General features: G+C 41.9%; 1 protein-coding gene across 1 annotated transcript; it reads left to right on the top strand.

The window, feature by feature from the left end:
- The first annotated feature begins 24,002 nt into the window (after positions 1-24,002).
- LOC142651409 (fatty acid-binding protein, adipocyte-like) lies at positions 24,003-35,474 on the top strand. Its single transcript, XM_075826080.1, has 4 exons — positions 24,003-24,173; positions 27,265-27,437; positions 34,295-34,396; positions 35,286-35,474. Exons 1-4 carry the CDS (start codon positions 24,095-24,097, stop codon positions 35,334-35,336), a joined length of 405 nt encoding a protein of 134 aa, XP_075682195.1. The 5' UTR covers positions 24,003-24,094; the 3' UTR covers positions 35,337-35,474.
- Positions 35,475-72,089: the final 36,615 nt, after the last annotated feature.

Raw genomic sequence — 72,089 nt, 5'->3', positions numbered from 1 at the left:
GAGTTGCCCCTGATGTCACTGTCCATATATGGACAGTGACATCAACCGCTTCGTCCAGCAGCAGAATCCCCGGCCACATGGGGATTCCGCTTCGTCAGGGAGCTACAGTGGCGATAGTAGATAGCAGAGCAGGGAGATAGCTCCCTGCTCTGCTATAGTGTTCAATAGTATCTGCGTCCTAAGGATGCAGATACTATTGAATGTGGCGTCGCTACTGCTGTAGCAGCTGCAGCGGCTGCTAGTGGCGCTGCCGGCCATGGGGGGCCCTCATGCCCAGTGTCACCGCTAGCATCCAACATTGCTGTTACAGCGGTAGCGACTACACTGAGAGAAGAAGCGCCCAGGCGGAAAGACAGCTGCTGAGTCGCCGGGCGCTTCTGAAACATGCAGGGGCAGGAAGCCAGCACAGCGTCCCCTTCCACCTGCTGGAGTGATTCACCCTGTGCAATGGCACAGGTCGCACACCCCTAAGGCCAGCCCTGGCTAGGAGATAGGGCATCACTATACTAGTGACAGATCCTCTTTAAGTACCATTCCTCAGAATGAATTGAAGGTCGATTCGAGGTGACTGTTGCCTGAGACGAACTGTGAAATCTGTGAGATAGCAATCTCTACTTAATCAATACAGATAAGAAAAAAAAATTATATTCTCATTTAAAAGCTTTAGGTTTAGATTTATGTAGGTAGGAATCTGCTGGCTGTGTTAGGGTATGTGCGCACCGGCCGTATTACTGTAGAGGTAAAGTGGATCATCCACATGCTGCAGAGAAAATCTTCTGATAAAACGTGCATGAATTAAACTGCGGTGCGTTTTTTCAAATCCGCAGCATGTCAATTCATGCACTGTTGTTGTGGTCTTTCCCCATGAATTTCTATGGAGAGGTAAAAGCCGCAGCAAATAGCAAATGTTGCGATTTCTGTGGCAGAAAAGCTGCGATTCAGTTGCAAAAATCGCAAATCTGAAAAAACAAAAACATGTTTGTCTAAACTGAATTAAAAGTCTATACTTACCCTCCCCCCCTGGCATTGTCATAGCGATGGCTCCTTGCAGTCCGGCCTCTTGGGATGATGATTCATCCCATGTGACTGCTGCAGCCAATGACAGGCTGTAGCGGTCACATGGGCTGCAGCATCATCACAGGAGGCCAGGCTGCACAGAGACCAGAGAGACGCGTCGCTATGGCAATGCAAGAAAGGTAAGTATTGTCTTTTTTCTGCTCTTTCCCTGGCGGCGTTTCCGGCTGGAAATCTGCACCACAATTTGGTGCAGTCTTTTGCCCGGAATTCCCTGCGGGTTCTAGGTCAGATACAGACTGTACTTTTATGCAGCGTATCCGACCTGTGTGAACATACCCTTAAGGTAGTTTTGCCCGTGTTTAAACACCTTTAACGAGCGCCAATGGACAATACAGCTTGTTGCTCCATTCAAACCAAGCAATGACTGGGAGTATGGGGACGGACGATTGTTACTATGATTGTTTGTTCCCATACATTTGTATCTTGTCCGCAGCAGATCCCCTGTTTACACAGAGAGATGTGCTACTGATTAGCAACTATTTATATGGCAACATAAAAGATCCGATCAGCCGCTCGTTTATTGGATGACTGCTTCCCTGTTTACAAAAGGCAATGATCGGGAACGAGTTAGTACGAATGCTCGCTCACCCGATCATTGGCCCATGTAAGAGGGCCTTTACTTGAGAGCTAACCTTTGTGATTCTAAATACTGTTAATTACAATGTTTTTCTCAGAAAAGTTAAATTTTATTTATAACTGTACGTAACAAGGTCATAGTATTATCTGCAGTGGTTTAGGGCAATAAAGGGCTAAAATTATACATATAACTTTATTTAATCTAAATAGGCCCAAAATTCTGCTCTGATGAAATTTCAGAATATGTCTTTATAATGGTTGGAGCTCTGTTTTTCTGTTACAGAGTTCCAAATCCCCTGCTTTCCTTCACACATGATAAAAATCTGTTTACCTGCAGCCGTCACTAGGGGGAGCTCTCTACATACGCAATACTAGCTGAATAAATACGAATGTAAGAAGCTCCCCTAGCTTCTCCTGACGGGCGTCGTTCCTGCATCTAAGTGGGATGCCTCAGCCACTGCTACAGCTTTAGTTACGCTTATGCTACCTGAACGCCCATTAGGAGATTGTATATAACTGTACCCAAAGATGAATCTTCAGGTTTTGAGTAGAATTATGGTGCAGTCACACGTGGTGTACTTGCTTTCTATTTACAGTGTCTTTGAAAAAATAGTCCGCAAGAGCTAGAGAAATCTGTCTGATATGCAGAATATGTTGCCCATAGGCATACATTGTAGTTTTCCAGGGAAAATAGTGACAGGTCCTTCACACTATAGAATATAAAAATGCAATGCTCTGTATTGGTATCAAAACATGGTAAAACAAGTGTTTAAAAGCCTGGGCAGAGTATGCTTATGCGTTTCGAACTTCTCAGTTCTTAATCATGAGCTATGAGAAGTTCGAAACGCGTAAGCCTTCTCTGCCCAGAATTTGAAACACTCGTTTTACCAATGTTTTGATAACAATAAACAGCATTGCATTTTTAAATTTTATCGTGTGCCGGAACCTTCACTATTTTCCTTGGATCACTGCCTACCTCCGACGTACAGTTCCTGCTAGAGCACCCATTGATGATGGGACGTGGCATTTGTGGCGAGCGGACCAACTTTTTTCTGTTTTTTTACCAGCTATTGTAGTTTTCCGCAGCGTATGTTTACAATGGGGAAATACAAAGCAAGTATGCCACTTGTGAACGCATCCTTAAATAGTTTTTTTTTATCACAGACAAAACCTTTTCTTTTCTTTTTTTTATTTAATAAGATTTTATTTTCCTTTTGTTTCAATTTAACAAATTAATAATCAACATCTATAATGGTATTACACAAATAAAATTACATAATTTACAACCTCCCATTCCTAACCCCCCCCCAAAAAAATAAAATAATTTAAAGCCCACCTTGCTGGACACACCACATCTCCTCCCATTTCCCAATATCGCCAGTTTTACTAAACTCGAGTTTCTCATATTTCTTTATTTTATTTAATAGATTCCTCCACTCATCAACTGTGGGGGAAGATATAGCGCCCCATCTCCTGGTAATAAGTACCCTGGCAGTGTGGAGCAATCTAGTAATTGCAACTATTTGTCCCTTATAATATTTACCTCCTTCCATCTCTTTTGTAAAATTAAGAATTGCCAGAATCGGAGATCTAGAAATATCTCTCCCCACATAGTTTTCAATTTCCCCAAAAATGTTTGGCCAAAAAGTTTTTGATATGCAAACATGTCCATATGACATGAATAAAGTCAGCCATTGGGTATTGGCATCTAGGACAATTAAAGCTGTTATTAGTGCCGAATTTACATAGAAGAGCAGGACAATAATACAGTCTATGCAAGATGTTAATTTGTATAAATTGATGGTTTATGCTGACCGACACATTCTTGACATTTCTATAACAGTTTACCTACCAATCATTATAGATCGGACCAAGATCTCCAGCCCATTTTGATCGGCTTGGGGGCAACAAACTTCCAGAGAGTGCACCATTTATAATTTTATATAGTGCCGAGACAACCCTTTTACCTAAAGTGTTAGACATAAGCCTATCAATCGCACTGCGACTTTGTGCGATGAATATTTCTTTATTTAAAGTTTTACTAACTGCGTGCTATATTTGCATAGATCGAAAGCGATAGGTTTCTCTTATTGAAAAAATACTTTTAAGTTGCTCAAAAGTGATTAGTGTCCCATTGTTAAATAAGTCTTTCTCCAATTCTTTCACATTTTTATTATGCCACACTGGCGTGCATTGAAGTGCTCCCTTAATCCCTAGGATTTTTTTTTAATGCTGCCCTGCTCTCCATCAACAACTTACAAATCGGCCAGCCCTTATAGATACCTGCTCTTAGTTGTCCCGACTCCAGTAGCTCGAATATATTATTTAATTTATCATCTTTTTCCCTCACTAGCTTCCTCAGAGTGCTCACTTCATGCCATCTAATTAAGGGTTTGAGCTGAAATGCTATAAAGTATCCAAAGAAAAAGGGCATTGCCATTCCACCCTCACTCACTGGTCTCCAAAGGAATTTTTGCTTTATTCTCACCTTCTTCCTTCCCCAAATTAGGTCCTTTAGTATAGTTTCTATTAATTTAAATATTTTTTCATTGATCCAGACAGGGCTGGCAGCCAAAACATAAAATATTTGAGGTTGTAGGATCATTTTAACCAATGCCACCCTGTTTGCCCTAGATAATGGCATCTTGACCCAAGTACAGACCCTGGACCGTATTTTAGCAAGAAGAGGCATAATGTTTAAGGGAATAAAGTTCTCAATGTCTGCATTGATTTTAATACCTAAATACTCAAAATTTTGACTTGGTTGCAAGACGTTGTCATTGTTTAAAATTAATTAAAAATTATCTAGAGGAAGGAGCGTAGATTTGGCCCAGTTGATACTTAATCCAAAGAATCTTCCAAAATCCTTTATTGCCTTTATAGTCTCTGGTACAGTCTTATCTGAGTTGTTCAAACATAGTTATATGTCATCTGCGTAAAGCAAAAATGTATCCTCCCTTCCTCCGCTGCTGAAGCCCACTATGTCCTCTCTACTTCTCAACCAGATTGCTAGGGGCTCTATAAAAATAGCAAACAGCAGCGGAGAAAGGGGGCATCCCTGCCAAGTACCATGAGTGAGGCAAAAAGAGGCAGTAAGTCCAGCATTGAGTCTCACTTTTGCACTTGGTCTAACATATATTTTCCTTACCATATCAATATATTCCTGACCCAGATCAAACTTCTCCATCACTTACCATAGATATTCCCACTCCACCCTTTCGAAAGCCTTACTAGCGTCCAGTGACAGGATGGAGTGGGCTCCACCTTCCCCAATCTGTATATTCCCAAACAACCTGCCAAGGTTATCATTTACATCTCCTCCTGGAATAAATCCACTTTGATCCGGGTGGATAATTGATGAAATTACCTTGGCCAGTCTCATTGGCAATACTTTAGCATATTTTTTTACATCCGTGTTGAGAAGTGAAATTGGTCTATATGACTTAACTTCTATTGGATCTTTGCCTTTCTTCAATATAACAGTTATAATAGCCTCAGTCATTGACAATGGGAAACCCTCCTCCTTATCCGAACCCTTAATAGTTTTCAATAATAAGGGAGGTAACTAATTTCCATACTTACTATATATCTCAAACGTGAGGCCATCAGACCCTGGGGATGTATTCCCAGAGAAGGATCCGACAGCCTCCCTAAAATCCTCTACTGTCAACGGAGCGCCCAGAATTTTCCTCTCTTCTCTGTCAGAGTAGGAATTTTTATCCCATCAAAAAAATTGCTTAATTCTGTATCGCTAACTCCTGACTCCCCCTTATATAAATCTGAATAGAAGTCGTAAAATTCCCCAATTATTTCTTCTGGTTCCCGGACAAGATCTCCCCGTCGCCTCCTCACACACGTAACAGTATTGGGCGTCGTTTGGTTAGATATAATCTGTGTTAGCAATCTACCAGGTTTCCCATATTCACAAAAATAATTCTGACCAGAGAAAAACAGCTTCTGCTGTGCCTTCTCCAGCAGAAACTGCATTAGTTCTTTCTGGGCCCCGAAGAGTAATTCTTTATTGCATATATTACTCCCAGCGGTGAGGTCTCTCTCAGCACCAATTACTCTTCTTCTAAGTTCACTCTCCTGACGTAAGAAAGATTTGATCTCTATTTTAACCATAGCATGATCGGATATGCCATTTATTTCATAGTCCATTCTCGCTACGTTCCTATATATCTACAAATCCGGTTTCGCTGCAGAACCCAGCGAGATGAAAAACTCTAATGGGGTATGAGTGGTTACCTTCTGTTCCTCTAATCCTGTCCAGCTGTTCCTCCATTACAGCATTAAAATCCCGATCCTTTATCAATCGTGTTCAAAAATAATAGTACTTGATTTAAAACGTCAGGTTTATAAGGGGGTGGAATATATACAAATACCAATGTGCATTTAATACCTTCTAGTAGTCCATGGAGTATAATGAATCTTCCATCTTTATTAATTTGTGATGTTATAATTTAAAATTGAATGTGTTTGTGTATGTACACATTAACTCCCCTAGAGTATGTTGTATAGACCGCAAGATACTCATGTCCTACCCATTTTCTCCTAACTAGATCTATATTTTCCCCTATTAAATGGGTTTCCACTAAGCATATTATTGCTGGGAGATGGTGATTAATTGAATCGAGCACTGAGCATCTCTTTATTCTATTTCCCATTCCCCTGACGTTCCAAGCTGTTATTTCAACCATATCTTTGGTAAGGGAAATAAGGAAAATAAGCAATGATATAATTGAACCGTATACTCTGTAGATAGATAAGATCTGGCGAGCAAGCGAGATGGGAAAAAAAAAACAAAAAACCCTCAACCACGAACCCGTTCGTGGTCCCCCTTCATGATCTGACATCTTCCACATACAGATCTCAATCCTAAGAACCGCCCTCCCCGCCACATCCAACCCTCCAAAGCCCCCCCAAACATGAAGAAACAGACGCTAATTAGTTAAATATATAGCGCCATTACAGTATATGCTATACGTTCAAAATCTATACTAAAGACATAAAAGTCCAATACTGACTAGCCAATCCATGACATCCTAAAAAGGAGAAAAAGTGTTATTGATACACTTAAGATCCACGCCAGGGATATCCGATAACCCCATTGGAATTAGTACTATGAAGACATAAAGATATAAATAACACCATTAAAGTATATACTATGCATTCAAGATCTGTATTAAGAACATAAAAGTCCAGTTCTGACTAGTCAGATCATGTCATCCTAAGGAAGAAAAGGAAAAACACACACTTGAGGTCCATATCAGGGGTATCAGAGTCCAACACTGTCAAGCCAGTCCGTGACTTCCTGCGGAGAAGGAAAAAACATGGTGCTATCTTTGTATACTAATCTAATTTTTGCCGGAAACATAAAGTAAAATGTCATTTTAATTTGAGCTTGATGGAGTCTCATCTTCACATCCCTGAAGTCCCGTCTTTTCAGCTGAGTCACCCTCGAAAAATCGGGAAAAATAGCGATCTGATTACCATTATAGTCACTAGTTTTAATTTCCCTGCTTTTCCGGAAGATAGTGTCCCGATCTTTACAGTACAAAATCTTAAGCAATATAGGACGTGGAGGCGCACCTGGAATAGTTATTTTTTTTCCTGGGACCCGATGAGCTCTTTCAACTCCAAAAGAGGAAGATACTGTTTCCTTTCCTGTAAGATCAGTTAACCAGGACTGGCAAAACGAGACACAGTGTCTCCCTTCTAAGCCCTCTGGGAGACCAATTAAACGCAGGTTATTCCTCCTTGCTCTATCTTCGAGTTCAACTACTTTGTTTCTTAAATCTTTATTATCTGTAAGTACTTTCTTTACTTCCTTTTTTATTGTTGTCATGTCTTTAATAAGACCCTCTATTTGTGTTTCTGCAGCTCTCATTTTCTTGCGAATTTTACCAACTTCATCTCTTAGTAGCACAATATCATTGCGTACTACTCCCATCTGGGTTGATAATTCTTCTAATGCATGGTTGCTCTTTTTGACGTCAGATAATATCTCAACTAACATACTCTCAGGTGCTTCCTGCTCATCCTCCACTGTTTCCAATATATCATATTGTGTACCTGAGGGCTGACAAAAAGCTGATTCAGGTTTCCCACCTCCAGCTGTAGCTTTTTGAGCTAGTCTGGTTCTCCCTTGAGGGGACTTCCAGAATTTTTCCATCTTAGAAATGGAGTCCGATTTTAGTGCACCTCTATCTATATCTTTCTCTTTGTCTTTTGGAGACATACCACCTTCTCCAGATTTCCTGTTGGCAGATTTTGATGCCATATATTTAATCTCCTGGAGTCCAAAAAGTCACAAATTCTCCAAAATGGCTTTATTGGGCAATATGACCATCTTTCTACCAATCCTTCCACAGGATTAATGGGTGATCGGTTATCTAATTAGCATCGGATATCGCTCAATTGAGTGTCCTGTTGCATATTACAATTCCCCCACAAGGGAAAAAAAATAAAAAAATCAGCTAATACCTGTAGTCACAACATATGCCCAGTTTTTCCAGGATTGTGCATGTTGATAAGGAACATATCAAGCATAGAGTAAAGTAAAGATAGGTAATACATACAACAATTTTGACAGTTTAAGCAGCTGAAAGAGTCACTCTATATTACTCCATGTCATCCAATATCATCCAATATTATTTTTATTGCACCACAGGTACCTCAATATATCAGGGTCATATAGGGCTCATATAAGACTCCAACTCCTCAGGCTTCCACGGGTCAGTCAGGTAGAGTTAAGCAAGGGAGTTTATGATTTTACGGTTTTACTTCAAACAGACAAGTACCTCGTCCCAGCTTGCACATGAGATGTATGTTTAGCCCTGTGCAGTCAGTACACAAACAGCAGTACATATAAGTTATATAAGCTCAATTTGGCTTTCGCCTCCCACCCGAGTCAATACACACTACAGCCTCTTGTTTCCTGTTTCTTTCCTGCTTTCCCACTTTCTGCATAAGGATAATAAAAATTCACCTCATGTTTCACCTCATGCTTCTTTCCAGAGGCTTAAAACAAACTTCAAGCAGGAGCACAAGCACCCAGAGGGCAGGAGCGCTGGGATAGCAAGGGCATCAACAGCCAGAATAGCCTACACATGCAGGGTGGAGGTGGTATGGAGGAAACTGTCTCGAAGATATCCTGGCGCCTAGCATTCTGGCACTCAAAGATCGATTTTTCGCCACTCCTGGAGGCGTAAGGGACATCAGAGGGGCAGACGCGGCGGGAGGAGCTCAGCAGAGACGAGCTACTTCATGCCGTCTTGTCCTACACCACGTCTGACAGACAAAACATTTAATATGAAAGATGCTGTGGCGATCAACTGATCAGGATCATTCCGGGTCTGGTCCCTGAGGCCCCCAACAAACAGTTTAGTTTTAGGTGGAATGTTAGATATACATTTCCCCTGCAGGGTGGTTCCTGAGTAAGGGACCCCCTCTATGATGCCCATATCCATATACCCTAATAGAATATGGACCTACAGTACAGGGATCTTGCTGCTCCACTATCAAGGTGGAAGGTAGGACAGAAATTACAGTAGTTGGTCCAGTAAATCTATGACCTTCACATAGAGAAACCTTTGTACAATAAGGGCCTGTTTACATCACCGTTCGCTTTCCGTTCCGGGGTTCCGTCGGAGGTTTCCGTCGATAACCCCGCAACGGAAAGTGAAAGTGAAACCACAGCTTCCGTTTCAGTCACCATTGATATTAATGGTGACGGAAACATCGCTAATGGTTTCCCTTCGTCACCATTCCGGCAAGTTTCTGGTTTTTCGACGGAATCAATAGTGCAGTCGACTCCACTATTGATTCCGTCGTTAAAACGGAATCCTGCTGGAATGGTGACGAACGGAAACCATTAGCAATGTTTCCGTCACCATTGATATCAATGGTGACTGAAACGGAAGCTGTGGTTTCACTTTCCGTTGCGGGGTACACCCGACGGAAACCTCCGACGGAACCCCGGAACGGAAAGCGAACGGCGATGTGAACAGGCCCGCTCTATCTACATCTGTGATAGATTTTCCGTCATTCTGTTCCGTCATACGAATATAATAACAAGAAATATGGAAGCACCTATCCGTCGCATGACAGACATCAACGGCGCCTGATAGATCCCATTGACTTTCCTTTGGGTTTGTGTCATGGTGTCTGTCGTTTTGCCAGACAAAATAACACTGCATGCGGCGAAATGTTGTCTGTCAATTACAACAGAATTAGCGAAGGTGGTTCCTAGTGTAGACTCCGACGCAGATGTAAATGGAGTCCCTGGACATCTATAGTTTGTGCTATTGGTTTCTAAGTGTTAAGTTAAACATGTGTACTTTTTAATATAGTAAATTACATTTGACCATGTGACCAGTCATACAGCTTTTATCTGCAACGTCAATGATATTAAATCTACTTTACGAGATCCTACAAGTTTTTATTGAATGCATGTATGCCAACACAGTCTGTTTACTTTGTGCACTTTTTCTTTACAGAAATATTAGCAATGTTTGTTTATTAATTTAATTCCCGTTACTTATGCCGCACCAACATAGTCTGCAGCTCTGTACACAGATAGTAATCACTTACATCAGTCACCTTGACTATAGTCATTCATTCATTTATTTATCTTTCATACAAATACCCAACGCACTGTTATTGCAGCGAATATTAATTATAACGTATGTAACCGTGTATAGACATGAGAACAACCGGGCTTGTCAGTGTAGCTGCTGACTGGAAGACTGAAGACGGTCATGTTGCTTCTAGTTGGTTACGTCTCCTGAAGTGCAAGAGGACAAGTTCCAGCATTAGAGTTTGTAACATGATGTGTCCAAAAGAAAACTTTAATCCCAGATTGTAATATGCAAAGATATAAGGTGCTGAACTATTCTCTGATCCCAAAGTGCATGTAAACATAGTCTTAAATGACCATATAGGCATTAAGGCCAGTTTCACATAAGTGCCCAACTGCTGGGCTAAAGGCTCAAACTAATGCACCCACTTTACTCTCTGGTTAAACCGGTCTAAGGCTTTATTCAGACGAACGTGAAAAAGGTCCGTGCAACGCGCGTGATTTGCACGCGTGTTGCACGGACCTATATGTGTCTATGGGGCCGTTCAGACATGTCCGTGATTTTTGCTCAACGCGAGTCCGCTGAAAAAAAGTCACGACATGTCCGTTCTTTGGGCGTTTTGCACGCATCACGCACCCATTGAAGTCAATGCGTGCGTGAAAACCACGCATGCCGCACGGAAGCACTTCCGTGCGAACTGCGTGATTCGCGCAAGAGCTGTCAAAAGGATGAATGTAAACAGAAAAGCACCACGTGCTTTTCTATTTACAAACATCCAAACGGAGTGTCTTTGAGAAGAGCGAACCCGGACAACCGAACCGAACTTCACCGGGTTCGGCCGAACTCGTTTTGGCCGAACCCGGCAAAAAAATTTCCGGTACGCGACGTCCGGATATAGTCGCTGTCCAGGGGGCAGAAAGAGTTAAACTGTTTCAGCACCCTGGACAGTTACTTCCGATCCCAATATACATGAACGAGTAAAAAAAAAAAAAGTTCTGACTTACCGATAACTCCGGGCTTCTTCCTCCAGTCTGACCTCCCGGGATGACAATTCAGTCCAAGTGACAGCTGCAGCCAATCACAGGCCAAGCACAGGCTGCAGCGGTCACATGGACTGCCGCGTCATCCAGGGAGGTGGGGCCTGATGTCAAGAGAGGCGCGTCACCAAGGACGCGTCACCAAGGCAACGGCCGGGAAGTTCTCGGTAAGTACGAACCTCTTTTCTTTTTTTTAACAGGTTGCTAGATATGGTGATCGGAATTCACTGTCGAGGGTGCTGAAAGAGTTACTGCCGATCAGTTAACTCTTTCAGCACCTTGGACAGTGACTGACGTCGGCTAGAATCATCTCTATGATGGCGGATGCGCGAAAATCACGCAGCCGCGCATCATACACGGATGACACACGGAGCTGGCAAGTGATTTTTGCGCGCGCAAAACGCCGCGTTTTTGCATCCGCAAAAACGCCACGTTCGTGTGAATCCAGCCTAAGTATGGTTCTGGGGCAGTATAAGGGGGCTGCACACAAGAAAACATAAGTTTTATTCTGTCGTACCTGCCGAACAACGACTGTTGAATCAACTGCATAGAAGAGGGGGCGGGTTGGAGCGCTAGATGTCTGGTTCGCTGGGCATGGCGTACAGTAGAATATCCGTTTGGTAGTGTAAAATCTACTGACAGCTTTTATGGACAGTTGGCAACTCTGCTATAGTAATGGATCTATAATGTATGCAATGTATGCGTTCCTAGCGCCCTGGATGCAAATAGTGTTTGCCACTGTTTGGTGCATTTTTCGATGCGCTTGCAGTAAAAAAACAAACCTACAGAAAAAAACGCACCAAACCTCGGTAAAAACACATGTGGTTTTTGAAAGCTGTTTTAAATGCACCTCAACTGCAACGTCTGAACGGACCCTAAGTCAGAAACATGTAAAACATTTACTTTTCTTTGCACTGCATCTTAGATGGTGCAGTTGTGCTGCCTTTATTGCTGCAAATTCCCACTGTTCCGCAGCTAGCACAGGCAAAGCTAATAAAAAACTGCCGCACCTATTTTTTACAGCATGGTTCTTGGCCAAACAACACCAGCGTAAAAGTTGATTTTCTGTGCGTGAATTCTGCAGCGTATTAAAATAGCAGTAAAGTGGAGGAGATTTAAACAAATCTCATCCACACGTTGCAAAAAAAAATAAAAAATGCAGAAAAGACGAAAAGACTGCAAGACTTTTGAAATATATGTTGCGAAAACTGAAAATCTCGTCTGAAGTTCCACATTATACCCTAAGGGTACGTTCACATGACTTATGTTTAAGGCCGGATTCACACGAGCGTGTTCGGTCCATGATATACGGTCCATATGTCGGCAGTATTTCCCGGGACTGAACACACTGCAGGGAGCCGGGCTCCTAGCATCATAGTTATCTATGACGCTAGGTGTCACTGCCTCGCTGCGGGACAACTGTCCCGTACTGAAAACATGACTATGAGACAGTTTTCCTGTAGCGAGGCAGGGACTCCTAGCGTCATAGATAACTATGCTGCTAGGAGCCCGGCTCTCTGCAGTGTGTTCAGTCCTGGGAAATACTGCCGACATACGGACCGTATATCACGGACCGAACATGCTCGTGTGAATCCAGCCTAAGGGTCAGTTCACACAGAGTTTTCTTACACGTTTTTTGATGCGGAAACTGCGTCGGAAAACGCGCCAAAAATACCTCCAATTGATTTCAATAGGAGGTGGAGGCGTTTTTCCCGCGAGCGGAAAAAACGGCTCGCGGGGAAAAAAAAAAGGCATGCCCTATCTCCGGGCGTTTACTTCTCTGACCTCCCATTGACATCAACAAGCGTATTTTGGCCGCGGGCAAAAAATGCTGCGAGAAACACTGCGAGAATAGGCGTGCAAGCACAGCAAAATCTGCCTCAAAATTCCAAATGGAGTTTTGAGGCAGATTTTCTGCCTGCAAAAAACTCTGTGTGAACCCAGGCAGATTTCCAAAGAGTTTTTGATTTTTGCAAGTGTTTTTGAAGTTTATTTCGAAATGTATTTGGAAGCATTTTTTGTAGTATCAATGGAAAATCAGCTTGTAAAACGCTTCAAGGAGTGTCATATAATTTCTTTTTTATAAGGTGTATTTTTATGAGGCTTTTTTTTAATTCAACAGTGTAAAAATATGACTTACATGATCAGCACAGTGTATTTCCCATTTAAATCACTAGGAAGCTGTTTGCAGGCATATTTCAAGTGTATTTTGGAGAGTAATATGAGTGTTTTGCGCTCCAAAGTATGCCTGAAAATAAGCCGTATGAACATACCCTAAGGCTATGTTCACACAGATTTTTTTTGATGATTTTTTGGACGCTGAAACTGCGCCGCAAAATGCGTCAAAAACAGCCTAAAATGCCTCCCATTGATTTCAATGGGAGGCGGGGGCGGTTTTCTCCTGCGAGCGGTAAAACCGCCTCGCGGTAAAAAGAAGCGACATGCCCTATCTTCGGGCGTTTACGCCTCTGACCTCCCATTGACATCAATGGGAGGCAGAGAAAGCGTATTTCGCTGCATTTTATGCCCGCGACGCTCAATGGCCGCGGGCGAAAAACGCAGCGAAATACGCCACGAAAATCGGCGTGCAGGAAGAGGAAAATCTGCCTCAAACTTCCAAACGGAATTTTGAGGCAGAAATTCTGCCTGCAAAAAACTCAGTGGGAACATAGCCTTAGGCCGGATTCACACGAGCGTGTGCATTTTGCTCGCGCAAAAGGTACATAACAGCTCCGTGTGTCAGCTGCGTGTGATTTTCGCGCAGCCGCCATCATTATGACACTCTGTTTGTATGTTTGTAAAGAGAAAAGCATGTGGTGCTTTTCTGTTTTCATTCATAGTTTTTACTGCAGTTGCGCAAATCACGCGCGTCACACGGAAGTGCTTACGTGTGCTGCGTGTGATTTCCACGCACCCATTGACTTCAATGTGTGCATGATGCGCGAAAAACGCACAAATATAGGACATGTCGTGGGTTTTACGCAGCAGACACACGCTGCGTGAAAATCAAGGACTGTCTGAACGGCCCCATTGACTAACATAGGTCCGTGCGAGGCGCGTGAAAATCACGCACATTGCACGGACGTATTATACGTTCGTCTGAATAAGTCCTTAGGCTGTGTTGAAAAATTGCCGCAAAATGGCACGAGTTTGCTGTGAAATGTGGCAAAACCTGCATTTTGACCGTGGCGTGTGAGCTCAGCCTAAGGCGGGATTCACACGACAGGGTTTCCCGGCCGGGTGCCGGCCGTTCATAAATCGTCTGGCACCCGGCTGCATTAGGAATAATAGACCCCTAATGGGGCTATTCACACAACCGTCAAAAAATGGGACATGCCCTATTTTCGGCCGGGTGCCCGGCCGCCCGGCTCCCATAGAAGTCTATGGGGCGGGTTATACACGGCCATCACCGGAATGTGTCCCGAGTGATGGCCGGGTCTACCGTCGCTCGCGCAGTCTCTCTCGTCCTCCTCACAGTGCAGAGTGCATGTGAGGAGGAGGAGGAGGGTCTTTTTTTGCTCCCTGTAGGAGTTAGAATCCCCAATCCCCGGCCGGGGATTGGGGATTCCGCTACAGGAGAAGTGCGTGACTACACTGTCCATATATGGACACAGCGAAGTCACTCACTTCTGCAGCGGAATCCCCGACTCTATGGCCGGGGATGCCGCTACAGGAGAAGTGCGTGACTACACTGTCCATATATGGACACAGAGAAGTGACGCACTTCTGCAGCGGAATCCCCGACTCTATGGCCGGAGATGCCGCTACAGGAGAAGTGAGTGACTACACTGTCCATATATGGACACAGCGAAGTCACTCACTTCGGCAGCGAAATCCCTGACTCTATGGCCGGGGATTCCGCTACAGGAGAAGTGCGTGACTACACTGTCCATATATGGACACAGCGATGTCACTCACTTCTGAAGCGGAATCCCCGACTCTATGGCCGGGGATTCCGCTACAGGAGAAGTGAGTGACTACACTGTCCATATATGGACACAGTGACGTCACTCACTTCTGAAGCGGAATTCCCAACCTGTGGCAGGGAATTCCTCTCCAGGAGAAGGTAGTGACTACACTGTCCATATATGGACATTGAAGTCAGTGACTTCTCCTGGAAGGGGGGGGGGATGGGTGCAACCTACAGGGGGCTGTGTGGCATCACCTACAGGGTACTTGGTGGCATCACCTACAGGAGGCTGGGTGGCATCACCTACAGGGGGCTGGGTGGCATCGCCTGCAGGGGGCTGGGTGGCATCACCTACAGGGGGCAGGGTGGCATCACCTACAGGGGGCTGGGTGGCATCACCTACAGGGGGCTGGGTGGCATCACCTACAGGGGATTTGGTGGCATCACCTACAGGGGGCTGGGTGGCATCACCTACAGGGGGCTGGGTGGCATCACCTACAGTGGGCAGGGTGGCATCACCTACAGGGGGCTGGGTGGCATCACCTACAGGGGGCTGGGTGGCATCACCTACAGGGCGCTGGGTGGCATCACCTACAGGGGGCAGGGTGGCATCACCTACAGGGGGCTGGATGGCATCACCTACAGGGGGCAGGGTGGCATCACCTACAGGGGGCTGGGTGGCATCACCTACAGGGGGCTGGGTGGCATCACCTACAGGGGGCAGGGTGGCATCGCCTACAGGGGGCAGGGTGGCATCGCCTGCAGGGGGCTGAGTGGCATCACCTACAGGGGGCTGGGTGGCATCGCCTGCAGGGGGCTGGGTGGCATCGCCTACAGGGGACAGGGTGGCATCGCCTACAGGGTGCAGGGTGGCATCGCCTGCAGGGGGCTGTGTGGCATCGCCTGCAGGGGGCTGTGTGGCGTCGCCTACAGGGGGCAGGGTGGCATCACCTACAAGGTGCTGTGAGGTATCACCTACAGGGGGCTTGGTGGCATCACCTACAGGGGGCTTGGTGGCATTACCTACAGGGGACTTGGTGGCATTACCTACAGGGGGCTGGGTGGCATTACCTACAGGGGCCTGGGTGGCATTACCTACAGGGAGCTGGGTGGCATTACCTACAGGGGACAGGGTGGTATTCCTACAGGGGGCTGGGTGGCATCACCTACAGGGGGCAGGGTGGCATCGCCTACAGGGGGCTGTGTGGCATCACCAACAGGGGGCTGGGTGGCATTACCTACAGGGGGCTGGGTGGCATTACCTACCAGGGGGGCTGTGGCATTATCTACAAAGGGCTGTGTGTGGCAACAAATTTAAATGAAATTCATCCGATTTTAAAACGGACAGGGAAAAAAACGGATGCAAATCGGGTCCAAATCGGCCGGTAAAAACGACAACTCGGCCCGGAAAGGAATCGGAACGGATGCAAACCGGATGCAAACCGGCCGGGAAAATCGGCCAAAAACTGCCGATTTTCCCAGCCGACACTCGGACCCTGTCGTGTGAATGAGGCCTAATTGTTAATGGTTGCGCAGCCATTAAACTCCAAAATCCTTTCAGCCACACTGAATTTGAAATCCGCGCAGACATCCATCCTAGTCACAACGTATAAACACAGCCTTAGGCTTTATTCAGACGAACGGGAAATACGTCCGTGCAACGCGCGTGATTTTCACGCACGTCGCACGGACCTATATTAGTCTATGGGGTCGTGCAGACGTGTGTGATTTTTACTTAGCGTGAGTCCGCTGAAAAAAAGTCACGACATGTCCGTTCTTTGGGCGTTTTTCGCGCATCACGCACCCATTGAAGTCAATGGGTGCGTGAAAATCACGCAAGCCACACGGAAGCACTTCCGTGGGACGCGCGTGATTCGCGCAACAGCAGTGAAAAGTATGAATGAAAACAGAAAAGCACCACATGCTTTTCTGTTTACAAACATCCAAATGGAGTGTCATAATGATGGCAGCTGCGCGAAAATCACGCAGCCGCACATCATACGCTGATGACACACGGAGCTGTTAAGTGCCTTTTGCGCAGGCAAAATGCCACGTTTTTTGCCTGCGCAAAAACGGCACGCTCGTGTGAATCCAGCCTTAGGGTATGTGCACACGTAAACTGCATTTACGTCTGAAATTACGGAGCTGTTTTCAGGAGAAAACAGCTCCGTAATTTCAGACGTAATTGCTCGTCCTCGCATTTTGCGAGGCGTCTTTGATGGCCGTAATTTAGAGCTGTTCTTCATTGAATTCAATGAAAAACGGCTCAAATTACGTCCAAAGCAGTATCCTGCACTTCTTTGACGAGGCAGTCATTTTACACGTAAATGATAGGTCGTCTGCACAGTACGTCGGCAAACCCATTCAAATGAATGGGCAGATGTTTGCCGACGTATTGGAGCCGTATTTTCAGGCGTAAATCGAGGCATAATACGCCTCGTTTACGCCTGAAAATAGGTCGTGTGAACACAGCCTAAGGATACGTTCACGAGCTAAAGTAAAAACAGCTGTAAAATATGGAGCTGTTTTCAAGGGAAAACATACTCTGATTTTCAGCCGTTTTACACCACAAACCACAAACGTTTTTTGAGGCGGTGTTTGCGGCAGTTTTTGGAGCTGTTATTTTATTGATACAATGAAAAAAACGCTCCAAAAACAACTCAAGAAGTGACATGCACTTCTTTTTACGGGGTGTTTTTTATGCGCCATTTTTTCAAACGGCTGCATAAAAAATGCCCCGTTTTTCCACATTGAAACCAATGGGCAGATGTTTGGAGGCGTACAGCTTCCGTTTTATCAGCCGTTTTACAGGGCGTAAAACTAAGCTGTGTGAACATACCCTTAAGGCCAGGATCCCACACACAGTTTTGATGCAGTTTTTTTAAACAAACATAGAAGTGAAGAAAAGGTCTAAAGAAAAGACTGATGCATCTGCTTTCTTTTAGATCTACTTCTGTGTTTGACTCAGCAAAAAACTGTGCAAAAAACTGCATCAAACCTGTGTGTGTGATATTGCCCTAAGGGTATGTTCACACGAGGGCGTCCGTAACGGCTGAAATTACGGGGATGTTTCAGCCTGAAAACATCCCCGTAATTTCAGCCGTACCGGCATGTGCAGGCGCTTGAACGCCGCGTCAATTACGGCCGTAATTGGCGCTGCTATTCATTGGAGTGAATGAAGAACGGCTCCAATTACGGCCAAAGAAGTGACAGGTCACTTCTTTGACGCGGGCGTCTATTTACGCGCCGTCATTTGACAGCGGCGCGTAAATATACGCCTCGTGTGAACAGACAAACGTCTGCCCATTGCTTTCAATGGGCAGATGTTTGTCAGCGCTATTGAGGCGCTATTTTCGGGCGTAATTCGGGGCAAAAACGCCCGAATTACGTCCGTAAATAGGCCGTGTGAACATACCCTAAAGAGAACAATGGTAGAAAACACTTGTATTCGCCATAAAAATAACGGTATGTTCACACAGAGTGTTTTCTGCCGTTTTTCGGGCCGTAAACGCCTCCAAATATCTGCCCTATGAAATCAATGGGAAAAACGGCATTCTGTTCCGATGGGACGTTTTTGGAGCTTTTTTCCCTTGAAAACAGCTCCGTATTTTCAGACGTTTTTAGTCTAGCGTGTGAACATACCCTTACAATGCTGGAGAATCTTTTCTTAGGCCGGATTCACACGAGCGTGTTCGGTCCATGATATACGGTCCATACGTCGGCCATATTTCCCGGACTGAACACACTGCAGGGAGCCGGGCTCCTAGCATCATCATAGTTATGTACGATGCTAGGAGTCCCTGCCTCGCTGCGGGAAAACTGTCCCGTACTGTAATCATGTTTTCAATACGGGACAGTAGTTCCGCGGAGAGGCAGTGACGCCTAACGTCATAGATAACTATGCTGCTAGGAGCCCGGCTCTCTGCATTGTGTTCGGTCCGGGAGATGCGGCCGACATATGGACCGTATATCACGGACCGAGAGCCTGGGCATTGTATAGTAGAAATCTCAGTGTAGCTCAGCACTAAATATATGATCATTACCCACCACATATACTAAATGTAAAGTCATATTTGATAACATTAGTATTACTAAACACCATATTTTGGTTTACGTCTCAGCTACTACGCATTATTCCACATTGCAAACTCTAGAATGCAACATTTGATAGTGACTGGAAATCCTGAATATCCTGATATGAAATGGTTAATGAATAAGCTACTGTTAGCCCAGGGCGCTACGGTTAAATACAACATCAAGACCAGTTTTCTCAGTGAAAGCGAAAAATTGAATATTTAAGACACCTTTTCAGGGTAGACCGAGTCTGGGCGTGGATCAAAGTACACGATGGGAAATGGCTGTACTAACAAGTCTTTTCTGGTACGTCCTGCATTGAAGTGCTTTAAGGCACAGGGACGTACCGGTGCGTCCTGGCTAAAAACTGTCACCCTGTCAAAGGACAAGGTGACAGAACTGTGCCGTCAACTGTTTATGACAGTTGATCGGCACAGTAAGACGGCAGGGGACCATTCACAGCGGTCTCCTGCCGGCGATCGCTGTGATTGGTCAGTCAAAGCAGACTGACCAATCACAGCTCTGTGACGTGTGTATGTGATGACGCTGGCTCAGAAGCTGAGCCAGCGTTATCACCGCCGGGAATCAACTGCCCGACGCCCCTCTGCAACGGCCAGGACCGGAGCTAGGTTCCGATCCGGCCGATTAACCCCTTCGATGCATCGATAAACGTGATCGATGCATCGAAGTGGCTTGTAGCCCTGTCGGCAACCACGATGGTTGCCACGGGCACGGTGTGTCAGCTGTTTTTCACAGCTGACATCGTGCCCTAACGGCCAGGACCGGAGCAAGGCTCCGATCCGGCCGATTAACCCCTTAGATGCAGCTATTGCTGCATCTAAGTGATTAGATCGTACCCTATGGTTGCTAATAACAACCATCGGCACCCGCGAGTGTTCCGATGGTTGCTATGGCAACCATAGCCTAATAATCGCTTCCTAGTACGGAAGCCTATTAGGCCCCGCCGGGAGGCGAAGCCTAATAGGCTTGCTGTCAGTGAATAGCTGACAGCTCTAATACACTGCACTATGTAGGTAGTGCAGTGTATTAGAATAGCGATCAGGGCTTCATGCCTTCAAGTTCCCTAGTGGGACAAAAGTAAAAGTTAAAACAAGTTAATAAAAATGTTCTAAAAAAGTAAAAAAAAATAAGTTTCATGTTAAAAAACACTATAACAGCCTTTTTTCCTATAATAAGTCTTTTATTATAGGAAAAAACAAAAACAAAAAAAAAAGTACACATATGTCGTATCACCGCGTCCGTAACGACCCAAGCTATAAAAATATCACGCTATTTTACCCGTACGGTGAACACCGTAAATTTTTTTAATAAAAAACGATTCCAGAATCGCTGTTTGTTAGTCACTACCCCTTGCAAAACAGAATAAAAAAAGGGATCTAAAAGTTGCATGTACCCCAAAATTATACCATTAAAAAACGCAGCCCGTCCCGCAAAAAACAAGCCCTCCCACAGCTTTTTTGACGGAAAAATAAAAAAGTTATGGCTCTCAGAATATGGTGACACCAAAAATTAATTATTTGAAACAAAAGTGATTTTATCGTGCAGATGCTGCAAAACATAAGAAAAACTATATATATATGGTATTGCCGTAATCGTACCGACCCGCAGAATAACGAAAAATTGTCATTCATAGCGCATGGCGAACGCCGTAAAAAAATAAATAATAAAAATCATCAGAATTGCAGGTTTTTGGTCACCTGGCTTGCGCAAAAAATGAAATACAAAGTGATCAAAAAATCGCATGTACCCCAAAATGGTGCCAATGAGATCTACAGATTGTCCCGCAACAAATAAGCCCTCACCCAGCTCCGGGGAAAAAAAATAAAGACGTTTTGGCTCTCAGAATATGGCGATGCAAAATGTGCAAAGTGTCCAAAAGCGGATAATATCGGGCGCCATTTATCAGTGTGACACCGGCCACATATCTGCGGATTATTATTTATTTACACCATTATTATACCCTCTTATTATGCCCTGATGTTCTCCGCACAGATTACATATTCCCCCACATCATAAACTGAAATACCAGCAAAACCCCAAACAAAACAACTAGCGAGCAAAATCCACGCTCCAAAAGCCAAATGGTGCGCCCTCCCTTCTGAGCCCTGCAGCGTGCCCAAGCAGCAGTGTACGTCCACATATATGGCATCGCCATACCCAGGAGAACCCGCTTAAGAGTTTGAGGTATTTGTCTTCAGTGGCACGAACTGGGCACAAAATATTGTGCACTAAAATGGCACATACCTGTGGAAATTTGCAATTTTCATTTTGCACCATCCACTGAGCATTCATTTATTATAGAAAAAAAAAAACCTGTGTGGTCAAAATGCTCACTACACCCGTTAATAAAATGCCTTCAGGGGTGCAGTTTCCAAAATGGGGGTCACTACTTGGGGGTTTGTTTTACTATTTGACCCCAGAGCCCTGCCGTTGTGGGCTAATGCTGCGAAAATCACCAAAATTGGTCTCACATGCGCCTTTCACTCCTAAGTCCTGTCATATGTCCATGCAAATGATAAATGCCTTGAGGGGTGTAGTTTACCAAATGGGGTCACTTTTGCCGGGTTTGCACTATTTTGGCCCCTCAGTGGCTATGCAAATGTGACATGGGGCCGCAAACTATTCCAGCAAAACTTGAGCTCCAAAAGTCAAATGGCACTCCGTCCTTTCTAACTTCCGCCATGTGTCCAAACAGCAGTTTATTACCACATATGGGGTATTGCTGTGCTCAGAAGAGTTTGCTTTACAAATATTGGGGTGTTTTTTCTCCTTTATCTGTTGTAAAAATGAAAAAATCTGAGCTAAAACTACATTTTATTAGAAAAAATTTAGATTTTCAATTTCAGAGCATAATTCCCATAGATTCAGCAAAAACCGTGTAGGGTCAAAATGCTAACTATACCCCTAGAAAAATTCCTTGAGGGGTGTAGTTTCCAAAATGGGGTCACTTTTGGGGAGTTTCCACTGTTATGATCCCTCCAGGGCATTGCAAACACGACATGGCACCGAAAACCATTCCAGCAAAATCTGCGCTCCAAAATCCAAATGGCCCTTGTTCCCTTCTGAGCCCTGCCGTGGGTCCAAACAGCAGTTTATTACCACATATGGGGTATTGCCGTAATCGGGAGACATTGCTTTACAAATGTTGGGGTGCTTTTTCTCCTTTATTCCTTGTAAAATCTAAAACATCGTATGTTTTTCCAGAAAAAAAGTAGATTTTCATTTTCACAGACCAGTTCCAATAAATTTAGCAAAAAACCTGTGGGCTAAAAATGCTAACTATACCTCTTGAAAAATTCCTTGAGGGGTGTAGTTTCCAAAATGGGGTCACTTTTGGGGAGTTTCCACTGTTATGGTCCCTCCAGGGCTTTGCAAACACGACATGGCACCGAAAACCATTCCAGCAAAATCTGCGCTCCAAAATCCAAATGGCCCTCGTTCCCTTCTGAGCCCTGCCGTGGGTCCAAACAGCAGTTTATTAGCACATATGGGGTATTGCCGTAATCGGGAGACATTGCTTTACAAATGTTGGGGTGCTTTTTCTCCTTTATTCCTTGTAAAAACGAAAACATCGTATGTTTTTTCAGAAAAAAAGTAGATTTTCATTTTCATAGACAAGTTCCAATAAATTTAGCAAAAAACCTGTGGGATAAAAATGATAACTATACCCCTAGAAAAATTCCTTGAGGGGTGTAGTCTCCAAGATGGGGTCACTTTTGGGGGGTTTCCACTGTTTTGGCACCACAAGACCTCTTCAAACCTAACATGGTGCCTAAAATATATTCTAATAAAATAGAGGCCCCAAAATCCACCAGGTGCTCCTTTGCTTCTGAGGCCTGTGTTTCGGTCCTTTACCGCACTAGGACCACATGTGGGATATTTCTAAAAATTGCAGAATCTGGGCAATAAATATTGAGTTGCATTTCTCTGGTAAAACCTTCTGTGTTACAGAAAAAACTGTATTACAAATTAATTTAGTAAAAAAAAATTGAAATTTGTAAATTTCACCTCTACTTTGCTTTATTTCTTGTGAAATGCCTAAAGGGTTCAAATAATCTCTGAATGCTGTTTTGAATACTTTGAGGTGTGCAGTTTTTAAAATGGGGTGTTTTATAGGGGGTTTCTAATATATAAGGCCCTCAAAGCCACTTCAGAACTGAACTGGTCCCTGAAAAAATAGCCTTTTGAAATTTTCTTGAAAATATGAGAAATTGCTGCTAAAGTTCTAAGCCTTGTAACGTCCTAGAAAAATAAAAGGACGTTCAAAAAACGATGCAAACATAAAGTAGACATATGGGGGATGTTAACTAGTAAATATTATGTGTGGTATAACTATCTGTTTTACAAGCAGATACATTACAATTTAGAAAAATGCAGATTTTTGCAAATTTTCTCTAAATTTGGGTGTTTTTTACAAATAAATATTGAATTTAACGACAAAATTTTTTCAGTATCATAAAGTCCAATGTGTCACGAGAAAACAATCTCAGAATCGCTTGGCTAGGTAAAAGCATTCCGGAGTTATTACAACATAAAGTGACACATGTCAGATTTGAAAAAATAGGCTGTGTCCTTAAGGCCAAAACAGGCTGTGTCCTTAAGGGGTTAAACAGTAAAGGAGGGAAGTTGTGTAGTAAATCAGAGCACAAGTGCTGAATCAGCTGGATGGAGGGAGTTCTCACCCAGCTGAATGACTGGTATGACATCACCGCAGCTCAGCCCCTCGCTATAAAGGCTCATGGTCTCCTCAGTCCTTCTCACTGTCTCTAGTAAACGTCTTCTGTTCTACTGGTAGCTGCTTCCCATACACCGCCATAATGTGTGATGAATTGCTGGGCACATGGAAACTCACTGAGAACAACAGCGATGATTTCAACAAATACATGGAGGAAGTTGGTAAGTAAATGGTCTCTAATAAGTGACATATGGTAGTGTGGGGGTTTTAGGCTTGTAGCTGTGTGAATACTGGCTTCAAGATGTTGTAGATATCAATGGGGCAGATTTATTGGTATTTTCACACCTGGCAGATTTGTTGTAGAAATTTGTGGGACTGTCCAATACATCTGAATGGGTTTTGTAAAAAATTCTATGCATGTGCTACAGAAACAACCCAATTCTGTATGGAAGAGACATAGTTGCTGGAACTCCTGCCATGTGTGAACATGACCTATCAGTGGTGAAGAACTCCTGGTGATGTGTAAAAATGTTAATGAGTAATGTGAGACAGAAAATGTTACTAAGGCTTGTGATCTACTATATAATACAGGTATAAGGCCTCCTTCACATGCAGAATTCTGGCAGTTGAAACCGCATAAAAAAAAAATGCTCAAAGTAAAAGTATCTCAGTTATTCCCCCCCCCCCCCCCCCTGCATTTAAGCCGTGGCGGGGGACATTTACCACAATTCTCAAACACCACAAGCCACATTGCAGTTGTGTGCAGTGAATCTACTACTTTACTATAGAGTTTAATGTAACATCTGGCTGCATTAGATGCCATGCAAACTGCTGTGTATCCAGCCTAAAGTTACTCCTTCTACACTTGCTCTGTGTTTATAAGTTAGATGTGGTTTGAGTTACACCCTGGCAGTCCCTATAGACTGACAAAACTCCAGCGGGCATTTAGAGGACTCTTATACTCTGGTTATTATAACACTGACATATCCACAAATCTGCTTCTGTTTTTGTAGTGAAGCTCGGAGATGGAGCCACTTTCATGCTCTTACGGAATTTCATAACTAGCGAAGTCCTAATGGGTTTCTCAGAATTGCTCTCCTCTAATATCAGGAATTTCAAGTCCCCCCAGAATTTAGATGTCCCTTTTTTTTCAAGGGCATTTCCCAGCTGCCTGTCAACGCTTTATTGTGCTGGGGCTTAACCTTGTATGACTGTGGACTCTTTATCAGACTGCACTGCTTGTAAAGGGAGGGGTTGTGATCGCTTTGCCATTCCTTAAACACTAAAATGGTTCTAAACCTGATCTCTTGGAAGGTTAATGTGGCTAATGTCTGAAAGATCAGTCATATTTTGTGCAATTAGGTATGCGTTCTGGCCATATAAATTATGGTGTCTTATTTCTACTTCCAAGTCCTCGTGCAAAAAGCTGTAGCCATGTGCACGGTCCATGATTATGGCTGGACTGTCCTTCAGGCTGTGCTCCCATTATGAAGTATAGGCGCACCTCTTGTAAACTCAAGAAATAGGACATCCTATTTTTTTTTTGCAGGTCATCTCTGACCCAGACACCTTCCTGTAAAAATATAGAGGTGTCCGTGGGCCATAGAAATGAATGGATCAGTGTTATCCACAATTACGGAGGCCTCACTTAGATTCAAATTAAACTTCTGCGTCAGAGTAGATCTTGAGTTATAGTTGCCATACCTAGAACCTACTTTTTTTTATTTATCTTGGTTTAAATGTCCGTCAGCAGACACCAACTGAAATGCCAAAGGTGGAAAGTTTCTTTCCCCTACAACATGTTTTGGGTGCTCACTGCTGGGTCTCAATCCTAATTCAGGATACTTGCCCTAGAAAATCTGGTCACGGTAGCGGACTTCTACAAGGAAATGTTTGTTCAGTAAAATTAAACGTGGTTGTGGAGATTCTCCTGTATTCCTTTCTCTGTTGCAGTGATTATTAGTTTGATAATATTGTATGTTGTAATGCAATCTGGAAACCTTGTGTTTATTTTTTTTTTAAGCAAAACTACGTTACCCTCCCTCTACAAGTGGCAATGTATGGGCAGAATTACGTAGAATGCTGTGTGGGGGGTAATTGTCGATACGGTCTATCACAAAAATGTCACGGCTCTTATAAAACAGAAGCTGTGACTGTGTGAACAGTACCTTTAGTGAGTGGCATTTTGCTGCCCCTTCATTGTTCCCTATGGTGAATCTGGTTAAGTCTTGTAACTTCTGTAGTGTATCCTCTACATGTCTGTACTGATGCGCACTTTATGTATGCGGCTGTCTCGATATGAAGAAATGCCTCGATGTTGCAATGACTTAATCTCCTCTGATAAAGGTCACTCTACAGCTCTGCACTCCACCCTTGGATCCACCCTTGTTTTTTTTCTTTTAACCAAACACCGTGGTGGCAGATAAGTTAGCCTTCCTTTAGGACACAGATTCAATTTGCCTCTAAATGCCCTAATCCTTGATTGTTGATGCCACCCCCCCCCCCTATTGGGGATCCATTTTCAAAACCTATTGGTAGGTAAGGGAATTTAAATGACTAAGCTAAACTTGCATAATGTGCACAAGACTGCTTTATCTACAACTTTTTTTTTTTTTTAAGTTTCTTTTAGCCATCTGACTGCCATAAGAACCCCTTCAACATCCCAAAATCTAGTTGTGGGGGGGGGGGGGCTGATGGGGTGACAGAGGGGGGCCTCCCGCCTCTAACTGCCTAGATGTTGCAGTCAATGGCATCTAAGTGGTTAAATGGCTGGGGTCAGTTATCTCCATTCCTGGCTGTTGGAGCAGGGTGTTGGCTGTCATATACAGCTTACACCTGCAGTGTGGGGGAGAACAATGGATGTTGGGAAGGGGGTTAATGCGGATGAGTCTGATTTTAGAAGTGCCCTGCCATGGGACCATAACCCCTCCTTAGGGGTTTTCATTACAGGAAGCACTCAAGTAGCGTTCCCTTCCCCTGAATGCTTTTATCTTGTGGGGCACAATCTGAGAAGAGGTTGCCCAAGCTCTCAACATGGAGATTGGTTTTTGAGCACACAGGGCCGAAATGACCCCAAGTTATGTCCTAGCCAGAATGCTTAGTGATTGTTTTTAAAAAAAATAAAAACCTTCCAGACTGTTAAATCTGCCCATTTTAAGATTTCTGATTGTATAGCTGTTAAATACTTTACTATCTGCCAATTAATTTTCTATATGTAAATCTGCAGTGCTGCCCACCTGTGTAAAGGAGTTTTTGTTCTGGTGTAAGTAAAAATCTTGTTTATAACATACAAAACATCTTCCCTTCCTCCAGGTGTGGCATTTCTCACCCGCAAAACTGCTTGTACTTTGAAGCCTGACGTGACTATCTGTAAAAATGGGGATGAGTGGACTATAAAAACATCAAGCACCTTTAAGAACACAGAGCTGAGCTTTAAGTTAGGCGAGGAGTTTGATGAAACCACTGCAGATGGCAGGAAGGTCAAGGTGAGGACTAGTTTTAGCTTGGTGTGTAAAATTTGAGAAGATTCTATGAAATGTGTGTATCTTGACTACTGTGTTAGGGCCTTATTCCTTTTGCATACTGAGAAACAGTCATTAGACCCAGAGCCCTCTTGTGGCCTTGCCAGCCAATGTATGGTGATGCCAGGGTCATAGCCAAAGGCTCATGGGCCCAGGTGCAAGAATTCAGCTTGGAGGGGGGGGGCGTCCTACCCTTGCCCAACAGCCCCCATAGTATAATGCCTCATACCATATAATGCTTCCCGTTTCAGACCCACAGTATAATGCCCCCATGTCTGCTCCCCATACAGTATAATACCCCATATGTGCATAATAGAAAAATAACAATTACTTACCTAACCCCTTTCCCATGCCAGGTGTGGGGATCCTTCACCGCCTCCGGTATGTGCTATGAGTGACTCAGCGCGATGTCACTAAATCGCGTCTACCTGCATTGAGCCGCTTGGGGTACAGTGAATGCTGGAGCAAGGAGACGTCAACTCCTTGCTCCAGCTTTGAATGGAACCGAGACCTCTGTGAATGACTCGCGACCCCCAAGGGGGACGCGACCTACAGTTTGTAATGTATTGTGCAGTTTGCAGTGGAGAGGGGGGGGGGGCCTGTAATTTAACGGGCTCCACCGCAAACAGTCAACACCATACAATACAGACTCTGCAGCTCACCTGGAGTCCTCTGCACTGGCTGGAAGACGTGTCACGGTCACATGGTACACTAAGTGTACCATGTGACCATAACCAGGAAGTGCCGGCTTCACAGCACCGATTTATTTAACCAGCATGCTGTATGGCAACGGGGGCCCCCCAGGCTTAGGGGCCCGGTCGCAACTGCTGTGACCCCCCCCCTCCCCCCTATAGTTACGCTGCTGCCTGGGCCTAATCAGTGGTTGTCAATGATAAAATTTACAATATTGCTGATTTCCAGTACATCCCTCATGACAGCACTACAGGAGGTTGCCCTCTTGACCTCTGTAGGGACAGGAAGACAGAGGTTAAAAGGCCCCTCCCACCACCCACTTGCCAGTGTTCTTCCTGTCCCCACAAGGGTCAGGAGCAGAGAGCGTCGCTCCTGTATTAGTGCAGGAAAAAACTCGGGCAGGGGGCAAGATCGGGGGGTCCGTGCACTCCCCCTTCTCTTCCCCCTAAAGCCCAGGCTAACACCCCTCATACGACGGGTCCCTTAGCTCCCTCCCTAAGACACCTACCGGAGGAATCCTAGGCAGGGTTCTGGTAGTGTGTGGGGGCTGGGGTTTCCCAAGCAGGCTTCGGCCGGACCGCGGACCAGGCGGGGACCGGCAGCTCCATAGGCATGGACGCACCGGCAGGGATCCTCGCTGCACCGCATAGCAAGCCTTAGCGCCGGCTATGGCGGCTGCACTCCAGGTACACGCTGGACGAATAGCCGACCGGATATGACGTCGGGCTACTTCCGGTCCGCGGCCATCTTGGAAGGCGGGAAATTCAAAACGCCCGCATTTAAAGGGACACGCACAGGTATGTAGTTAGAGCTGATAACTCTAACTTGGATTTATTTTTTGTGGTTTGCATATTGCATTGCCTGTTACCTGTCGCGATATGGAACTTCCTCGTCCTGATGGAACTCCAGATATGTCCCAGGGTCACGTGAGTCTCACCCTTGGGGAAGGGTATGACCCCTTATGTATGTACACCATACTTTACCTACCTTCTGTTTTCTCTAGGAAAAAGATTTCTCTCAGAGACAAACTGATAAAAAGAAGGTTAAAAAATGTGCGACTTGTGCAAAAAAATTGCCAGAGTCCCATAAAAAACAATTGTGTCAGGATTGTATTGCCAAAATACTAAAGGAGGAACAACCAACGTTCATGTCCGAACTTAGGACTATGATTCGTGAGGAAGTGGGTCAGTCAGTAGCCTCCCTCGCCCCTCCGCAAGAAACTCCCTCACACTCCCGGGCAAAAAGACCACGGATTGAAGTGGATCAAAAATATTGGCCTCCTTCTCAGGGGTCGGACTCTGAACAGGAGTGCTATTACCTATCGGAAGATGAGTTAGAAGAAAGAGACGAACTCTTACCTTCAACTTCTTCCACTCAAGAGAAAAATTTTTTTTTTCTCTTCCGAGATGTCTGATACCCTAATTCAAGCAATACGGGAAACTATGGATATTCCCGAAGTGGACCAACCACATACCATCCAGGATGAGATGTTTGGAGGTCTAACGGGAAAGAAAACAAGGGTTTTTCCGGTAAACGAAAATCTTAAAAGAATGGTGACAACTGAATGGGAAGATTCAGAAAAAAAGGCTCTTCATTTCAAGAGATTTTAAGAACAGACTTCTCTTTGATCCAGAGGACACTAAGCCTTGGGATGAAATCCCAAAAGTAGATGTCCCAGTCGCCAGGGTTGCTAAAAAAACCGCAATCCCCTTTGAAGATTCCTCTCAGTTGAGGGACGCCATGGACCGAAAGGCAGACGGACTACTAAAAAGAGCGTGGGAATCTTCCTCTGCCTTGATCTCAACTAATATCGCGGCCACATCAGTAGCAAGAGCAATGTTCATATGGCTAAACCAGCTAGAGACCCATCTGATGATGAAGACATCACGACAAGAGCTACTAGAATCTCTACCGTTACTAAAAATGGCAACCGGATTCTTGGTAGACGCTTCAGCAGAATCTATTAGATTTGCTGCCAGGAATGGGGCTCTCTCAAATGCTGCTAGAAGAGCATTATGGCTCAAAATGTGGTCAGGAGATACTAAGTCCAAAAACAAGTTGTGTTCTATCCCATTTACAGGGTCTCTGATGTTCGGTCCTCTCCTTGATAACATACTGGAGAGTGCAACAGATAGAAAAAAGGGGTTTCCTGAAGAGAAACCAAAAAAACCCCCTCAATTTGCAAAATTTCGCCAACAGAGGGATCCTACTTCACAGAACTACAGCGGGAAAGGGAAGTCCGGTCGCTGGAGTTACCCCAAAGGGAAAAGGGGTCGAGGATATCTCCTTAACCCAAATAATTCATTCCAGCCCTCAAAGCAATGACGCCAAGAGTGTGGGGGGAAGACTCCTACAATTTTATCCCGAATGGTCAAGAATAACCCAGAACCCCTGGGTTCTAAAGATAATAGAAGAAGGATACAAAATAGAATTTTCCTCCATTCCTCCAGAGAAATTCCTAATAACCCAGTACCAAGCAAAAGATCTTCATCAGGTACTTATCCAGGACGTCCAGAAATTACTCAGATTGAGAGCCATTTCCCCAGTTCCCCACAACGAGATATGCAAGGGCCACTATTCGAAAATCTTCTTGGTCAAAAAACCAGATGGTTCCTACAGGACAATAATCAACCTGAAGTTCCTAAACAAATGGGTGAATTATCGGAAATTCAAGATGGAGTCTATCAGATCGACTATTCCTCTAATAAGGGAAGAGGCATCAATGTGTACGATCGATTTAAAGGATGCGTATTATCACGTTCCTATCCACCCCGCGTACCAGAGATTCCTCAGATTCGCAATTCAGGACGGTCCTTCCATTCTCCACTTCCAGTTTGTCTGCCTCCCCTTCGGCCTTTCCTCCGCCCCCAGAATTTTTACAAAAATTATGGCAGAGATCATGGCATTCATAAGAAGTCAAGGTATAGTAATTATCCCATATCTAGACGACTTCTTGTTGACGGCAGATACTCCGGCTATCTTAGTCAGTCATCGGTCACAGGTTCTTTCCCTACTACAAGAATTGGGATGGATAATCAACTTTCAGAAGTCGAGTCTTCCTCCCCAGAAACAGAAGGTCTTCTTAGGAGTACTGCTAGACTCCTCCCTTCAACATTCCTTCCTCCCAAGAGAGAAACAAATACTCCTACTGGCAGAAGTAAGAAAATTTTGGGGGAAAGACGCCTGTTCCATAAGGGAATGTATGCGGATGTTGGGAATGATGACATCTTGCATCCAATCTATTCCATGGAGCCAATTTCACTCCAGACCCTTACAGAATCTGATCTTGTCCCGGTGGGATCGAAAACAAAACTCCCTGAATTTAAAAATGCAAATTTCCGAGACTGTGAAATCATCTCTCCTGTGGTGGCTCTGCACAAACAACATAGACAAGGGAGTCCCCTGGAGAACTTCTCCTTATGTAGTGATTACCACAGATGCCAGCAAACACGGCTGGGGGTCAGTAATCCAAGACCAACACTTTCAGGGCACATGGACTGGTCAAATGAAGATGATGTCTTCAAACTTCAAAGAACTAAGAGCTGTATGGGAGACACTTATAAGAGCTTCACCCACCATAAAAGGGAAGCATATAAGAATTTTATCGGACAACACGACAGCAGTGTCCTTTCTTCGCCATCAAGGGGGAACAAGACACACTCTTCTTCAGGGCCTCTCTGCACAAATTTTCAGTTGGGCAGAAGAAAACGTCCTATCAGTCACGGCAGTCCACCTAAAAGGCTCAGAGAACCTATCAGCAGATTTCCTGAGTCGGGAAAAAGTAGACCCAGGAGAATGGTCCCTAAACAAGGAAGTCTTTCGTTGCCTAACCCGAAATTGGGGTTATCCACAAATAGACCTGTTTGCCACGAGGAAAAACACTCAAGTAGAGACATTCTTCTCCCTAAATCTCAGACAACCCATTGGGAGTAGATGCATTGTCCCAACACTGGGACATGGATCTGGCCTATGCCTTTCCTCCGTTTCCTCTAATACCAATGGTATTAAGAAAAATCCAGGAAGATTTGACAAAGCTCATCATTATTCTTCCCTATTGGCCAAAAAGAAGTTGGTTTCCAATCGTACAATACCTAGCGTTGGAAGATCCTATCATGCTCCCAGTCAAGGAGAATCTTCTCTCCCAGGGTCCCTTATTCTTCCAGGGAATAGAGACTCTGAAATTGTCAGCCTGGATCCTGAAAGGCAGATCTTGAGGAACCACGGTCTGTCAGACGAGGTAATTTCAACTATCTTATCAAGTCATAAAGAAGTTACCTCAAAAGATTTGGAAGAAATTCTGTTCCTGGCATGGAATCCCAGGACCAGATCCCTTTTCTCCCAACATTGCAAAAATCCTAGATTTTTTTACAATTGGGATTCAAAAAAGGACTTAGCCCTAGTACCTTAAAGGTACAGATTTCAGCCTTAAGTAATTTTTTTAACACTCCTCTGGCTGAACATCGGTGGATCAGAAGATTCACCCAAGCGGTCTCTAAACTGAAACCTTCCCTAAAGAAATCAGTTCCTACCTGGGATTTGAATGTGGTGTTAACGACTCTTTGTGAGCCCCCCTTTGAGCCGCTCGACAAAATTAGTATGCATTTTTTAACTCTAAAAGCTGCATTCTTAGTCGCTATTACTTCAGCAAGAAGGATTGGAGAAATCCAATCTCTGTCAATCATAGAACCGTACCTAAAAGTACAAGAGGATAAGATCATCCTAAAGCTGGATCCCTCATTTATTCCAAAGGTATCTACCGCTTTCCATAGAGAACAAGAAATAATTCTACCTTCCTTTTTATCCAGATCCAAAAGACCAACAAGAAGAAATTCCATTGCCTGGATGTCAGGCGAACAATTCTTCAGTATCTGGATAGAACCTCCTCCTGGAGACGAGATAAAAATCTATTTGTCCTATTCGGGGGAAAGAATAGAGGAAAGAAAGCCTCAAAAGGCTCTCTAGCGAGATGGGTAAAAACCACCATACAAGAAGCCTACAAGTCCCAAGGACTATGTGCCCCACAAGGCATCAGAGCCCATTCAACAAGGGCAGTCTCGGCATCCTGGGCAGAAAGAAGAGAAGCCTCTATTGACCAAATCTGCAAAGCTGCCACTTGGTCAAGCCATCATACGTTTTACAAACATTATAGACTCGATGTGCTGTCCGATACGGATTTAAGTTTTGGACGGAAAGTCCTCCAATCCATAGTCCCGCCCTGAGCATTATAATCTGGTATTGCTCCTGTAGTGCTGTCATGAGGGATGTACTGGAAAATAGCAATTAGACCTACCGGTAATTGTATTTCCAGGAATCCATCATGACAGCACCATTATATTCCCTCCCTTATTGAATTCTGATTTGTGCATTTAACATGTCAGTTATTATCCCTAGAAATAAAATAGGGTTGCATCCATCCTGGTGTAGTAATTGAAAAACACTGGCAAGTGGGTGGTGGGAGGGGCTTTTTAACCTCTCTGTCTTCCTGTCCCTACAGAGGTCAAGAGGGCAACCTCCTGTAGTGCTGTCATGATGGATTCCTGGAAATACAATTACCGGTAGGTCTAATTGCTAATTTTTTCTCCTGAGTCAAGAACAATATATGAAGCATGCCCGAAGTAAACTATGATGCTAAATCAGCCAGAGAGACCAGTGCCATAGGAAAGTTCAGAATATGAATGCTCCTGTCAAAATCCCTCCCCAGCCACGCCTTACCAATGAGACCTGCCTCAGTTTGAGTGGCACTGTTGTAGACACCGTGCCCAGGTGTGCTCTAGGGCCAGCTGTGGTGTCAAAACTTCGTCTTACATTTACATGGAGCAATCTGCTTCTGACCTACTTGTAACCCTGTGTGTTATGAAATGGCTGGAGGACTGAACCCACTTGTATGTTCACTGAGACCCTCTAAGCACCAGATGTGAATACAAGATGTGTTGGATCCATTTTGACATGGGAATGGCAATATAATTGGTGGAAAAATATTGCTTTTAAAACCTTGCGCCTGGACTAGTGAAGAACCAATAGAGTAGACCAGGAATGTGAATAAGGCCGGCTTCATGCTATATATACATTTTATTTTTATTTTTTTTCTCCTACTAATTGAAATTTACGTTTTGTTTTCTATGCTACAGTCAATCATTACTCTTGAGAATGGGTCATTGATACAAAAGCAAACGTGGGATGGCAAAGAGTCTACGATTAATAGAGAAGTGAAAGATAAGCGCATGATCACAGTAAGTTCAGGAATCTGTAACGAGAATGTTTTCAAAGTAGATCGGTCCAAAGTGTCAATTACCACTTTCTAACATTTTGAATGGTTATGGATTGAGGCATCAGATTATTTAGGTTTCCCCCTCAAGCTGAGTGGCCCATAATCCTCAATGTGCAGGGATAATGTCCTGTGCAGTTACATTGATATGTCTATAGGTCCAGTTCTATGTATACTGTAGATGCTCAACAACTGCATGGTATTGAGGTCTGAGACATGAACCTTGGGTCTGCACACCCAACACCTTGTTCCACTCAGTCCTGATAAGTTTTGTGTAACCTCTCTGAAGTCTTTGTAGGGATAAAGAAGTTGATTTTGCTAATGTAATGTTTTTTTGGTCTTGGTCTTTGAAAAGGTTGTTCAACTGCTCCTTAGAATGCTTTTATTCTAAAGTTTTGGATGGTCAAAATTCCTGCAATCTTCTCTCATGCATCTGATCAGAAGATCCTTTTGACTGCATTTCCCATGTTAGGCCAGGATTACACACATTTTTGATGCAGTTTTTTGACACTAAGCCAGAAATGCATCAAACTAAAAAAGGTGTGTGTAAAATATATATAAAATTTCTTTGTATCCACTCCTGTGCCTTAAACTGCATCAAAACTGATCCTAGCCTTAGTCAGCTTTATGATATAACTGGAAATAATCATGTCATCTGCATTGTAAGGGTTCAGTCCTACATAGTATCAGCTGAAATCCAACCCACCTGTGGTAGCCAATGGCTACCTGACTTTACCGGGGATTAACAGCAGAATTGTGGGACTCTACCCTAAGGAATTGCTGCTTCAATACTTAGTCCCTTGTAATAGTGTTTCATTAATTTTTATTTAAAACTTTCCGTATGTTTTTCCTAGACTTGCGTTTTCAAAGATGTGAAGTGCACTCGTATCTACGACCGAAAATGAGACCTTCAGTCAAGTTATGTAAAAAAAAAAAGCTCAGTTCAATGAGCATTACACTGGTTCTGAGCAAGTTGGCATCAAAAGCTTATTTGTGACATGTTGTGGTGGTCTGTATATACATTAAAGCTTTTGGTTTCCAAATTCTTGTGGCATGTGTATTTGGTCGTCAACAATATAATATATTTGCCCTACATTACGTTTTTATTTTTCCCCTGATTTTACTCCAAGGGTGAGGGAGGGAATGGGTGGGGGGTGGATGTCATGTTTGCATATTCTCTAAAGTTCATCTGCTGGAGAGCTCCATTTGCATAAACCTGCAATTTCTTATTTTAGAAAACCCAAAAAAATAAATTCCCATTATACCCCTAGATGAATATTTTGGGATTTCTGCTTCAAGAGCAGATATTTTGGACGTGTTATAGAAACTCTGTTTTGTAAAACCAGCTTTGAAAAAAAGCGATTTGTGAAATAAGCTTCTTCTATCGTCCGCCCTCCTACTTCTCTATGTGATAAATAAGACACACATATTTGGTATCCCCATGCACGGGAGAAGTGGCAGAATGTGAAAGGAGATGAATTTTGGCCGTGGTCTATGCCGTGTGTGAAAAATGCTGGTATAAACTGACGCATTTTGCTAAAAAATTGCTAATTTTATTTTGATCCATCTTATTCAAGAAACTTTCAGAAGAAAACTGGACTGTCTAAAAATATGATAAACCCCTTGAAGGAAACCTTGTGGGGTCTACTTGTGTGAATGAAGTCATTTATGGGGTGATTCTAATATTTCAGCAGCATTACGCCCCCAGAAAACAGTATGCGGCTATAAAATCAAATGCAAAATTCCTGGACCGAAAAGCCTCCTTTTATGCCAAGCCCTGGCACATGCCCGCACAGTGAATAAGGCACACATATTTGGTATCCCCATGCACAGGAGAAGTGGAAGAATGTGAAAGATTAATTTTGTCCGTGGTCCATACCGTGTGTGAAAAATGCTAGCATAAACTGGCGCAATTGCTAAATTCTTGCATTTTTCCAATTTTGCCCACTTTAGAGAAAAAAGTAAAAATGATATATACTGACAAATGCCACTAAAACAAAGCCCTATCTGTCCTTTAAAAAGAGTGTAAAATTCAAAGATGAACTTTATTCACCTGCTGAGTTATAGTCATCTAAAGAAACGCATAGCAAAATTGTAAAATTTGCTCTGGTCATTTAGCTGTAAAACAGCCTAGTCCTTAACCGGTTAAACTCTCTCCTGTACCTATACTAAAATATGGTTGTTAATAAAGATTCCTGACAAATCCCATTATTCAAAGTATTTTTATTTTTTGGCAACAGAGTATATGGTCATTCAATGTATAATCTAGCATATTTGTATTACATCTTCATTATGTTTGCTATGTTTACCTGTTTTAACTGTGTAGAGTAGATAAAAAAAATCATCAAACAGGGTATCTACTTTCAATGAGTTATTTTTATTTGAGTGCCCAAGGGTGAAATGTAAAAAGACTGTGGTTCTGATTAGCTTATGCAAGTAAAATGGTTTTTCACCTTTTGAGACGACAGATTTCTTACCTGCAAAATTCATTAGTACATTTTTTTGTGGCTCTGTTTATGTTGGCATCATAGGTGAAGTAAGTTTATGTTGCCCCTTATAGGCAGAATAGCTTAGTAATATGCACTATTCTGCACATTTAGAAAGAAATATAAACCTTATGAAAAACTGACAATTATTAAAAGTCAGGATCCCTTGCAAAATGGAGGTGTCATGTCTGTCATATTACTAAGTGCCCGCTGTCTGGTCCAGGCTCCCTCTACTTAGCAGTCTGCCCAATCCTGGCGCTGCTTCTCTCCTGCTGTGGCCTCTCCTGTGCACAACCGAGCGCTGAATCCTGATTTTTAAAGCACCAGTGCGCAACAAATCCTCTGTTTTGGCAGCTAATGGTAAGACTTTAGAGGTTTCCCTTATTACTCAGTACCTGAACAATTAAGTTTTTGTGCTTTCAGTACTCAGTTAGTTGCATTCTATATCTTCCTTTGGTTATTGATCCAGGCTGTCTTTCTACCACGTCTATTGTCTTCTGTTCCCCTTGACCTCTGCACATCTCACGTTTTGCCTGCCCTGACTTTTTGCCTGTCTGACTACATCCCTACGGTGTTTTCCTGCATCCTGGACGTTTCTTTGGTTTCGTCAGCTGTTGCTAACAGAGTCTACTCCTGGGGTAGCGACCTGGGGATTCCCAGCAGCAAAGTCCAGATCACTGTACAGAGGTTAAAGGGAGAAAAACCAGGGCTCCTTAGACTCCGCTCCTGGGTTTAGCCCAAAGCCAAATCAGTGGCAACTAAATGAGTCAACATCTGCTACTACACGTGCATGGGATGTCATAGTCATCATCCACTTAAGATGCCCATGTGAGACATAACTTTCAGCTCCTGGGCCCCAATGCAAAATCTGTAACAGGGCCCCCATCTACTATGCCTTATTTATAATATAGGTGTATTCTTCTGGCAGAGGGGCCCTTGTGCCCCCTGAGGCACCAGTGCCTGAGTGTGACTGCTTCCTCTGAACCCCCAATGGCTAGAGCTACATTGTGACTTTGGCTGAAACACAGGTCCCTTGGCCAAAGATACATGAAGTTTGGATTTCTTGCGACTGTCGTGGTCGCCATTAATGTAAATTTGGCCACGATGCGACCTGCTGGATGCCACATCCTGCAGGTCGCATCGTGGCCAAATTTACATTAATTTCTATGAGGCAGTCAGCACCACAGAGTGATAACATAGCGATCTTTGCCTGGGCAACATGTGTCAAGGCCAAAGATACCGTATAGCCCTAACCTATAGCTATGCACCTGTAAACAGAGCCATAGAAACACCTAATTCTTCAAAATATCATCATCTTCAGAGCTGGTTTGCCCCTACATATTAACACACACCATAATTAAAATAAAAAGCTATAACAACATAGTAGCTCTGCACGTGTGATCACCGCAATCCCCCCCCCCCCATTGTTCCATTACACATATGAACCTAGGGGATACGAGATACCTGTCATGTTATAACAATGAGTACTCTTCAGATATATTCTGTAATAAACATCTGGACATGGAGTCCGGTGTAATCTTTGATCGCTCCTATTAGCCAAACGTCACAATAGTTTGTTGTTCTGTTTTGGCTAATAGGAGCACAAACCTTTCCCCATACTATGCTGTCCTTACATGGAGGAGCATTGTTCTAAGACTGATCTGCTTTAATAAACTTACAATGGCAATGTGTTCACCTTTAATCCTTTGAGAATTATTTTTAAGTTCATGGTGAGCAAGCATCAAAGGCCGGATTTACACGAGCGTTTTCGGTCCGTGATATACAGACCATATGTCGGCAGTATTTCCCGGACCGAACACACTTCAGGGAGTAGGGCCCCCAGCACAATAGTCTTCTATGACGCTAGGAGTCCATGCCTCGCTGTGGAAAACTGTTTCATACGGAAAACATGATTACAGTACAGGACAGCCTCCGACTGGTCTTCATAAGCTTCCTGTCAGAGTGATTGTCAGTGTGACACTGACAGTTATAATAAATTATACTATGTAGGTAGTGTAATGTACTAAAGCAGCGATAAGTGCTGCAGGTCTTCAAGTACCCTAGAGGGGCAAAAAAATAAAAGTTAATAAAAATGTTTTATAAAAGTGTAAGAATAAAAGCTATAAGTTAAAAAAACAAAAACTGCTTTTTTTCCTATAACAAGAATTTTATTATAGGGAAAAAGTAAAAATGTTAAAAAAAAAGTACACATATTTGGTATCATCGTGTTTGTAATGATCCAAACTATAAAACTATTATGTTATTCTTGCTGCACGGTGAATACCGCAAAAAAAAAAAATACAGAACAATGCCGGAATCACTATTTTTTGGTCACCACCGCACACAGAATATAGAATAAAAAGTGATCAAAAAGTCGCATGTACCCAAAATAGTACCAATAAAAACTACAATCCGTCCTGCAAAAAACAAGCCCTTACACAGCTTTTTTGACTGAAAAATAAAAAAGTTATGGCTCTCAGAATATGGTGACACAAAAAAGTTTTGTTTTTTTTTAAAGTGATTTTATTGTGCAAACACTGCAAAACATAAAAAAACTTTATACATATGGTATCGCCGTAATCGCATCAACCCACGGAATAAAGTCAATTGTCATTTATTGTGCACGGTGAAAGCCGTAAGAAATAAAGAATAAAAAACATTTTCAGAATTGCTAGTTTGTGGTCACCTTGCTTGCCAAAAAATGGAATAAAAAGTGATCAAAAAAATCGCATGTACCCCAAATAGTACCAATAAAAACTACAGATTGTCCCGCAAAAAATAAGCCCTCACGCAGCTCCGGTGGAGAAAATGATTGCTCTCAGAATATGGCGACGCAAAATGTGCAGTGATCCAAAAGCAGATAAGAACGGTGCGAAACTGGCCACACATCTATGAATTATTATTTATTTTATGCATTATTATACCCTCTTATTATGCACTGATGTTCTCTGCACAGCTTACATGCTCCCACATTATAAACTGAAATACCAGCAAAACCAGGTCACATGGGATGAAACGTCATCCCAGTAGGCTTGCTCGGAGGAAGAAACACAGACTTCTGGGTAAGTATACGATTTTTTTTTTTCTGAGTTGTGTTTTTCTGCGGCTGAGTCACATTTATGGACAGTGACGTCAAGGGCTTCCCCTCGAGTGGAACCCCCTGTCACAGCGTCGGCAACGCTGTGGACGGGGATTCCACTTCAGGAGTTGCCCCTGATGTCACTGTCCATATATGGACAGTGACATCAACCGCTTCGTCCAGCAGCAGAATCCCCGGCCACACGGGGATTCCGCTTCATCAGGGAGCTACAGTGGCGATAGTAGATAGCAGAGCAGGGAGATAGCTCCCTGCTCTGCTATAGTGTTCAATAGTATCTGCGTCCTAAGGATGAAGATAATATTGAATGTGGCGTCGCTACTGCTGTAGCGGCTGCTAGTGGCGCTGCCGGCCATGGGGGGCCCTCATGCCCAGTGTCGCCTCTAGCATCCAACATGGCTGCTACAGCGGTAGCGACTACACTGAGAGAAGAAGCGCCCAGGCGGAAAGACAGCTGCTGAGTCGCCGGGCGCTTCTGAAACATGCAGGGGCAAGAAGCCAGCGCAGCGCCCCCTTCCACCTGCTGGAGTGATTCACTCTGTGCAATGGCACAGGTCGCACACCCCTAAGGCCAGCCCTGGCTCGGAGATAGGGCATCACTATACTAGTGACAGATCCTCTTTAAGTACGATTCCTCAGAATGAATTGAAGGTCGATTCGAGGTGATTGTTGCCAGAGACGAACTGTGAAATCTGTGAGATAGCAATCCCTACTTAATCAATACAGATAAGAAAAAAAGATTATATTCTCATTTAAGGTTTTAGATTTATGTAGGTAGGAATCTGCTGGCTGTGTTAGGGTATGTGCGCACCGGCCGTATTAGTGTAGAGGTAAAGTGGATCATCCACATGCTGCAGAGAAAATCTGCTGATAAAACGTGCATGAATTAAACTGCGGTGCGTTTTTTAAAATCCGCAGCATGTCAATTCATGCACTGTTGTTGTGGTCTTTCCCCATGAATTTCTATGGAGAGGTAAAAGCTGCAACAAATAGCAAATGTTGCGATTTCTGTGGCAGAAAAGCTGCGATTCAGTTGCAAAAATCGCAAATCTGAAAAAACAAAAACATGTTTGTCTAAACTGAATTAAAAGTCTATACTTACCCCCCCCCCCCCTGGCATTGTCATAGCGATGGCTCCTTGCAGTCTGGCCTCTTGGGATGATGATTCATCCCATGTGACTGCTGCAGCCAATGACAGGCTGTAGCGGTCACATGGGCTGCAGCATCATCACAGGAGGCCAGGCTGCACAGAGACCAGAGAGACGCGTCGCTATGGCAATGCAAGAAAGGTAAGTATTGTCTTTTTTCTGCTCTTTCCCCAGCGGCGTTTCCGGCTGGAAATCTACACCACAATTTGGTGTAGTCTTTTGGCCGGAATTCCCTGCGGGTTCTAGGTCGGATACACTCTGTACTTTTATGCAGCATATCCGACCTGTGTGAACATACCCTTAAGGTGGTTTTGCCCGTGTTTAACCACCTTTAACGAACGCCAATGGACAATACAGCTTGTTGCTCCATTCAAACCAAGCAATGACTGGGAGTATGGGGACGGACGATTGCTACTATGATTGTGTAAAGGATCTGCCAGGAACAGCTTCTGTGTCAACGCCCATAGGTAATCAGTCTGCACCTGCTTCTATGTCTGTGAGACTGACTCCATCTTCCACCACTCAGGATGGCAGGCTTAGGAGTGGGAGAGCCTATCGCAGCCTGGCCAGACGGAGCTAGCTCCTGCCCTCTGTCTATTTATACCTGCCTTTCCTGTTCCTCCTTGCTTGTGATTCTTCTCTGTTGGTTTCCTGGCCCTTCTGCAGCTTCTTGAACTACTTATCCTCTGCTTGTGACTGACCTTGGCTTTTCTGACCACTCTTCTGCTCTGCGTATTTGTACCTCGCTCATCTCCTGGTTTGACTCGGCTCGTTCACCTCGCTTGTTGCTTACGGTGTTCCGTGGGCAACTTCCCCATTCCCCTTGCTTCTTTGTACCCTTGTCTGTTTGTCTGTCGTGCACCTATTGAGTGTAGGGACCGTCGCCCAGTTGTACCCCGTCGCCTAGGGCGGGTCGTTGCAAGTAGGCAGGGTCTGAGTGGCGGGTAGATTAGGGCTCACTTGTCTGTTTCCCTATCCCCAGCATTACAGATTGTTTGTTCCCATACATTTGTATCTTGTCCGCAGCAGATCCCCTGTTTACACAGAGAGATGTGCTACTGATTAGCAACTATTTATATGGCCACATAAAAGATCCGATCAGCCGCTCGTTTATTGGATGACTGCTTCCCTGTTTACAAAAGGCAATGATCGGGAACGAGTTAGTACGAATGCTCGCTCACCCGATCATTGGCCCATGTAAGAGGGCCTTTACTTGAGAGCTAACCTTTGTGGTTCTAAATACTGTTAATTACAATGTTTTTCTCAGAAAAGTTAAATTTTATTTATAACTGTACGTAACAAGGTCATAGTATTATCTGCAGTGGTTTAGGGCAATAAAGGGCTAAAATTATACATAGAACTTTATTTAATCTAAATAGGCCCAAAATTCTGCTCTGATGAAATTTCAGAATATGTCTTTATAATGGTTGGAGCTCTGTTTTTCTGTTACAGAGTTCCAAATCCCCTGCTTTCCTTCACACATGATAAAATTCTGTTTACCTGCAGCCGTCACTAGGGGGAGTTCTCTACATACGCAATACTAGCTGAATAAATACGAATGTAAGAAGCTCCCCTAGCTTCTCCTGACGGGCGTCGTTCCTGCATCTAAGTGGGATGCCTCAGCCACTGCTACAGCTTTAGTTACGCTTATGCTACCTGAACGCCCATTAGGAGATTGTATATAGCTGTACCCAAAGATGAATCTTCAGGTTTCGAGCGGAATTATGGTGCAGTCACACGTGGTGTACTTGCTTTCTATTTACAGTGTCTATGAAAAATAGTCCGCAAGAGCTAGAGAAATCTGTCTGATTTGCAGAATATATTGCCCTAAGGCATACATTGTAGTTTTCCAGGGAAAATAGTGACAGGTCCTTCACACGATAGAATATAAAAATGCAATGCTCTGTATTGGTATCAAAACATGGTAAAACAAATGTTTAAAAGCCTGGGCAGAGAATGCTTACGCGTTTCGAACTACTCAGTTCTTAATCATGAGCTATGAGAAGTTTGAAACGCGTAAGCGTTCTCTGCCCAGGATTTTAAACACTTGTTTTACCAATGTTTTGATACCAATAAACGCATTGCATTTTTATATTCTATCGTGTGCCGGAACCTTCACTATTTTCCTTGGATCACTGCCTACCTCCGACGTACAGTACCTGCTCGAGCACCCATTGATGATGGGACGTGGCATTTGTGGCGAGTGGGCTAACTTTTTTCTGGTTTTTTTTACCAGCTATTGTAGTTTTCCGCAGCGTATGTTTACAATGGGGAAATACAAAGCAAGTGTGCCACTTGTGAACGCATCCTTAAATTGTTTTTTTTATCACAGACAAAACCTTTTCTTTTCTTTTTTTTATTTAATAAGATTTTATTTTCCTTTTGTTTCAATTTAACAAATGAATAATCAACATCTATAATGGTATTACACAAATAAAATTACATAATTTACGACCACCCATTCCTAACCCCCCCCCCCCAAAAAAAAATAATAATTTAAAGCCCACCTTGCTGGACACACCATATCGCCGGTTTTACTAAACTCGAGTTTCTCATATTTCTTTATTTTATTTAATAGATTCCTCCACTCATCAACTGTGGGGGAAGATATAGCGCCCCATCTCCTGGTAATAAGTACCCTGGCAGTGTGGAGCAATCTAGTAATTGCAACTATTTGTCCCTTATAATATTTACCTCCTTCCATCTCTTTTGTAAAATTAAGAATTGCCAGAATCGGAGATCTAGAAATATCTCTCCCCACATAGTTTTCAATTTCCCCAAAAATGTTTGGCCAAAAAGTTTTTGATATGCAAACATGTCCATATGACATGAATAAAGTCAGCCATTGGGTATTGGCATCTAGGACAATTAAAGCTGTTATTAGTGCCGAATTTACATAGAAGAGCAGGACAATAATACAGTCTATGCAAGATGTTAATTTGTATAAATTGATGGTTTATGCTGACCGACACATTCTTGACATTTCTATAACAGTTTACCTACCAATCATTATAGATCGGACCAAGATCTCCAGCCCATTTTGATCAGCTTGGGGGCAACAAACTTCCAGAGAGTGCACCATTTATAATTTTATATAGTGCCGAGACAACCCTTTTACCTAAAGTGTTAGACATAAGCCTATCAATCGCACTGCGACTTTGTGCGATGAATATTTCTTTATTTAAAGTTTTACTAACTGCGTGCTATATTTGCATAGATCGAAAGCGATAGGTTTCTCTTATTGAAAAAATACTTTTAAGTTGCTCAAAAGTGATTAGTGTCCCATTGTTAAATAAGTCTTTCTCCAATTCTTTCACATTTTTATTATGCCACACTGGCGTGCATTGAAGTGCTCCCTTAATCCCTAGGATTTTTTTTTTAATGCTGCCCTGCTCTCCATCAACAACTTACAAATCGGCCAGCCCTTATAGATACCTGCTCTTAGTTGTCCCGACTCCAGTAGCTCGAATATATTATTTAATTTATCATCTTTTTCCCTCACTAGCTTCCTCAGAGTGCTCACTTCATGCCATCTAATTAAGGGTTTGAGCTGAAATGCTATAAAGTATCCAAAGAAAAAGGGCATTGCCATTCCACCCTCACTCACTGGTCTCCAAAGGAATTTTTGCTTTATTCTCACCTTCTTCCTTCCCCAAATTAGGTCCTTTAGTATAGTTTCTATTAATTTAAATATTTTTTCATTGATCCAGACAGGGCTGGCAGCCAAAACATAAAATATTTGAAGTTGTAGGATCATTTTAACCAATGCCACCCTGTTTGCCCTAGATAATGGCATCTTGACCCAAGTACACACCCTGGACCGTATTTTAGCAAGAAGAGGCATAATGTTTAAGGGAATAAAGTTCTCAATGTCTGCATTGATTTTAATACCTAAATACTCAAAATTTTGACTTGGTTGCAAGACGTTGTCATTTTTTAAAATTAATTAAAAATTATCTAGAGGAAGGAGCGTAGATTTGGCCCAGTTGATACTTAATCCAAAGAATCTTCCAAAATCCTTTATTGCCTTTATAGTCTCTGGTACAGTCTTATCTGAGTTGTTCAAACATAGTTATATGTCATCTGCGTAAAGCAAAAATGTATCCTCCCTTCCTCCGCTGCTGAAGCCCACTATGTCCTCTCTACTTCTCAACCAGATTGCTGGGGGCTCTATAAAAATAGCAAACAGCAGCGGAGAAAGGGGGCATCCCTGCCAAGTACCATGAGTCAGGCAAAAAGAGGCAGTAAGTCCAGCATTGAGTTTCACTTTTGCACTTGGTCTAACATATATTTTCCTTACCATATCAATATATTCCTGACCCAGATCAAACTTCTCCATCACTTACCATAGGTATTCCCACTCCACCCTTTCGAAAGCCTTACTAGCGTCCAGTGACAGGATGGAGCGGGCTCCATTTTCCCCCATCTGTATATTTCCAAACAACCTGCCAAGATTATCGTTTACATTTCTTCCTGGAATAAATCCACTTTCATCCGGGTGGATAATTGATGAAATTACCTTGGCCAGTCTCATTGGCAATACTTTAGCATATATTTTTACATCCGTGTTGAGAAGTGAAATTGGTCTATATGACTTAACTTCTATTGGATCTTTGCCTTTCTTCAATATAACAGTTATAATAGCCTCAGTCATTGACAATGGGAAACCCTCCTCCTTATCCGAACCCTTAATAGTTTTCAATAATAAGGGGAGTAACTAATTTCCATACTTACTATATATCTCAAACGTGAGGCCATCAGACCCTGGGGATGTATTCCCAGAGAAGGATCCGACAGCCTCCCTAAAATCCTCTACTGTCAAGGGAGCTCCCAGAATTTTCCTCTCTTCTCTGTCAGAGTAGGAATTTTTAGCCCATCAAAAAAATTGCTTAATTCTGTATCGCTAACTCCTGACTCCCCCTTATATAAATCTGAATAGAAGTCGTAAAATTCCCCAATTATTTCTTCTGGTTCCCGGACAAGATCTCCCCGTCGCCTCCTCACACACGTAACAGTATTGGGCGTCGTTTGGTTAGATATAATCTGTGTTAGCAATCTACCAGGTTTCCCAGATTCACAGAAATAATTCTGACCAGAGAAAAACAGCTTCTGCTGTGCCTTCTCCAGCAGAAACTGCATTAGTTCTTTCTGGGCCCCGAAGAGTAATTCTTTATTGCATATATTACTCCCAGCGGTGAGGTCTCTCTCAGCACCAATTACTCTTCTTCTAAGTTCACTCTCCTGACGTAAGAAAGATTTGATATCGGATATGCCATTTATTTCATAGTCCATTCTCGCTACGTTCCTATATATCTACAAATCCGGTTTCGCTGCAGAACCCAGCGAGATGAAAAACTCTAATGGGGTATGAGTGGTTACCTTCTGTTACTCTAATCCTGTCCAGCTGTTCCTCCATTACAGCATTAAAATCCCGATCCTTTATCAATCGTGTTCAAAAATAATAGTACTTGATTTAAAACGTCAGGTTTATAAGGGGGTGGAATATATACAAATACCAATTTGCATTTAATACCTTCTAGTAGTCCATGGAGTATAATGAATCTTCCATCTTTATTAATTTGTGATGTTATAATTTAAAATTGAATGTGTTTGTGTATGTACACATTAACTCCCCTAGAGTATGTTGTATAGACCGCAAGATACTCATGTCCTACCCATTTTCTCCTAACTAGATCTATATTTTCCCCTATTAAATGGGTTTCCACTAAGCATATTATTGCTGGGAGATGGTGATTAATTGAATCGAGCACTGAGCATCTCTTTATTCTATTTCCCATTCCCCTGACGTTCCAAGCTGTTATTTCAACCATATCTTTGGTAAGGGAAATAAGGAAAATAAGCAATGATATAATTGAACCGTATACTCTGTAGATAGATAAGATCTGGCGAGCAAGCGAGATGGGAAAAAAAAAAAAAAACCCTCAACCACGAACCCGTTCGTGGTCCCCCTTCATGATCTGACATCTTCCACATACAGATCTCAATCCTAAGGACCGCCCTCCCCGCCACATCCAACCCTCCAAAGCCCCCCCAAACATGAAGAAACAGACGCTAATTAGTTAAATATATAGCGCCATTACAGTATATGCTATACGTTCAAAATCTATACTAAAGACATAAAAGTCCAATACTGACTAGCCAATCCATGACATCCTAAAAAGGAGAAAAAGTGTTATTGATACACAGCAGAACCAGGGAAGTTGGAACCAGCGCTGGTAGTGAAGTTTTTAGTAAAACGGAAAACTAGTTTCCAAGTTTAATTATTCTCGGTTAAAATCGAAGCACAGGGGCTACGAGAAAATAAAGTGACAGGTAGGTCAATCCAGAGTACAGAGAGAAGGAGTGGAAAGGCGGTAGCCTACGCGTTTCAGACCTTCGCTAGGTCCTTAGTCATGGCTTATGATAAGTCTGACTGTGCAGTCTAGACCTATTTATAGTCAGTTGATCTTGTAGTTAATTACTTAATTAATTGCGGTTCACGGCCGGAGAGGAAAAGGAGGAGCCCCGTGGACCGCAATCTTTTGTCTGTTTCCTTGTTATGAATGAATCCGTTGTACGGTATGTAAAGGTTTTCTATGTTGTATACCTAAGGTTTAATTATAGAAACATACGTAAGTTTAGATTCTGCCTTTGAAGTCCGCATTTGTTGTTATATTAATAATTATCGTAGGTTCTTAGAATATGAACTATGTTCATGAAGACAGAAAACATCCGTTTTTGTGTTTCGATCTAATTATATTATTTTAATATGGTGTTGCTTTTTTTTCCGGACGTAACAAAGAATAGAAAAAATAGAAAAAATAGAAAACAGAAGGATTCAAAAGATTGCTATACTTTTATACGGTAACTTATTTATTTAAAATTGTTGTTATTAGTCTGGTGTGTTGGTAATTATTACAGAAAAATTTCTTGTTAAGTCACCTTACGAGAAGCGAGTAGCGTCGAGAAACTGACTATATGAGTGGGGTAACGCCTACCAATTAGAAGAGAAAATGATAATGAATAGAAAATAAATGAAGAACTATTGAATATATGTGAAAAAGTAATAGAAAAGACGTGTATTTAAAATAATGATAAAAAACTGGTGTTTATATATCTTGATATATATGTTAGTGTCTTTAATGTTTTGATATTTAATTAATGTTTTCGGATTTCGTTGTTTATGATTTTTAATATATTTTTGTTATTTTATTTTTTATTGTTTCATTTTTTAGTAGTGGAATGATCATTAGTAGAATGACTGAGTTTGTTGAAGATAATAACTTTGACTTTATATATAGAACTGGAAAATCTATTCGTTCAAAATACCCAGATCAATTTTTGAATTTATTGATTTTTACTTCGTGTCATGAGATACGTAGTTGTATATTTATGTACGGACAAGATAGGTATTAATTTTGGTACTGATAAAAAGGGTCAGTTGCATATTTCAAAAATCATGTACTTTCTTTGATGTTTGAATTTGCGAACTTGAAAGTTTTATATGATTTTAACCAAAAAATGTGAATTTAAAGTACAGAGCTGGTTTTTGGATCTTCCGACCACGTATGTTTAATCGACTGTCTACGATATAATGATGTTCAGTCGGGGTCAGACCAGAGTGGTCTAGATGAGCTCTTTTCGTTTTTTTTTGGGTTTTTTTTTAATATTGATTCAAATTTATTGTATTCGTTTTCGTTGGAGAAAAAACTTTCCATATTCAGATTATATTAATTATTATTAGAAAACTAATCTGATCTGGTTTACCTATGGAGTCCAAGTTTAGTCTGACACGTGAATCCCTAACAGTACCTTGGTGGTACAAGGTTAGTACAAATATCACATATGAATTTAGTCTTATTGAAACCGTATTATGAATGGAAGAAACAAATCTCAAGTTATTGTCTTTAATAATGAAACATAAGGTCCTTTCTTAGATTTAAGCCTTTTGGAACCCTTGTTTGAAGGCTGAAGATCCAAAAGGCTTCTCTTGTTCGTGTTAAATGTTTAATATCCCCACCTCTTTTGGGAGTATAAATTTTTTCAATGTCATAACAAGAAAAACTGTTGATTGTTCTATTGTGTTGGGTTATGAAATGTTTTGCTACGTTCGATGTAGTAAGGATGTTTGGGTTACGGATGTAGCCAAGATGTTCAAGGATTCTTGTTTTGAACTTTCTGTTTGTACATCCTATGTATTTCAAGTCACATAGTGTGCATTCAATTATATATATGACCGAATCGGAGTTGCAATTGATGTAATTTTTAATAGCATGTGTATCAGTATTGGCTGAATTTGAAAACACCTTTTTAGGTATTACAAAAGAACATACTTTACATGGATTGTTTCCACATTTAAAAAATCCTTTTTGTTCTAGCCATGAACCTTTTGTTTTAATGGAACTGAAAAATGATGGAGAAAGTGTCGTGGCCAACGAAGGAGCTCTACGTGGGACTATTCTACAACCGTCTTTAAGGATGTCATCCAGGACTGGGTCTTCTCTGAGCATGGGTAGGTGTTTGTTCACAATTCTCTTTATACTTTTTGAATTGGCTATTTTGTTGCAACACTAATGTGGGTATACTGGATGTTGATATTGAATTTTTGTTATTTTGGGACAACAGGATGTCTCTGTTTTTCTTGGCTATTATTTGGTCTGCTCTGTCTAGAGACCAATGTGGGTACCCCCTGTTGGATAGTCTGTTATGTATGAGTTGTGTTTCGGTTTTAAATTGTGCATCTGAGCTGCAATTGCGTTTAGCTCTGCATAATTCGCCTACTGGGATCGAAACAATGGTCTGTTTGGAGTGGTTACTACCTGCATGTAAGATGGTATTACCAGCTGTTGGTTTCCTATAGGTTTTTGTATGTATCTGGATACCATCTTCTCCCTTTAATTCCAGATCCAAAAATATGGTGTTGGTTTTGGCAGACATATGTGTAAACCTAAGATTGTAGTCATTGGAGTTAAGGAAAACCACAAAATCTTTTATGGCAGATACATCTCCCTCCCATATGAACAGGAGGTCATCGATGTATCTGCCATACCAATTAATACTATCTCCAAATGGATTCAATGTGGAAAAAATGGTTTTTTCCTCCCACCACGCCATAACTAAGTTCGCCAAAGACGGAGAAAATTTTGCCCCCATTGAGACCCCTTTTAGTTGGAGGTAGTATTTAGTATCAAAAAAGAAATAGTTATGTGTTAGTAAGAAGGTGAGAATTTCCAGGATGTATATTTGTAATAGGTCACTGTAGTTGCTGTGTTTATTCAGGTGGTATTTTATAGCAGCGTGAGCTACATTGTGCGGTATACTCGGATAAAGAGATATAACATCACATGTTAACCATGTATATTCTTTTGACCATATCTTGTGTCTGAAAGCACGTAACACATCCTTGGTGTCTTTCAAAAAACTTGGCGTATTTTGTGCAATAGGTTGTAATAGGGAGTCTAGCCATTCCGAGGTTCTTTCAGAGAACGACCCTATTCCCGAGACTATTGGTCGCATGGGAGGAGGGATAGTATTTTTATGCGTTTTAGGCAAAGCATGGAGAATTGGCGTAATAGGATGCTCTACAGTCATATACTCTGCTTGTTTTGATGTGAGGGAACCGCTATCTAATCCTGTCTTAATTAGATTATTTAATTATTTTTGAAAACCGATGATTGGATTTTGTTTTAATATTTTATAAGTGCTTTGGTCTGATAGTAGTTCCTCAATTTGCATTTTATAATCTTCCTTCTTCATAATTGCTATACTGCCTCCCTTATCCGATTTTTTGATAATGAGGTCCTCATTGTCTTCAAGTGATTTTTTAGCTTTTCTCAATTTACTTGGGAAATTGTTTGTTCCTTTTTCTTTTTTGGTGGATTCATAGAGTAGTTGTAAGTCCTTTTCTATCGATATTTGAAACCGGTCCATTGTCTCAGTCCTAGATGTAATAGGGTAGAATTTAGGATTAGTGATTCTGAAGTTGGTTGAAGTGTATATGTCCTTTTTTGCGGGTTCAGTATCTAAAGCTTCCAGGCAAAGAAGAGTCTTAGATTCTTGAAAAGATAGCATGTGTTCCAACTGATCTCTTGCTCTTATTTGTGTTTGAGGTACCATAGATGGGTCATTCATTTTAGTTGTTGCATATTCATTCCCTCCCATTGTATCCGTCTCAGTGGTGTGGAAGTGTCTTTTTACAGTTAGATTTCTAACGAATTTGTTAACATCTAGTAAGGTGTTGAATGGGTCGAAGTTCCGTGTTGGTGCAAAATTAAGGCCAAGGGATAGGACTTCAATTTGTTCTTCTGTAAGACTGGTTGTGGAGAGATTGGTGATATTTAGGTTAGGTTGTAATTCCTCCGTGTGCGGGGGCGAACACTTTGTTCTTGGTCTACAGGGTTTGTGTTTGCGACCGCCCCTCCTGCCTCGTTTTTTGACGTATAATTTCTTTCAAATCTAGGGTTATTTCTTGATCTTTCTTTGAGATTGTCGTAATCTAGATCATCATGTTCACCGTCTCCCGAATCCGGTTCAGTGGAGCTGAAGCTTACTCTATGTTGGTATTGACCGTATCTTCCTGAATTTTTTCGTTGTTTTAGAATCGGTCTGAATTTAGTGAAATTTCTTCCTCTATTGCTCCAATTGTACACTTCTTGGTTGGCGTAGTCTCGTAAATCTCTCTGGAACTTGGTTTTTTTGATTGTCGCCATGGACTTGTCGACTTTGTCGATACTGTTGGAGGTCCGTGTTTCCAAAGTGACATAGTTGGGTGAGCTGGCAAAACTATTCAATTTTTCTTTAGTTGTTGAAATTTCATTTTTGAGTTCAATTAATTTGAGTTCCTCTTGTGAAATGATCAATTTCATTAATTTGATGGAACAGTCAGAAAGAATCTGGTTCCATTCGGTACTGAAAGTTTCCGAGTATTTGAAAGTAGGTGTTTTTTTCATACGTAATCCTCTTGGAATCATGTTTTTTGCACAATAGTTTTTTAAGGTTGTGAGGTCCCACCAGACCTTAGTTTCATGAATCATAGATTTTTCCAAAGTGTGGAAAAGATCTTCCATTTCATAACAGTTTTCTTTGGTATTATCCATTGTACCGAAAACTTTGGCTGCCAAAGCAGCACGGGTATATTGTGTTTCATTTGTCATCATTCAAATATATAATATAGAAGCCCAGAATTGATATTGTTTCAGAAGAACACCAGTATGAAAAAATGTTAAAATATGAAAAAAAGCCTTTAGTATATAATATGCAATGAATGTCTTTGTTCCAAAATATCGTGGATATTATTACTCTTAGTTCACCTCTGTACTGAGAATAGGGTTTACTTTGTCATCAAAAAAATGCCCAAATATATGAAAATTGGGCTCCTACCAATGTTTGAATACGATAAATGCACGAGAGGAAATCCTTCAGCCGATAGTAGAATACAAGAAAAAATATGAAGGAACTCCTCCAGCTCACCTTGTCACGGAAAGGATATAGGAGTCAGCAACACGGATCCTCGTGTCGGCACACGCAGAAGATACAGCAGAACCAGGGAAGTTGGAACCAGCGCTGGGAGTGAAGTTTTTAGTAAAACGGAAAACTAGTTTCCAAGTTTAATTATTCTCGGTTAAAATCGAAGCACAGGGGCTACGAGAAAATAAAGTGACAGGTAGGTCAATCCAGAGTACAGAGAGAAGGAGTGGAAAGGCGGTAGCCTACGCGTTTCAGACCTTCGCTAGGTCCTTAGTCATGGCTTATGATAAGTCTGACTGTGCAGTCTAGACCTATTTATAGTCAGTTGATCTTGTAGTTAATTACTTAATTAATTGCGGTTCACGGCCGGAGAGGAAAAGGAGGAGCCCCGTGGACCGCAATCTTTTGTCTGTTTCCTTGTTATGAATGAATCCGTTGTACGGTATGTAAAGGTTTTCTATGTTGTATACCTAAGGTTTAATTATAGAAACATACGTAAGTTTAGATTCTGCCTTTGAAGTCCGCATTTGTTGTTATATTAATAATTATCGTAGGTTCTTAGAATATGAACTATGTTCATGAAGACAGAAAACATCCGTTTTTGTGTTTCGATCTAATTATATTATTTTAATATGGTGTTGCTTTTTTTTCCGGACGTAACAAAGAATAGAAAAAATAGAAAAAATAGAAAACAGAAGGATTCAAAAGATTGCTATACTTTTATACGGTAACTTATTTATTTAAAATTGTTGTTATTAGTCTGGTGTGTTGGTAATTATTACAGAAAAATTTCTTGTTAAGTCACCTTACGAGAAGCGAGTAGCGTCGAGAAACTGACTATATGAGTGGGGTAACGCCTACCAATTAGAAGAGAAAATGATAATGAATAGAAAATAAATGAAGAACTATTGAATATATGTGAAAAAGTAATAGAAAAGACGTGTATTTAAAATAATGATAAAAAACTGGTGTTTATATATCTTGATATATATGTTAGTGTCTTTAATGTTTTGATATTTAATTAATGTTTTCGGATTTCGTTGTTTATGATTTTTAATATATTTTTGTTATTTTATTTTTTATTGTTTCATTTTTTAGTAGTGGAATGATCATTAGTAGAATGACTGAGTTTGTTGAAGATAATAACTTTGACTTTATATATAGAACTGGAAAATCTATTCGTTCAAAATACCCAGATCAATTTTTGAATTTATTGATTTTTACTTCGTGTCATGAGATACGTAGTTGTATATTTATGTACGGACAAGATAGGTATTAATTTTGGTACTGATAAAAAGGGTCAGTTGCATATTTCAAAAATCATGTACTTTCTTTGATGTTTGAATTTGCGAACTTGAAAGTTTTATATGATTTTAACCAAAAAATGTGAATTTAAAGTACAGAGCTGGTTTTTGGATCTTCCGACCACGTATGTTTAATCGACTGTCTACGATATAATGATGTTCAGTCGGGGTCAGACCAGAGTGGTCTAGATGAGCTCTTTTCGTTTTTTTTGGGGTTTTTTTTTAATATTGATTCAAATTTATTGTATTCGTTTTCGTTGGAGAAAAAACTTTCCATATTCAGATTATATTAATTATTATTAGAAAACTAATCTGATCTGGTTTACCTATGGAGTCCAAGTTTAGTCTGACACGTGAATCCCTAACAGTACCTTGGTGGTACAAGGTTAGTACAAATATCACATATGAATTTAGTCTTATTGAAACCGTATTATGAATGGAAGAAACAAATCTCAAGTTATTGTCTTTAATAATGAAACATAAGGTCCTTTCTTAGATTTAAGCCTTTTGGAACCCTTGTTTGAAGGCTGAAGATCCAAAAGGCTTCTCTTGTTCGTGTTAAATGTTTAATATCCCCACCTCTTTTGGGAGTATAAATTTTTTCAATGGCATAACAAGAAAAACTGTTGATTGTTCTATTGTGTTGGGTTATGAAATGTTTTGCTACGTTCGATGTAGTAAGGATGTTTGGGTTACGGATGTAGCCAAGATGTTCAAGGATTCTTGTTTTGAACTTTCTGTTTGTACATCCTATGTATTTCAAGTCACATAGTGTGCATTCAATTATATATATGACCGAATCGGAGTTGCAATTGATGTAATTTTTAATAGCATGTGTATCAGTATTGGCTGAATTTGAAAACACCTTTTTAGGTATTACAAAAGAACATACTTTACATGGATTGTTTCCACATTTAAAAAATCCTTTTTGTTCTAGCCATGAACCTTTTGTTTTAATGGAACTGAAAAATGATGGAGAAAGTGTCGTGGCCAACGAAGGAGCTCTACGTGGGACTATTCTACAACCGTCTTTAAGGATGTCATCCAGGACTGGGTCTTCTCTGAGCATGGGTAGGTGTTTGTTCACAATTCTCTTTATACTTTTGAATTGGCTATTTTGTTGCAACACTAATGTGGGTATACTGGATGTTGATATTGAATTTTTGTTATTTTGGGACAACAGGATGTCTCTGTTTTTCTTGGCTATTATTTGGTCTGCTCTGTCTAGAGACCAATGTGGGTACCCCCTGTTGGATAGTCTGTTATGTATGAGTTGTGTTTCGGTTTTAAATTGTGCATCTGAGCTGCAATTGCGTTTAGCTCTGCATAATTCGCCTACTGGGATCGAAACAATGGTCTGTTTGGAGTGGTTACTACCTGCATGTAAGATGGTATTACCAGCTGTTGGTTTCCTATAGGTTTTTGTATGTATCTGGATACCATCTTCTCCCTTTAATTCCAGATCCAAAAATATGGTGTTGGTTTTGGCAGACATATGTGTAAACCTAAGATTGTAGTCATTGGAGTTAAGGAAAACCACAAAATCTTTTATGGCAGATACATCTCCCTCCCATATGAACAGGAGGTCATCGATGTATCTGCCATACCAATTAATACTATCTCCAAATGGATTCAATGTGGAAAAAATGGTTTTTTCCTCCCACCACGCCATAACTAAGTTCGCCAAAGACGGAGAAAATTTTGCCCCCATTGAGACCCCTTTTAGTTGGAGGTAGTATTTAGTATCAAAAAAGAAATAGTTATGTGTTAGTAAGAAGGTGAGAATTTCCAGGATGTATATTTGTAATAGGTCACTGTAGTTGCTGTGTTTATTCAGGTGGTATTTTATAGCAGCGTGAGCTACATTGTGCGGTATACTCGGATAAAGAGATATAACATCACATGTTAACCATGTATATTCTTTTGACCATATCTTGTGTCTGAAAGCACGTAACACATCCTTGGTGTCTTTCAAAAAACTTGGCGTATTTTGTGCAATAGGTTGTAATAGGGAGTCTAGCCATTCCGAGGTTCTTTCAGAGAACGACCCTATTCCCGAGACTATTGGTCGCATGGGAGGAGGGATAGTATTTTTATGCGTTTTAGGCAAAGCATGGAGAATTGGCGTAATAGGATGCTCTACAGTCATATACTCTGCTTGTTTTGATGTGAGGGAACCGCTATCTAATCCTGTCTTAATTAGATTATTTAATTCTTTTTGAAAACCGATGATTGGATTTTGTTTTAATATTTTATAAGTGCTTTGGTCTGATAGTAGTTCCTCAATTTGCATTTTATAATCTTCCTTCTTCATAATTGCTATACTGCCTCCCTTATCCGATTTTTTGATAATGAGGTCCTCATTGTCTTCAAGTGATTTTTTAGCTTTTCTCAATTTACTTGGGAAATTGTTTGTTCCTTTTTCTTTTTTGGTGGATTCATAGAGTAGTTGTAAGTCCTTTTCTATCGATATTTGAAACCGGTCCATTGTCTCAGTCCTAGATGTAATAGGGTAGAATTTAGGATTAGTGATTCTGAAGTTGGTTGAAGTGTATATGTCCTTTTTTGCGGGTTCAGTATCTAAAGCTTCCAGGCAAAGAAGAGTCTTAGATTCTTGAAAAGATAGCATGTGTTCCAACTGATCTCTTGCTCTTATTTGTGTTTGAGGTACCATAGATGGGTCATTCATTTTAGTTGTTGCATATTCATTCCCTCCCATTGTATCCGTCTCAGTGGTGTGGAAGTGTCTTTTTACAGTTAGATTTCTAACGAATTTGTTAACATCTAGTAAGGTGTTGAATGGGTCGAAGTTCCGTGTTGGTGCAAAATTAAGGCCAAGGGATAGGACTTCAATTTGTTCTTCTGTAAGACTGGTTGTGGAGAGATTGGTGATATTTAGGTTAGGTTGTAATTCCTCCGTGTGCGGGGGCGAACACTTTGTTCTTGGTCTACAGGGTTTGTGTTTGCGACCGCCCCTCCTGCCTCGTTTTTTGACGTATAATTTCTTTCAAATCTAGGGTTATTTCTTGATCTTTCTTTGAGATTGTCGTAATCTAGATCATCATGTTCACCGTCTCCCGAATCCGGTTCAGTGGAGCTGAAGCTTACTCTATGTTGGTATTGACCGTATCTTCCTGAATTTTTTCGTTGTTTTAGAATCGGTCTGAATTTATTTTCTATTCATTATCATTTTCTCTTCTAATTGGTAGGCGTTACCCCACTCATATAGTCAGTTTCTCGACGCTACTCGCTTCTCGTAAGGTGACTTAACAAGAAATTTTTCTGTAATAATTACCAACACACCAGACTAATAACAACAATTTTAAATAAATAAGTTACCGTATAAAAGTATAGCAATCTTTTGAATCCTTCTGTTTTCTATTTTTTCTATTTTTTCTATTCTTTGTTACGTCCGGAAAAAAAAAGCAACACCATATTAAAATAATATAATTAGATCGAAACACAAAAACGGATGTTTTCTGTCTTCATGAACATAGTTCATATTCTAAGAACCTACGATAATTATTAATATAACAACAAATGCGGACTTCAAAGGCAGAATCTAAACTTACGTATGTTTCTATAATTAAACCTTAGGTATACAACATAGAAAACCTTTACATACCGTACAACGGATTCATTCATAACAAGGAAACAGACAAAAGATTGCGGTCCACGGGGCTCCTCCTTTTCCTCTCCGGCCGTGAACCGCAATTAATTAAGTAATTAACTACAAGATCAACTGACTATAAATAGGTCTAGACTGCACAGTCAGACTTATCATAAGCCATGACTAAGGACCTAGCGAAGGTCTGAAACGCGTAGGCTACCGCCTTTCCACTCCTTCTCTCTGTACTCTGGATTGACCTACCTGTCACTTTATTTTCTCGTAGCCCCTGTGCTTCGATTTTAACCGAGAATAATTAAACTTGGAAACTAGTTTTCCGTTTTACTAAAAACTTCACTCCCAGCGCTGGTTCCAACTTCCCTGGTTCTGCTGTATCTTCTGCGTGTGCCGACACGAGGATCCGTGTTGCAGACTCCTATATCCTTTCCGTGACAAGGTGAGCTGGAGGAGTTCCTTCATATTTTTTCTTGTATTCTACTATCGGCTGAAGGATTTCCTCTCGTGCATTTATCGTATTCAAACATTGGTAGGAGCCCAATTTTCATATATTTGGGCATTTTTTTGATGACAAAGTAAACCCTATTCTCAGTACAGAGGTGAACTAAGAGTAATAATATCCACGATATTTTGGAACAAAGACATTCATTGCATATTATATACTAAAGGCTTTTTTTCATATTTTAACATTTTTTCATACTGGTGTTCTTCTGAAACAATATCAATTCTGGGCTTCTATATTATATATTTGAATGATGACAAATGAAACACAATATACCCGTGCTGCTTTGGCAGCCAAAGTTTTCGGTACAATGGATAATACCAAAGAAAACTGTTATGAAATGGAAGATCTTTTCCACACTTTGGAAAAATCTATGATTCATGAAACTAAGGTCTGGTGGGACCTCACAACCTTAAAAAACTATTGTGCAAAAAACATGATTCCAAGAGGATTACGTATGAAAAAAACACCTACTTTCAAATACTCGGAAACTTTCAGTACCGAATGGAACCAGATTCTTTCTGACTGTTCCATCAAATTAATGAAATTGATCATTTCACAAGAGGAACTCAAATTAATTGAACTCAAAAATGAAATTTCAACAACTAAAGAAAAATTGAATAGTTTTGCCAGCTCACCCAACTATGTCACTTTGGAAACACGGACCTCCAACAGTATCGACAAAGTCGACAAGTCCATGGCGACAATCAAAAAAACCAAGTTCCAGAGAGATTTACGAGACTACGCCAACCAAGAAGTGTACAATTGGAGCAATAGAGGAAGAAATTTCACTAAATTCAGACCGATTCTAAAACAACGAAAAAATTCAGGAAGATACGGTCAATACCAACATAGAGTAAGCTTCAGCTCCACTGAACCGGATTCGGGAGACGGTGAACATGATGATCTAGATTACGACAATCTCAAAGAAAGATCAAGAAATAACCCTAGATTTGAAAGAAATTATACGTCAAAAAACGAGGCAGGAGGGGCGGTCGCAAACACAAACCCTGTAGACCAAGAACAAAGTGTTCGCCCCCGCACACGGAGGAATTACAACCTAACCTAAATATCACCAATCTCTCCACAACCAGTCTTACAGAAGAACAAATTGAAGTCCTATCCCTTGGCCTTAATTTTGCACCAACACGGAACTTCGACCCATTCAACACCTTACTAGATGTTAACAAATTCGTTAGAAATCTAACTGTAAAAAGACACTTCCACACCACTGAGACGGATACAATGGGAGGGAATGAATATGCAACAACTAAAATGAATGACCCATCTATGGTACCTCAAACACAAATAAGAGCAAGAGATCAGTTGGAACACATGCTATCTTTTCAAGAATCTAAGACTCTTCTTTGCCTGGAAGCTTTAGATACTGAACCCGCAAAAAAGGACATATACACTTCAACCAACTTCAGAATCACTAATCCTAAATTCTACCCTATTACATCTAGGACTGAGACAATGGACCGGTTTCAAATATCGATAGAAAAGGACTTACAACTACTCTATGAATCCACCAAAAAAGAAAAAGGAACAAACAATTTCCCAAGTAAATTGAGAAAAGCTAAAAAATCACTTGAAGACAATGAGGACCTCATTATCAAAAAATCGGATAAGGGAGGCAGTATAGCAATTATGAAGAAGGAAGATTATAAAATGCAAATTGAGGAACTACTATCAGACCAAAGCACTTATAAAATATTAAAACAAAATCCAATCATCGGTTTTCAAAAAGAATTAAATAATCTAATTAAGACAGGATTAGATAGCGGTTCCCTCACATCAAAACAAGCAGAGTATATGACTGTAGAGCATCCTATTACGCCAATTCTCCATGCTTTGCCTAAAACGCATAAAAATACTATCCCTCCTCCCATGCGACCAATAGTCTCGGGAATAGGGTCGTTCTCTGAAAGAACCTCGGAATGGCTAGACTCCCTATTACAACCTATTGCACAAAATACGCCAAGTTTTTTGAAAGACACCAAGGATGTGTTACGTGCTTTCAGACACAAGATATGGTCAAAAGAATATACATGGTTAACATGTGATGTTATATCTCTTTATCCGAGTATACCGCACAATGTAGCTCACGCTGCTATAAAATACCACCTGAATAAACACAGCAACTACAGTGACCTATTACAAATATACATCCTGGAAATTCTCACCTTCTTACTAACACATAACTATTTCTTTTTTGATACTAAATACTACCTCCAACTAAAAGGGGTCTCAATGGGGGCAAAATTTTCTCCGTCTTTGGCGAACTTAGTTATGGCGTGGTGGGAGGAAAAAACCATTTTTTCCACATCGAATCCATTTGGAGATAGTATTAATTGGTATGGCAGATACATCGATGACCTCCTGTTCATATGGGAGGGAGATGTATCTGCCATAAAAGATTTTGTGGTTTTCCTTAACTCCAATGACTACAATCTTAGGTTTACACATATGTCTGCCAAAACCAACACCATATTTTTGGATCTGGAATTAAAGGGAGAAGATGGTATCCAGATACATACAAAAACCTATAGGAAACCAACAGCTGGTAATACCATCTTACATGCAGGTAGTAACCACTCCAAACAGACCATTGTTTCGATCCCAGTAGGCGAATTATGCAGAGCTAAACGCAATTGCAGCTCAGATGCACAATTTAAAACCGAAACACAACTCATACATAACAGACTATCCAACAGGGGGTACCCACATTGGTCTCTAGACAGAGCAGACCAAATAATAGCCAAGAAAAACAGAGACATCCTGTTGTCCCAAAATAACAAAAATTCAATATCAACATCCAGTATACCCACATTAGTGTTGCAACAAAATAGCCAATTCAAAAGTATAAAGAGAATTGTGAACAAACACCTACCCATGCTCAGAGAAGACCCAGTCCTGGATGACATCCTTAAAGACGGTTGTAGAATAGTCCCACGTAGAGCTCCTTCGTTGGCCACGACACTTTCTCCATCATTTTTCAGTTCCATTAAAACAAAAGGTTCATGGCTAGAACAAAAAGGATTTTTTAAATGTGGAAACAATCCATGTAAAGTATGTTCTTTTGTAATACCTAAAAAGGTGTTTTCAAATTCAGCCAATACTGATACACATGCTATTAAAAATTACATCAATTGCAACTCCGATTCGGTCATATATATAATTGAATGCACACTATGTGACTTGAAATACATAGGATGTACAAACAGAAAGTTCAAAACAAGAATCCTTGAACATCTTGGCTACATCCCTAACCCAAACATCCTTACTACATCGAACGTAGCAAAACATTTCATAACCCAACACAATAGAACAATCAACAGTTTTTCTTGTTATGCCATTGAAAAAATTTATACTCCCAAAAGAGGTGGGGATATTAAACATTTAACACGAACAAGAGAAGCCTTTTGGATCTTCAGCCTTCAAACAAGGGTTCCAAAAGGCTTAAATCTAAGAAAGGACCTTATGTTTCATTATTAAAGACAATAACTTGAGATTTGTTTCTTCCATTCATAATACGGTTTCAATAAGACTAAATTCATATGTGATATTTGTACTAACCTTGTACCACCAAGGTACTGTTAGGGATTCACGTGTCAGACTAAACTTGGACTCCATAGGTAAACCAGATCAGATTAGTTTTCTAATAATAATTAATATAATCTGAATATGGAAAGTTTTTTCTCCAACGAAAACGAATACAATAAATTTGAATCAATATTAAAAAAAACCCCAAAAAAAACGAAAAGAGCTCATCTAGACCACTCTGGTCTGACCCCGACTGAACATCATTATATCGTAGACAGTCGATTAAACATACGTGGTCGGAAGATCCAAAAACCAGCTCTGTACTTTAAATTCACATTTTTTGGTTAAAATCATATAAAACTTTCAAGTTCGCAAATTCAAACATCAAAGAAAGTACATGATTTTTGAAATATGCAACTGACCCTTTTTATCAGTACCAAAATTAATACCTATCTTGTCCGTACATAAATATACAACTACGTATCTCATGACACGAAGTAAAAATCAATAAATTCAAAAATTGATCTGGGTATTTTGAACGAATAGATTTTCCAGTTCTATATATAAAGTCAAAGTTATTATCTTCAACAAACTCAGTCATTCTACTAATGATCATTCCACTACTAAAAAATGAAACAATAAAAAATAAAATAACAAAAATATATTAAAAATCATAAACAACGAAATCCGAAAACATTAATTAAATATCAAAACATTAAAGACACTAACATATATATCAAGATATATAAACACCAGTTTTTTATCATTATTTTAAATACACGTCTTTTCTATTACTTTTTCACATATATTCAATAGTTCTTCATTTATTTTCTATTCATTATCATTTTCTCTTCTAATTGGTAGGCGTTACCCCACTCATATAGTCAGTTTCTCGACGCTACTCGCTTCTCGTAAGGTGACTTAACAAGAAATTTTTCTGTAATAATTACCAACACACCAGACTAATAACAACAATTTTAAATAAATAAGTTACCGTATAAAAGTATAGCAATCTTTTGAATCCTTCTGTTTTCTATTTTTTCTATTCTTTGTTACGTCCGGAAAAAAAAGCAACACCATATTAAAATAATATAATTAGATCGAAACACAAAAACGGATGTTTTCTGTCTTCATGAACATAGTTCATATTCTAAGAACCTACGATAATTATTAATATAACAACAAATGCGGACTTCAAAGGCAGAATCTAAACTTACGTATGTTTCTATAATTAAACCTTAGGTATACAACATAGAAAACCTTTACATACCGTACAACGGATTCATTCATAACAAGGAAACAGACAAAAGATTGCGGTCCACGGGGCTCCTCCTTTTCCTCTCCGGCCGTGAACCGCAATTAATTAAGTAATTAACTACAAGATCAACTGACTATAAATAGGTCTAGACTGCACAGTCAGACTTATCATAAGCCATGACTAAGGACCTAGCGAAGGTCTGAAACGCGTAGGCTACCGCCTTTCCACTCCTTCTCTCTGTACTCTGGATTGACCTACCTGTCACTTTATTTTCTCGTAGCCCCTGTGCTTCGATTTTAACCGAGAATAATTAAACTTGGAAACTAGTTTTCCGTTTTACTAAAAACTTCACTCCCAGCGCTGGTTCCAACTTCCCTGGTTCTGCTGTATCTTCTGCGTGTGCCGACACGAGGATCCGTGTTTCTGACTCCTATATCCTTTCCGTGACAAGGTGAGCTGGAGGAGTTCCTTCATATTTTTTCTTGTTATTGATACACTTAAGATCCACGCCAGGGATATCCGATAACCCCATTGGAATTAGTACTATGAAGACATAAAGATATAAATAACACCATTAAAGTATATACTATGCATTCAAGATCTGTATTAAGAACATAAAAGTCCAGTTCTGACTAGTCAGATCATGTCATCCTAAGGAAGAAAAGGAAAAACACACACTTGAGGTCCATATCAGGGGTATCAGAGTCCAACACTGTCAAGCCAGTCCGTGACTTCCTGCGGAGAAGGAAAAAACATGGTGCTATCTTTGTATACTAATCTAATTTTTGCCGGAAACATAAAGTAAAATGTCATTTTAATTTGAGCTTGATGGAGTCTCATCTTCACATCCCTGAAGTCCCGTCTTTTCAGCTGAGTCACCCTCGAAAAATCAGGAAAAATAGCGATCTGATTACCATTATATTCACAAGTTTTAATTTCCCTGCTTTTCCGGAAGATAGTGTCCCGATCTTTACAGTACAAAATCTTAAGCAATATAGGACGTGGAGGCGCACCTGGAATAGTTATATTTTTTTCTGGGACCCGATGAGCTCTTTCAACTCCAAAAGAGGAAGATACTGTTTCCTTTCCTGTAAGATCAGTTAACCAGGACTGGCAAAACGAGACACAGTGTCTCCCTTCTAAGCCCTCTGGGAGACCAATTAAACGCAGGTTATTCCTCCTTGCTCTATCTTCGAGTTCAACTACTTTGTTTCTTAAATCTTTATTATCTGTAAGTACTTTCTTTACTTCCTTTTTTATTGTTGTCATGTCTTTAATAAGACCCTCTATTTGTGTTTCTGCAGCTCTCATTTTCTTGCGAATTTTACCAACTTCATCTCTTAGTAGCACAATATCATTGCGTACTACTCCCATCTGGGTTGATAATTCTTCTAATGCATGGTTGCTCTTTTTGACGTCAGATAATATCTCAACTAACATACTCTCAGGTGCTTCCTGCTCATCCTCCACTGTTTCCAATATATCATATTGTGTACCTGAGGGCTGACAAAAAGCTGATTCAGGTTTCCCACCTCCAGCTGTAGCTTTTTGAGCTAGTCTGGTTCCCCCTTGAGGGGACTTCCAGAATTTTTCCATCTTAGAAATGGAGTCTGATTTTAGTGCACCTCTATCTATATCTTTCTCTTTGTCTTTTGGAGACATACCACCTTCTCCAGATTTCCTGTTGGCAGATTTTGATGCCATATATTTAATCACCTGGAGTCCAAAAAGTCACAAATTCTCCAAAATGGCTTTATTGGGCAATATGACCATCTTTCTACCAATCCTTCCACAGGATTAATGGGTGATCGGTTATCTAATTAGCATCGGATATCGCTCAATTGAGTGTCCTGTTGCATATTACAATTCCCCCACAAGGGAAAAAAAATAAAAAAATCAGCTAATACCTGTAGTCACAACATATGCCCAGTTTTTCCAGGATTGTGCATGTTGATAAGGAACATATCAAGCATAGAGTAAAGTAAAGATAGGTAATACATACAACAATTTTGACAGTTTAAGCAGCTGAAAGAGTCACTCTATATTATTCCATGTCATCCAATATCATCCAATATTATTTTTATTGCACCACAGGTACCTCAATATATCAGGGTCATATAGGGCTCATATAAGACTCCAACTCCTCAGGCTTCCACGGGTCAGTCAGGTAGAGTTAAGCAAGGGAGTTTATGATTTTACGGTTTTACTTCAAACAGACAAGTACCTCGTCCCAGCTTGCACATGAGATGTATGTTTAGCCCTGTGCAGTCAGTACACAAACAGCAGTACATATAAGTTATATAAGCTCAATTTGGCTTTCGCCTCCCACCCGAGTCAATACACACTACAGCCTCTTGTTTCCTGTTTCTTTCCTGCTTTCCCACTTTCTGCATAAGGATAATAAAAATTCACCTCATGTTTCACCTCATGCTTCTTTCCAGAGGCTTAAAACAAACTTCAAGCAGGAGCACAAGCACCCAGAGGGCAGGAGCGCTGGGATAGCAAGGGCATCAACAGCCAGAATAGCCTACACATGCAGGGTGGCAGGGTGGAGGTGGTATGGAGGAAACTGTCTCGAAGATATCCTGGCGCCTAGCATTCTGGCACTCAAAGATCGATTTTTCGCCACTCCTGGAGGCGTAAGGGACATCAGAGGGGCAGACGCGGCGGGAGGAGCTCAGCAGAGACGAGCTACTTCATGCCGTCTTGTCCTACACCACGTCTGACAGACAAAACATTTAATATGAAAGATGCTGTGGCGATCAACTGATCAGGATCATTCTGGGTCTGGTCCCTGAGGCCCCCAACAAACAGTTTATTTTTAGGTGGAATGTTAGATATACATTTCCCCTGCAGGGTGGTTCCTGAGTAAGGGACCCCCTCTATGATGCCCATATCCATATACCCTAATAGAATATGGACCTACAGTACAGGGATCTTGCTGCTCCACTATCAAGGTGGAAGGTAGGACAGAAATTACAGTAGTTGGTCCAGTAAATCTATGACCTTCACATAGAGAAACCTTTGTACAATAAGGGCCTGTTTACATCACCGTTCGCTTTCCGTTCCGGGGTTCCGTCGGAGGTTTCCGTCGATAACCCCGCAACGGAAAGTGAAAGTGAAACCACAGCTTCCGTTTCAGTCACCATTGATATTAATGGTGACGGAAACATCGCTAATGGTTTCCCTTCGTCACCATTCCGGCAAGTTTCTGGTTTTTCGACGGAATCAATAGTGCAGTCGACTCCACTATTGATTCCGTCGTTAAAACGGAATCCTGCTGGAATGGTGACGAACGGAAACCATTAGCAATGTTTCCGTCACCATTGATATCAATGGTGACTGAAACGGAAGCTGTGGTTTCACTTTCCGTTGCGGGGTACACCCGACGGAAACCTCCGACGGAACCCCGGAACGGAAAGCGAACGGCGATGTGAACAGGCCCGCTCTATCTACATCTGTGATAGATTTTCCGTCATTCTGTTCCGTCATACGAATATAATAACAAGAAATATGGAAGCACCTATCCGTCGCATGACAGACATCAACGGCGCCTGATAGATCCCATTGACTTTCCTTTGGGTTTGTGTCATGGTGTCTGTCGTTTTGCCAGACAAAATAACACTGCATGTGGCGAAATGTTGTCTGTCAATTACAACAGAATTAGCGAAGGTGGTTCCTAGTGTAGACTCCGACGCAGATGTAAATGGAGTCCCTGGACATCTATAGTTTGTGCTATTGGTTTCTAAGTGTTAAGTTAAACATGTGTACTTTTTAATATAGTAAATTACATTTGACCATGTGACCAGTCATACAGCTTTTATCTGCAACGTCAATGATATTAAATCTACTTTACGAGATCCTACAAGTTTTTATTGAATGCATGTATGCCAACACAGTCTGTTTACTTTGTGCACTTTTTCTTTACAGAAATATTAGCAATGTTTGTTTATTAATTTAATTCCCGTTACTTATGCCGCACCAACATAGTCTGCAGCTCTGTACACAGATAGTAATCACTTACATCAGTCACCTTGACTATAGTCATTCATTCATTTATTTATCTTTCATACAAATACCCAATGCACTGTTATTGCAGCGAATATTAATTATAACGTATGTAACCGTGTATAGACATGAGAACAACCGGGCTTGTCAGTGTAGCTGCTGACTGGAAGACTGAAGACGGACATGTTGCTTCTAGTTGGTTACGTCTCCTGAAGTGCAAGAGGACAAGTTCCAGCTTTAGAGTTTGTAACATGATGTGTCCAAAAGAAAACTTTAATCCCAGATTGTAATATGCAAAGATATAAGGTGCTGAACTATTCTCTGATCCCAAAGTGCATGTAAACATAGTCTTAAATGACCATATAGGCATTAAGGCCAGTTTCACATAAGTGCCCAACTGCTGGGCTAAAGGCTCAAACTAATGCACCCACTTTACTCTCTGGTTAAACCGGTCTAAGGCTTTATTCAGACGAACGTGAAAAAGGTCCGTGCAACGCGCGTGATTTGCACGCGTGTTGCACGGACCTATATGTGTCTATGGGGCCGTGCAGACATGTCCGTGATTTTTGCTCAACGCGAGTCCGCTGAAAAAAAGTCACGACATGTCCGTTCTTTGGGCGTTTTGCACGCATCACGCACCCATTGAAGTCAATGCGTGCGTGAAAACCACGCATGCCGCACGGAAGCACTTCCGTGCGAACTGCGTGATTCGCGCAAGAGCTGTCAAAAGGATGAATGTAAACAGAAAAGCACCACGTGCTTTTCTATTTACAAACATCCAAACGGAGTGTCTTTGAGAAGAGCGAACCCGGACAACCGAACCGAACTTCACCGGGTTCGGCCGAACTCGTTTTGGCCGAACCCGGCAAAAAAATTTCCGGTACGCGACGTCCGGATATAGTCGCTGTCCAGGGGGCAGAAAGAGTTAAACTGTTTCAGCACCCTGGACAGTTACTTCCGATCCCAATATACATGAACGAGTAAAAAAAAAAAAAGTTCTGACTTACCGATAACTCCGGGCTTCTTCCTCCAGTCTGACCTCCCGGGATGACAATTCAGTCCAAGTGACAGCTGCAGCCAATCACAGGCCAAGCACAGGCTGCAGCGGTCACATGGACTGCCGCGTCATCCAGGGAGGTGGGGCCTGATGTCAAGAGAGGCGCGTCACCAAGGACGCGTCACCAAGGCAACGGCCGGGAAGTTCTCGGTAAGTACGAACCTCTTTTCTTTTTTTTAACAGGTTGCTAGATATGGTGATCGGAATTCACTGTCGAGGGTGCTGAAAGAGTTACTGCCGATCAGTTAACTCTTTCAGCACCTTGGACAGTGACTGACGTCGGCTAGAATCATCTCTATGATGGCGGATGCGCGAAAATCACGCAGCCGCGCATCATACACGGATGACACACGGAGCTGGCAAGTGATTTTTGCGCGCGCAAAACGCCGCGTTTTTGCATCCGCAAAAACGCCACGTTCGTGTGAATCCAGCCTAAGTATGGTTCTGGGGCAGTATAAGGGGGCTGCACACAAGAAAACATAAGTTTTATTCTGTCGTACCTGCCGAACAACGACTGTTGAATCAACTGCATAGAAGAGGGGGCGGGTTGGAGCGCTAGATGTCTGGTTCGCTGGGCATGGCGTACAGTAGAATATCCGTTTGGTAGTGTAAAATCTACTGACAGCTTTTATGGACAGTTGGCAACTCTGCTATAGTAATGGATCTATAATGTATGCAATGTATGCGTTCCTAGCGCCCTGGATGCAAATAGTGTTTGCCACTGTTTGGTGCATTTTTCGATGCGCTTGCAGTAAAAAAACAAACCTACAGAAAAAAACGCACCAAACCTAGGTAAAAACACATGTGGTTTTTGAAAGCTGTTTTAAATGCACCTCAACTGCAACGTCTGAACGGACCCTAAGTCAGAAACATGTAAAACATTTACTTTTCTTTGCACTGCATCTTAGATGGTGCAGTTGTGCTGCCTTTATTGCTGCAAATTCCCACTGTTCCGCAGCTAGCACAGGCAAAGCTAATAAAAAACTGCCGCACCTATTTTTTACAGCATGGTTCTTGGCCAAACAACACCAGTGTAAAAGTTGATTTTCTGTGCGTGAATTCTGCAGCGTATTAAAATAGCAGTAAAGTGGAGGAGATTTAAACAAATCTCATCCACACGTTGCAAAAAAAAATAAAAAATGCAGAAAAGACGAAAAGACTGCAAGACTTTTGAAATATATGTTGCGAAAACTGAAAATCTCGTCTGAAGTTCCACATTATACCCTAAGGGTACGTTCACATGACTTATGTTTAAGGCCGGATTCACACGAGCGTGTTCGGTCCATGATATATGGTCCATATGTCGGCAGTATTTCCCGGGACTGAACACACTGCAGGGAGCCGGGCTCCTAGCATCACAGTTATCTATGACGCTAGGTGTCACTGCCTCGCTGCGGGACAACTGTCCCGTACTGAAAACATGACTATGAGACAGTTTTCCTGTAGCGAGGCAGGGACTCCTAGCGTCATAGATAACTATGCTGCTAGGAGCCCGGCTCTCTGCAGTGTGTTCAGTCCTGGGAAATACTGCCGACATACGGACCGTATATCACGGACCAAACATGCTCGTGTGAATCCAGCCTAAGGGTCAGTTCACACAGAGTTTTCTTACACGTTTTTTGATGCGGAAACTGCGTCGGAAAACGCGCCAAAAATACCTCCAATTGATTTCAATAGGAGGTGGAGGCGTTTTTCCCGCGAGCGGAAAAAACGGCTCGCGGGGGAAAAAAAAAGGCATGCCCTATCTCCGGGCGTTTACTTCTCTGACCTCCCATTGACATCAACAAGCGTATTTTGGCCGCGGGCAAAAAATGCTGCGAGAAACACTGCGAGAATAGGCGTGCAAGCACAGCAAAATCTGCCTCAAAATTCCAAATGGAGTTTTGAGGCAGATTTTCTGCCTGCAAAAAACTCTGTGTGAACCCAGGCAGATTTCCAAAGAGTTTTTGATTTTTGCAAGTGTTTTTGAAGTTTATTTCGAAATGTATTTGGAAGCATTTTTTGTAGTATCAATGGAAAATCAGCTTGTAAAACGCTTCAAGGAGTGTCATATAATTTCTTTTTTATAAGGTGTATTTTTATGAGGCTTTTTTTTAATTCAACAGTGTAAAAATATGACTTACATGATCAGCACAGTGTATTTCCCATTTAAATCACTAGGAAGCTGTTTGCAGGCATATTTCAAGTGTATTTTGGAGAGTAATATGAGTGTTTTGCGCTCCAAAGTATGCCTGAAAATAAGCCGTATGAACATACCCTAAGGCTATGTTCACACAGATTTTTTTTGATGATTTTTTGGACGCTGAAACCGCGCCGCAAAATGCGTCAAAAACAGCCTAAAATGCCTCCCATTGATTTCAATGGGAGGCGGGGGCGGTTTTCTCCTGCGAGCGGTAAAACCGCCTCGCGGTAAAAAGAAGCGACATGCCCTATCTTCGGGCGTTTACGCCTCTGACCTCCCATTGACATCAATGGGAGGCAGAGAAAGCGTATTTCGCTGCGTTTTATGCCCGCGACGCTCAATGGCCGCGGGCGAAAAACGCAGCGAAATACGCCACGAAAATCGGCGTGCAGGAAGAGGAAAATCTGCCTCAAACTTCCAAACGGAATTTTGAGGCAGAAATTCTGCCTGCAAAAAACTCAGTGGGAACATAGCCTTAGGCCGGATTCACACGAGCGTGTGCATTTTGCTCGCGCAAAAGGTACGTAACAGCTCCGTGTGTCAGCTGCGTGTGATTTTCGCGCAGCCGCCATCATTATGACACTCTGTTTGTATGTTTGTAAAGAGAAAAGCACGTGGTGCTTTTCTGTTTTCATTCATAGTTTTTACTGCAGTTGCGCAAATCACGCGCGTCACACGGAAGTGCTTACGTGTGCTGCGTGTGATTTCCACGCACCCATTGACTTCAATGTGTGCATGATGCGCGAAAAACGCACAAATATAGGACATGTCGTGGGTTTTACGCAGCGGACACACGCTGCGTGAAAATCAAGGACTGTCTGAACGGCCCCATTGACTAACATAGGTCCGTGCGAGGCGCGTGAAAATCACGCACATTGCACGGACGTATTATACGTTCGTCTGAATAAGTCCTTAGGCTGTGTTGAAAAATTGCCGCAAAATGGCACGAGTTTGCTGTGAAATGTGGCAAAACCTGCATTTTGACCGTGGCGTGTGAGCTCAGCCTAAGGCGGGATTCACACGACAGGGTTTCCCGGCCGGGTGCCGGCCGTTCATAAATCGGCTGGCACCCGGCTGCATTAGGAATAATAGACCCCTAATGGGGCTATTCACACAACCGTCAAAAAATGGGACATGCCCTATTTTCGGCCGGGTGCCCGGCCGCCCGGCTCCCATAGAAGTCTATGGGGCGGGTTATACACGGCCATCACCGGAATGTGTCCCGAGTGATGGCCGGGTCTACCGTCGCTCGCGCAGTCTCTCTCGTCCTCCTCACAGTGCAGAGTGCATGTGAGGAGGAGGAGGAGGGTCTTTTTTTGCTCCCTGTAGGAGTTGGAATCCCCAATCCCCGGCCGGGGATTGGGGATTCCGCTACAGGAGAAGTGCGTGACTACACTGTCCATATATGGACACAGCGAAGTCACTCACTTCTGCAGCGGAATCCCCGACTCTATGGCCGGGGATGCCGCTACAGGAGAAGTGCGTGACTACACTGTCCATATATGGACACAGAGAAGTGACGCACTTCTGCAGCGGAATCCCCGACTCTATGGCCGGAGATGCCGCTACAGGAGAAGTGAATGACTACACTGTCCATATATGGACACAGCGAAGTCACTCACTTCGGCAGCGGAATCCCTGACTCTATGGCCGGGGATTCCGCTACAGGAGAAGTGCGTGACTACACTGTCCATATATGGACACAGCGATGTCACTCACTTCTGAAGCGGAATCCCCGACTCTATGGCCGGGGATTCCGCTACAGGAGAAGTGAGTGACTACACTGTCCATATATGGACACAGTGACGTCACTCACTTCTGAAGCGGAATTCCCAACCTGTGGCAGGGAATTCCTCTCCAGGAGAAGGTAGTGACTACACTGTCCATATATGGACATTGAAGTCAGTGACTTCTCCTGGAAGGGGGGGGGGGATGGGTGCAACCTACAGGGGGCTGTGTGGCATCACCTACAGGGTACT

The sequence above is a fragment of the Rhinoderma darwinii genome, chromosome 5 (genome assembly GCF_050947455.1).
Source record: "Rhinoderma darwinii isolate aRhiDar2 chromosome 5, aRhiDar2.hap1, whole genome shotgun sequence".
NCBI lineage: Eukaryota > Metazoa > Chordata > Amphibia > Anura > Rhinodermatidae > Rhinoderma > Rhinoderma darwinii.
The sequence above is the reverse complement of the archived record's forward strand: the minus strand, read 5'-3'. Positions and strand labels throughout refer to the sequence as shown.

Coding starts and splice junctions, on each gene's coding strand:
- LOC142651409 (XM_075826080.1), top strand. CDS start 24,095: ATGTGTGATGAATTGCTGGGCACATGGAAACTCACTGAGAACAACAGC. Junction 27,438..34,294: donor CAGATGGCAGGAAGGTCAAG/GTGAGGACTAGT, acceptor TCTATGCTACAG/TCAATCATTACTCTTGAGAA. Junction 34,397..35,285: donor AAGATAAGCGCATGATCACA/GTAAGTTCAGGA, acceptor TGTTTTTCCTAG/ACTTGCGTTTTCAAAGATGT.